Source organism: Adiantum capillus-veneris, chromosome 11, assembly GCF_014529385.1.
Source record: "Adiantum capillus-veneris isolate H3 chromosome 11, ASM1452938v2, whole genome shotgun sequence".
Classification (NCBI taxonomy): Eukaryota; Viridiplantae; Streptophyta; class Polypodiopsida; order Polypodiales; family Pteridaceae; genus Adiantum; species Adiantum capillus-veneris.
In genome coordinates this window covers 19046126-19118214 of record NC_140941.1, presented here as the reverse complement: position 1 = coordinate 19118214, position 72089 = coordinate 19046126, and the positions used below count along the sequence as shown (strand labels likewise).

The following is a 72089-nucleotide window of genomic DNA, read 5'->3' as shown; positions in this document are numbered from 1 at the left end:
CACACGTTTTGTACCAGTTTTGTATTAGAGATGGGGTTTAGTCTCACGCTTAAGCTAGAGCTTCCAACCAGCTTGGTGTCGAGAACCAATATGCTACAACTTAAGTGATCCTTCAAGGTTTAGCTTTCTCTCAGTCTTTTTTTGGCACAAATAGAGAGAAGGATTTCATTACTTTTAACTCACAATTCAAGGTGCTTCCCATAATTACCTTATATCTTGACTTTGATGAAGACTCCAATCTCTTTGGAATGAGACTAAAATACACCCTATGATACGTCATGAAAGTCTTACAGTCTTCTATCTAATGAAAATACACCATATTACATACAATTAATACCACCATAGTCTTTTAAAAAAAATCACAAGATGGATGCAGATTGTGTTTTATTCTCTTGAAGTCTCTAATTTTTTTACAAATTCCCTTCATCTTTTACGACCAATTTCCAAATTCCCTTTATCTTTTACAATCAATTTTATTTTATTCTCTTGGAGTTCTTCAACTTCTTGAAATTCTTTGTATCTAAGTTAAAAGTCATGAGACTCAGATATACTCTATAATATGTCATCAAAGGCTTATAGTCTTTTATCTTAAAAAAATACACCATATTATATACAATAAATACCATCATAGTCTCATGATTTTTGTCAAAAGTTGATGCAAGTTTCATTCTTGAACTTCTTGTAGGACCGATTTTGTTTTATTCTCTTAAAACTCTTCAAATTTTTGAGATTCTCGTTATCTTGTAGTACCTACTTTACAGCTTTTTTGTGAACGCATAATGCTTATTGCTAACAAAAAGATAAGTAGGCCTATTACTAGTCAAATGCTTCTTATTAGAGTAGATCAAATTCAACTAAGATTTCAAGCCCCAATCTAAAAATGGGACTTGAATAAATCCCAAAATTCCTAAATTGGACTTATTGTGGTGATTGCCATAGCTGTCAGTGTCTCTTATTCTCTCTCTTGACACCTCTCTTAGCCAAAGGCACACGGCTCACGTTTTGAACACATATCCCCCAACAGGGTTGATGATGAGATGATGGCTATGATCATGTGGTTTCCACATTATGTGAGGATGTCAAAGAAGACAATGATGCTATGCTGGCTATTTTGACCATGGGTACATGTGCTTTACCAGAGCTAGGGGTTGGGAAACCCGTTAGTGCTTGGAGTGATGGTCACTTGGGAATAGGGAATGAAGAGCGGTCAATGCATCAGAACATTGGGTACATGTGCTTTACTAGAACTAGGGGTTGGGAAACCCTCTAGTGTGGCTCTCATTCAAAGGTACTGGGTCATGAAGGTGAGAGGAATGACTTTTATGTGTGAAAGAATTTAATGCTAGTCCCATCTCCAAGGGATGTGTGTGATGATACATTCCCTCTGGTTGTTAAGTGTATACTTCTTGAGGATGCGGTAGGCAAGGAGGTTAAAGTGATCTTTTTTTTGCACGATGATCTGGTGGAGGCTTTACACATGCTTTAATGTGTGTTTGGGCCATGTCCCTGTATCTGTGAAGATCCTGATTGGCAATTGGTGAGTCATAGGTTAGTTTGGCATGAAAAACCCTTGGTTATTATGTTTTGTGTGGATTTTTATGCATGTTTTCATCTATTCAAGGGAAAAATGTATTATGTGGAAGAAGAAGACACTGGTGATGGTGTTTTTGAAGAGTGTTTTCAATTTTGGAATGGAGTTGTTAATGCTTGGAGTGATGTTTGCTGGGGCATACGGAATGAAGAGCAGTCAATGCATCAGGAAGATAATGTGAGATTTATGGTTGTCAATTGAATGGGATCTAGTTATGAGATGCATTTTGAGGTATTTGTGGGTTTAGATGATCGGAACAAACTATGGTACAACAAGGCATCTGCCAACCTTAGAGAAGATTCCTATTGTGCTTGGGATCGAGGTGGGTGGTGGAATTCTAGCAAGAAAATAGATGCTTTTTGTGGGACGCATGTCTAACCACACAATCCTATCTTATTGTAGTATTAGTGAGAACCACGATTAAATTGTCAATCCATGGGATGAAGCTGATTCGACTAGTGCATAGAGGATACAAGAGGTTGTCAATATCTCGGAAAAAAACTTGCATCTAACTCAAGCTACACTCAAGTGACTGGAATCACCAAAGTCAATCGCTCATCGAAAAAAAAATCACATCCGTTACAGCATCAAATGACATCTAAATGTAACAAGACTTCTATGACATGTTTATAAGAACTAAGCGCACATGCTTATGGTCTCAAACCCCACTTTAAATCAAGTTCCGAAATTGCAATTATTAACAATAGTAGATTTTGGACCTAGTCGTTTTCAACCCATAATGCATCTAAATGCCTAATTAGCAATGATGCCCCAATACCCCACCTATGCTTAGTTTTTTATTTGGAAGTGTAAATTCCTAGTTATGATGAAATTAGGCCATGGGTCGGTGATGCCAAAAACTACAAAATACTGTGATGTGTTTACGTCAATGCGTAGAACCCTTACCTACGGTTGCAATGCAACAAATGTGACTTTAATGTGACAACTGGGGAGGGAGTAGGAAGCACGAGAAGGAAAAAGGTGAGTGACATTAGCTCACGCTCTGTATTTCATTATCCAAAAACTTAATAATAACTTACAAAAATTGGCTTTTATACCTTAGCCAAGGTTTTTGGTGGTCAAAACTAATAATTTGGGAGTTCTACCAAAGATAGGTAATGATAGGTTGATACAATCTGGAAGCTTGTAGCCCCGACTCATCAATTACAAAGTTTATCCAAGAAAATAGGAGTTACAATATTGCTGATTTATCAAAATAATAAGTGTTCTACAATGAGAACTTCAAAAAATGGTATACGTGGTGTCAGTGTTAGCTTGCTGCTAACATTCTCCCCCTTGTCACCTTGTCGTCCCTTGACACAACTTTATGGGATGAAATAGTCTTTGGGCTGGCGGTTGGTGAGGTGGTCTTTAAGTGCTGCTAGAGCCTTTTGATATCTGATTTTTTGTTTCTTATCTAGCACTTGAAAGAACTACATAGCTACTCTGTTCTTTATCTCCTTCTCTATTTGCTGCTCTTGAGTAGATTCAACTACTTGTTTTGCTGATTTAGTTGCTTCTTGCTGTTCAGGTTCTACTTCTTTTGTTGGCTCAGTTGCTGTGGTTCTAACTGCCGATGATGGTGGTGAGCTTGGCATTGGGTGATCTTGGTGTCCAAAGATAGGAGAAGAGATGTGGGGAGACACATCACCTTGAGCAGGTTGTGCTTCACTTTGTGCAGTGGCTTTTTGTGCTTGCTCTTGATGTTCTACTGCCTCTGTTTCTTTTCTTGCTGCTTCTTGGGCTTCTTTCAGCTTTAGATCTTTTGTTTCTTAGTACATCTTTTTCAAGGATTCCGTTGGATCTTCAAATTGCTTCCTGGTGTGATGCTTTGTTCTAGGCCCTTTAAGCTCAAAAGGTACCCACTTTTCCGAGTCCTTTCCTTGTGCTTGGCGGCTGCATTGGTATGAGTGTTTCTCTCTTTCAAACCAGGCTTTCTTTTGCACAAGCTCCTCCTAGTGTTCTACCACTAATTTTCTTTCATCTCTTCAATGCCCACTCTCCTTTCTTCATTATTTAAGCTCTCACTGCTATACCATTCCGACGAGCTTTCAACAGATTCTTCACCTGACCTGTATGATCTTTCAACAGATCTTGTAGCTCCAGGAGATGTTTGAGGTGACACTATCCAAGTGTTTTGAACTGGGGCAGGTGGTAGGTTGTCAGACATGTCGATGGCATGGTATGCAATTCTTGTCAACACCTCTGGTGCAGTCAGCTATGTATTCTTTCCTTATTTCTTTGTTCCTTTTAAAGTGGTCAAGACATATTGTGCATGGTACACCGGTTGCGTGGTTGTTGACTTGAGGACTTGCGTGAAGGTGGTGGCAACTGTATGGTTTGGCGTTGTATACCTTGGAGACCTCTTAGCGAGGAGATGAAAGTGTCGTTGGTATAACCTGGCTAGCTTATCAACCTGATTGTGAATAAGGTCTACAAAAGTGGCCGCAACAATTTTTTTTGTGAAAGTTCCAGCCGTCTTCCTATCCCTTGCCTTCATTGTCATTCCTTGTGTGGACAATCTAAGTGCTTCTGCCACTATTTCCTTGGTGATCACCAACTCAACTTTGTTACCTTGAGGGTCAGAAATCTGCAGGATTCCATCTTCTTTAATCGTGGACAAAAGCTTATAAGCTTTTTGGAATTCCATGCCAAATGGCTCCTATTCATAAAAGTCTCTGAGTCCTAGCCTGCGGTTGGCTTCCTTGGTCTCAGATTTTGTGGTGACATCATACACTTATTTTGGTAGGAGTTGCAACTCTACCTCATGTCCCTCCTCACTCTTGAATCTGCCGATGAACACTGTGGTGTGATGCTCTTCAAGCTGTTCTTTTCAGAGATAGGTTGCCTTGAGGATTTTGACTGAAGCGGGGTCCAGTTGGTATGCGGGTAGCTCCTGCAACTTTTCTTTTTGGTTGAGATTCTTCTTGGACCTCTCTGTTGCTTGCATGGCTCCTGTTCAGTGAATAGATTGTCAAAGTTAGCAGATTTGATAGATTTTTCTCTGAAATTTTCTTTAGTGTGAAATGCTGACAATTTTGGTCCAGTTTGCTTCAAATCAATTTTTGAACAAGCTTAGATGTATAAAATCATGCAAGAAACAAGATTGTAAAGTCCAAACAAAAATTTGCAACCTAAATAAATAATTACGATTATTTACAACTACGTAACTTTTTTCAACTTTTTGCAAATTTGGCATTGCAGGCTTGATGTAAAGACCAAATAGATATTTTGAGTGAAATATGGGTTCATTTGGATGCATAGGGTGAAATTGGTACCAAATTTTGGCTTTAGGTCTCTGAACAGTAGATATAAAAGAAAATTTGAGATTTTGAGATCCAAAATAGTTCAAACTTGGCTAGTGTGCTTAGCACATCATGTACTTTGGATGTATGATGGGAAAATACCCCTATTTTGGCATGAAAGTAACTAATCGTGATTATCAACTTTTCAACCAAAAAAACATTTTTTGGTACAACTTGGTTCTAGGAATTCTATAGACCCTGTGTATGTGATATGAGGTGATTTGGATCAAGAAATGTGGTCCATAACTCAAAAACTGGTTTGCAAAGAGTTCTTTGTGTATTTTGTCAATTTTCCTAGTTATAGGTACTCATTTTGGCTCATACTCGATTTTTGGCATGTATTAGGTGTGTACAAATGATAACTGAGGTGATGATACAATTTCCAAGCAGAAATGTGCAAAAATAAATAATCGCAATTATTTACAACTGTCACAATTTTCTTGCAAAACTTACATTTCTTGACCTAAGCACATTCTATACACCTAAAACAAGTCCTAAATTGAATTGGATCAAGTTTTGTCTTACCAGCATCACTTTGCGCTTTGTCGACTCTGAATTCTATGATTTGTGTGACTACATTACTTGTTGAGTTGGTTTGTCACTTATGAGGCTTTGCACTTGTCCGCAACATAGTTGTGAAGTAGCTCATCCAATTTTGGCTCGTTTGGAGCCAATTTGATCTCGTATGTAGAATCTAACGCTTTGTAGCCTTTGAGCTGTTTTTTGCTTTTTGAGTGCTTTTCTTGATTGATTTCACAAAACCAATCATATACATTGTCTATAAACCTCGTAGGCAAGTTGTCTATGGAATCCGAACCAAATTTTGGCATTTGCCAAAAACCTAGCTTTTCTACTCGGGACCCCCTCGACCCCAGTTGAATGGTCAACCGATGCTATAGGAAGGTTTTGTTATGTTACGGCATGCTACACTTCAAATCCCATTTGATTTGGTCGAGCAGACAGGCAGCTATGGTCAGTTTCTGGTCGTAGGACTTCGTGCACGGCGTGGATTCTAGGGGTTAAAACCAGCTTCCGGCCATACAAAATGGATCATTCATGAGTAAAGAACTTACCCGTCATGTCTCATGTGAGACAGTGCTGGAAAAGAGCAACTGTAGACTCGAAAAAGTACGCGCGAAAGAGGTCAAAAAGCTCTCTCTACAAAGGCCACAAGTGGAAATGAGGTGGCTTTAGCCTACTTGGGATATCTATACCTGGAATTTCAAAACTAATTTTTCCCAGATTCCCCTCTTAGTCCTACTAGGCCGTGAAATCTATGTTAGACTCAGAAATTTCCCGATCAGATTCCTGTAGCTTATTTTGCAAGAATTTTGCAAAAGGAGGTCTGGCCGCCTAATTTAGGCTTCCTGCTTTCATCTTCTGATTTCATTGAAAATTTTAATGCTTGTCCGTCTTGTCTTTCTGATCAGCGTAGTATCTTCAATTTTTCCATCTAAGCTCCCTTGCTATTTATTATTAACTTTTGACTTGTTTATTGAAAAACTCAAAAAAAAAAAAAAGCGCTAAAAAAGAAAAGTGAAAATCCAATAATTAGGAAAATCCATTGAAAAAAATAGGCTTATTGTTTTTGGTTGGATTCTCCATTTTTAAGTCTCAACATCAAGAAAATTGATGAAAAAATAATAAAAAGGGCTATTTTCGATGATTTTGTGATGGTATGTACACTATTTACACTCGTCAAAAAGATATTATGAGTGAGTTTTTCCTTGCTAATGAATTATAAGAGCATTATTTAGTAATTTTGCAAAAACTCACACGTTACCATCAAACGTTTTTTCTCACTCTTCAAACATCGCCCTTAAATTACCTAGTACCCTTCTACCCCTCCTAGATGGTGTACTCTGGGACGACTGTGTGCATGGGTTGGACAATCGTGTCTTATGCATAGCCATGGTTGGATCTACCATGCTTTAAAGATCAATGGAGTTCAAACCAATATGTTGTGTAAGAGCTGGGTCTTGAGTAATTAACTCAAGGGTTTCTGATGTTGAGGCTTGTTGTTGCTGTCTACCAAAGAGCAAGTCCTGTAGCTTGTTTGCTGTCTGCTTGATTGTAGCATCACGATGCTTCATCATGCTAATTTCTTGAGTTGTGAATAGCACTTTTCCTTGTTGTCGATCTTTTTCTCAGTATTGGTAGGTTGGTGTGCTTGGTGTGGTGGAGTATTTTGAAACTTAACTCTCCATTGCTTGATTGGTGTTCCCATTTGCAGAGAAGATAAGTGCTCTTTTTTATTCCAAACCCATTTCATGTTAGGTTCCTTGCTTAGAGAATCTCGTCTCTGTGTTTTGAAGTTTGGAACCATCTTTGGTTTTGTCGGTATTGTTTTGAGCACCTAGATTTAAACCCGCTTATTCTTAAGCTGTGCTTTTGGTACCTAAATGTACCTGACTCCTTGCATGCTACTTGTAGCATTTATTTGTTGAGAGGACAGAGAAGATTGATTGCTTTGTGGTTTGCTCTGGTGATTACTCCTTTCCATTCCTCCTTGCCTGGTGCAATTGGAACAATGAGTCGTCTACCTTTCGGTGATAGCTTGAGCTGATTTGTATCCCATTCCGGTATTTCCTTGTATGTCCGCATCCAGGGAATTCCAAGAATCATTGTTTCATTCATGTGTTCATCTGGTAACCATACAAACGGATGAGGACATGAATATCCATGTATTATCACGTTTAAGTTGACTACTCTCAATGTTGGGGTTGGGTTCTTGTTGCATCCTTTGATAGTCGCTATTCCCGCCGTCAATTCTTGACTTGTTGCTTTCTTGTACCTGGAATGACTGACTACATTTATTTTAGCTCCTGTATTGACCAAATCATTGGTGCGATGAATGTTGAGTTGTACTTGATGCGCAGGTCCATTCTGTCCAACCATTCATCACCTGTTTTTGATATGGCATCTTTAGCCAGTTTCCATTGTCGATCATCTATTTCGAGAGTGTGGATGGGAATCGGTATCTATTGGTTCTTGAGAGCAGCTTTCCATTTGAGTACTCGAAGCGGAGCTTCCTCTTGGGCTTCATCAATAATGTTAGGAAATAAGACGTAGCTAAATAGATAATGGAGTAGATTACTTAATGGAGAGAGGCAGATTTACATACACGAGATTATAGAGTGGAGAGACAGAGAGAGAGAGTACACACGATATACGTGGTTCACCCAATGTGGGCTACATCCACGTGAAAGCAGCCACTCAATGTCTTTAGTACTTCAAAACAAAAAGTAGTTTACAAAGGGATTATACCCTTAATGGAGCTCCCGCTTTGCTTCACTCTCACCACCTCACACTCACCTTGTTGCATCAACTTCACACTATGAAATGTGTGTAGAAATGGCCTCCTTTTATAGGCCAAAAGGGCTGCCCTCTCTTATGAGAGGCAGCCATGTGTAGCCGCCCTTGTGTGAATAAGTCCAAATCGGACCCTCCAATCCGCCCATGTGTGGCTGCCCTTGAGAAGACAAGTCCGCTTTTGAATTTGGCCACTGGCCATTGACTTCCGACCATCGGCCACCAGCCATTGACTACCGGCCACCGGCCAACCGACCGGTTGTTTTCTGACCACCTTCCGGCCGCCGTCCGGCCATAATATTCCGGCAAAAGGGAATATTCCGGCGAGGAAAAAAAAAGTCTCGGGGGCCCCTAAAGTTGCCCTTCATTCTTGTTCGTGAAAATTTTGGTTTCCGGTGAGTGATTTTCCTTCACGCACGATGGCTTCTCCTCATAATGGGGGCCTTACAAATGTGCGCTTTTACCACAGAAAATTACAAGGGTAAATTAGGCTCCATACTTAACAAATAACCTGTTGTCATTTAATCCTCCTTTGCTTGGCTGTATGCATTGTTTCTAGGAATTCATTGGTTAGCGAGGAATTGTATTTCTTTAAACTTATCCATTGGTTTACCATCTAGGGTGGACAACTTTACTGCTCCACTTGGAGATACATCTTTAATGAAAAATGGTCCGTTTCCCTTTTTCTTCAACTTGGGAATGTGTTGCTTAAGAAAATAGATTAAAACTAAGTCCCCTCTCTTGAAGATTTTAGTTATTAGATGGGAATCAAGAAGTTGTTTTTGTTTCTTCTTTTGTGCATAGATGTGAGCTATGGCAGTTAGCCTCTGCTCATCTAGCTTCTCTAAATCTTCTAGTCTTTTTGACAATTCATGTCTAGTCCACTCAAGATTTTTAGCTACCCTTAATTTCGACAATAGAAATTCCATTGGCGGTATGGCATCCAGGCCATAAATAAGGTTAAAGTATGTAGCATTTAAAGTTGTTTTGAATGAAACTCGATAAGCCAATAGAGTTGCATGGAGATTCATTTTCTAACGTGTCCTTCCTGAACTAACCACTTTAGTCAATATTGAGCTAAGAATCTTGTTCATATGCTTAGCTTGTCCCTTTTCTTGCGGGTGATAGGTAGTTCTTGTTATGGAAGACCATAAACTCATTAAGCAAATACTCGATTACCTCATTGAGGAAATGAGCTCCCCGATCACTGACAATTTCTATTGGCAGTCCATATCTTGTGAATACATACTCATATAAGAATGTGGTAGTGGTTGTGGCATCATTCTTTTGAGTTACTTTAGCCTCGGCCCACTTAGTCAAATCGTCCATGGCTACAGTGATATACTGAGCTTGAGTTCTATAAGTAGGTGATTAAATTGGCTCAACAAAATCTACCCCATTTTGCAAAAGCTCTTGCCCCCATCATTGGTCTTAAGGGCATGATACTTACGTGCTGGATTTTCTCTTCAAGATTAATGCATAAGAGCAATATTCCATCTCGATTTCTTTTGTATAGCCTACCAACTAGTAATTGATACATAGTCGATTGCTTGATTAATCCGATTGTAATAGGAAGTGGTATTTGTGAATCCACTTGAGCTATGGTCATCAATGATACCATATTTCTTAACCATCAAGATATTATTTCTGCGGAGAACAAAATAGGCATCTGGTAGATCATCGTCTATCCCTTTAGGTGATTCTTCTGAAACAGTCCTTGATAAATGATCAGCTCTTTGATGTGTAGTGCCCTTTTTTACAACCACAGTGAAATTAAATTCCAAAAGTATAATGAACCATCTCACTATTCTTCCTGTGCTGCATGGCTTGTCGACCAAATAAAACAAAGCTTCGTGGTCCACAAAGAACACAAACTTGCTGGCTAATAGGTAATGTTAATACTTTTTAACAGCATAGATCATTCCTAATCCTTTTCTTTCTGTGGTAGTGTAATTCTTTTCTGTCAGGTTCAACCATGGACTAGCATAAGAAATGGGAAAATCAATTTTCCCATCTCCTGTTTGAGCTAGTATACAGCGGATAGCACAATTGGAAGCATCTATATGTATGTGGAATATCTTATTCAAATCTAGTGCTTTCAATATTGGAGCTGATGTGAGAGCTTGTTTAAGCTTCATGAAGGATTCTTCACATGCCTCAGTCCACTGAAAGTGTGTAATCAAGCTATACATGGGTTTTGCAATTATAGCCTACATGTAAATGAACTGTCTGTAATATCCACAATGCCCCACAAAGGCTTGAACCCCCTTGACTGTTGTTGGTCTAGGCAAATCAGCAATGACATGAATTTTTTCAATATCAGTAGCTATGCCATTTTTAGACACTATATGTCCAAGAAATTTTCCTTGTCTATCCATGAAGGTGCACTTTTCATGATTTAACACTAGAATGGTAACAGGACACTTTTGTGTCCTGTTAAGTGACCATTTTGCTTGAACTATTTGAAGAGTATGAAAATGAATTTCTAGGTGCTATATATCCACAAAGTTGCCTTATGAGCTGAAAAAAACTTAGCATTTTTTTTTAAAAGTATCGATCTCACCATTAACCTTACTCTTGCACAACATTTTTGAACCTAAACTGTGTGAAAAAACGGGTCCTGTTTTTGGCTTTTTTTCAATTTTTGGCAACTATACCACTCTAAACTTCATGTTTGTGAGGTTTAGATGGCTAGAGGTTAGGCCTTCATAGTTCTCAACATGTTTTGATGCTTGTAGGGAGAGCTAAGTATTAAAATTGAAAGTTATGACAAATTTACAAGAATTGCATAATCCTGTTTTTTGGCCAAAATTAGCACTTTTATGATTGTTTGGGTGGCTTTCTTGATATCCAAATTCAATTTTGATTGTGTAAGTGTAATGTATAACATAAAGCTAATCTTCCTTGAGTTTTGGGGGACCTAATATGCTATATAGCATAGTATATGATGATGGTTGAGTTTTTGGATTGCTGAAGAATACGATACATTTTAGAGTAGCAAGTATAACTTTCGCAATATTGCTAGTTTCTTAGGCCAATTGTGTGTATTTTGTAGGTAGTAACCATATCTAATCATAGACTACAAACTTGGCTAGATATTGAGCAGTTTCTATGGGTTTCTAGAGGTCATAATGCTAAACCCAATTTTTTCATGTTTGCTGTATTTAGCACTTTATCATTGCCCCCAAGGTTCCAATTGTAAGAGATCCATTATCCTTTTCACATGCTCCATGGCTCCTTTTGAATCCAGAGGTCCAAAGGGAACTAAGAAAACATGTATATAGTATCTGTATTGAGCATGACTATAAAAACTTGGATGATAGGTCCACAGAATGGAAAAAATGCAACTTTTTTGTACCTATTTTTTTTACCCAAAAAAAAATTAGTGAGGTAAAAGCAACCATATGTTTTGGTCACCAACCCATTGAAGTTAAAGGGGCATCTTATCGCATGTCCTACATAAATCTCCACTCTTATTTATATGCAATCAACCGTAAGAAAATGCTGTTTTAGGCAAAATGCACTGGTCCATCCACTTTGGAGGCTTGTAGTGACCAAGGGATGAGAAAAATTACAAGTTTCTCATTTTTTCCATATGTAGTAGTTATTGAACTATAAGCTCATGAAAGGATTTTTCAAAATGAGTGGATCTACTATGGTTTTGGAAATTTTTCCCAAAACCCTGAAAGGACACTTTTATGTCCTGTTAGGTTACCATTCTAGTGTTAAGAAAATCCTATAAATTCGACATTTTTTGAATACCTTTTTCAAGTGTTCAAAATGATCAACCTGGATTGATGAATGTACGTATACATCATCCATGTATACTTCCAAGAATTTCCTCATATATTCTTTAAAAGCATGGCTCATCAATCTTTGAAAGGTGGTTGGGGAATTAGTCAACCCAAAAGGCTAACCCGATAGGCAAAAATACCCCATTCTATTACAAGGGCTGTTTTATGTTGATCATTTGGGTAAACCAAAAGTTGATTGTATCCCAAAAAGCCATCTAAGAAGCTGTAAGCTTTCTTTCCTGCAACTTGTTCTAACACATGCTCAGTGATTGGAAGAGGAAAGTTAAATTTAATGGTAGGTGCACTCACTTTTCTGAGGTTGAAGCATGCTCATAATTTTTCATTCTTTTTGGGTACTACTACCAATCTGCGTGTTCAATTTCATAAATGAATTTGATTTCCTTTAGTTTTTCAATCTCTTCTTTGATCTTCCTGGAAAATGTTTCATTGTATGTGTATGGCCTTTCTCTACTTGGTTTTGCATCATCTCTCATGGGTATGCTATGTTGACAAAATTTTGGATGATGTATGCGCTAATGACATAGAGTCACTAGATCCATTGAAGGACATGGTATTGTTGCACAAGGAGCAATGTATATTTTGGGAAGGACCTTTGGAGTAACAATGCATGGATGCTTGCGTTAATGATGATATGATGGCTATGGTCATGGGGTTTCCCCATTACGTGAGATGTCGAAGAAGAGAGTGATGCTATGCTGGCTATTTTGACCTTGGGTACATTTTCTTTACCAAAGCTAGGGGTTGGGAAACCCTCTAGTGGTTGTGATGGAAAGGTATTGGGTAATGGATGATAGTAATAAGTTTAATGTGCCCAAGGATTTGATGCTAGTGCCATCTCCAAGGGATGTCGGTGATGATACATTCCCTTTGGTCATTAAGTATAAACTTCTTGAGCATGCGGTAGGCAAGGAGGTTAAAGTGACCTTTCTCTTTCACAATGACTTTATGGATGCATTTCACATGCTTCAATGTATGTTTGGGACATATCCCTTTATCTGCGAAGATCCTAATTTGCAATAGGTGAGCGCTAGTGCATCTAGGCATGATAAAGACTTGGTTATCATGTTTTGTGTGGATTTGTATGCATGTTTTCATCTTTTCAAGGGAAGCATGTCTTATGTGGAGAAATAAGATGATGGTGATAGTGTTTTTGAAGAGTCTTTTCAATTTTGTAATGGAGCTATTAATGCTTGGAGTGATGGTTGCTTGGGCATAGGGAATGAAGATTGTTCAATGCATTAGGAAGATAATGTGAGATTTATTGTTGTCAATCGAATAGGCTCTAGTTATGAGATGCATTTTGAGGTATTTGTGGGTTTGGATTATCAGAACAAAGTATGGTACAACATGGCATCTGCCAACCTTTGAGAAGATTCATATTGTGTGCTTGAGATCTAGGTGTGTGGTGGTGTTCTGGCAATAAAATAGATGTGTTTGCATTTGATGTGTGGTGAGAGGGATCCAGAGCGCAAGAGGGAATGCAAGAGATTTCTATGAAGGCTTGTCACAGGAATACCCAGTGATTTGGGACAAGTTTATGAGATTCTTTTTGAAGCGGTTCAAGAAGGTGATTTCTCACCAAGATGCATGGAAATAGGTCACTAGTTTGTTTATGCAAGAGCATAAGTATGTTGCAAAATTTTGGTCAAGATGTGATGATGCTTGGAGACTTTGGAAAGATACTCTATTGCATGTGGAAGCCATGTCCAAAGAAGAATTTTATTGTGCATTTACCAAGAGCGAAAGAATACATATATTCACAAGCTTGTTGCAACCAACTCTTAAAATGAAAATGCAAGAGAAAGAGACAAAATAGATGTGTGAAGAATTGAAGATTCTTTTCTGAGAAGAGAGAAAGGTATGTGTATCAACAGGCATGAAGTTCCGTTTGCCAATACCTAGTCTGGATGACCTTTATGTGGATAGAGTCCTGATTGTAGATGCTCATGTTGGCAAGGATAACAGTTTGGAGATAGGTGCAAACTCCCATATGTTGAAAGTCAATGCAAATGAAGTATGTGAAGCAACTTTGAAGACCATACACAATCCTATAGTGTAAAATGACAAGGACATAGTAGATAAATGTGAAGATGATGAGAGTGAATTGACAAGTATGAGGCAACCTTTGATGATGATACATATGTTGGCAGTTGGTGAGTCCTAATGTTGCTAGGCATTATTGGTTATGATGTTTTGTGTGTCTTTATATGCATGTTTTCTTCTTCTTAAGGGGAAAATATCTTATGCGGAAGAAGAAGATGCTAGTGATAGTGTTCTTGAAGATCTTTTTCAATTTGGTTATGGAGTTTTTAATGCTTGGAGTGATGTTAGCTTGTGCATAGGGAATGAAGAGCAGTCAGTGCATTAGGAAGATAATGTGAGATTTATGGTTGTCAATCGAATGGGCTCTAGTTATGAAATACATTTTGAGGTATTTGAGGGTTTGGATGATCACAACAAAGTATGGTACAACATGGCATCTGCCAACCTTTGAGAAGATTCATATTGTGTGCTTGAGATCCAGCTGGGTGGTGATGTTCTGGCAACAAAATCGATGCTTTTGCATTTGATGTGAGTGGCATGCTTGGGCACTTAGGTGGTTCTATGAAACAAGATTAGTTTCCATATGATCCACAAGGAAGTTTTCGGTCAAGTTTATAGGTTTTTGTAATAGTTTGATGCAAGTTTTGAGCATAAATGCTCAACTTGGGATTGGGCAATGATGATAAACCTCTTTTTGTATGTACATAGTTTTGAGATTTTGAGCACTAGCATGGGAAGCGAATATGATGAGAGTGAAATTGACAAGGATGAGGCATCCATTGATGGTGGCACATCTGATGCTTGTGAGAGTTGGTGTGATTATGTATGCAATGATGCCATATAGCCACTAGATCCATTGAAGGATATGGTATCATTGCACAAAAGAGAAATGTATATTTTGGGAAGGGGCTTTGTAGCAGCAATGCATGGATGCTTGTGTTGTCATGTAGCTCCACTCCCATGCCAAGAAAGATACCAAAAAAATGCAAGATGAGCTTGTTTAAAGCTTATGATTAATGAACAGTGTTTAGGGCCTGGTAAGAGGCCAAGTTTAATACTGATTGTATGTCAAATGTAGTTTCAAAGGCCAATTGATTTCTTGGAGATGTTAAAAAAGTGTATTCTTAAAGTGAGCACAAATGGGATTTTATTATTTAGAATTCCAGTGCTTGAAGTGGTCTACCAGCCTGTCGTTACAGCTCATCTATTGGAGCTACGGTGCAAAAGTTATGGTAGTTTGAAGGTTGAGTCAATTGCAGATTGGTACCGGGTTTGGCAACTGCAGCTGAGGGGACAAAAATGAAGTGAATGAACGGGATTGAAGGGCTCACTTTGTCGGGCACGTTGGTCTTCTCAGATCAGGGATCGGAGTTACGGTTGCCAAGATATTGGTCACTAGTAATTCACCGGAGACCGGTTCCGTACTAGTCTGGTCGGCTCATACAGAGTGCCATCTGGAAATTTTGAGCTTCAGTCAGGTTTTGGAACTTAAATCTTGTTTGGAATTTCATCTCTTGCAGTGCAGTGTTAACTAGTGCTTCAATTGAATTGTATTTCATGACCAGCTAATGAAGGTACGACTGATGTGCTTAGCAATGCCTTGCTAGATTTTGCATGTTAAAAGTGGTGCCATTACGAAAGCACTAGTTGATAAGCTCATAGTCCAAAATGACATCTCATGGAGCGTATTGATTGTGGGATATGATAATGTTAGACAGGGGCTGCTTGAGAAAGATGTTGTGCTTGGCAATGCTTTGCCAATATGTACGCCAAATGTTGTGTATGTCTCATAAAGCACAAAAAGTGCTTGAAGAGCTTCGTGTTCGGAATGCCGTCTCTTGGAATGCAATCATTGCAGAAAAATTCCAACACATCTGTGGCCTACTGGAGAGAATGTGGAGCTTGGCGATGCTTTAGTCGATATGTATGCCAAATGCGGTGTCCCTTGAGGGGAAATGGCCGTCCGCGACCTGAAGAGGAGGGGCCACCCATGGAATGGTCACACAATTAAGGCTTTTTAGTGTGGACAAGGAAAAAAGAAAAGAGAGAGGCAACGATGGCACCATCGTTGCCCCTCTTAAAAAGCATGATAAGCTATTTTTTTTAATGGGAGATAAGTAAAAAAAAAGAAAGGTCATGCAAGGGGTGCACCGTGGATAGGAAGAAGAAGAAGAAGAAAAAGAAGGAGGAAAGAGAGGAAGAGAAGAAAAGAAAGGAAAAAGAAGAAGAAGAAGAAATAAGAGAAAGAGAAGGAAATGCATGAAGAAGAAGAAAAAGAAAAAGAAGAAAGAAAGAAGTAGGAAGAAGAAAAGGAAAGAAAAAGTGAAGTGGAGGGAGGGGGATCTCTTGCTTTCTCCAATTTGTCGTGCTCGAGTGGCAAAGTCGGAGGGGAAGAGGGTTAACAAAGGAAGAAAATCTTTGTCAAGATTCCGCTCGCTCTCTCCCATCCTCGGCAAGTGAAGCAATTCTCTCTCTCTCTCTCTTTCTCCTCCTCGGAGACAAGGCCAAGTATTTCTCTCTCTCCGCCATGGCGACATAGGGGATCCAGACGGGTTAAGTCTCTCTCATGTTGGACAAGCAAGGGAAACTCTCTCTCTCCTGAGCTTGTTCTCGACAAGGCAAAGAAGCGAGCTAGGAAGAAGGGCTCAGTAAGAGGAAGAAGACGGTAGAAGGGGAAGGGACCAAGGCAAAGCTCTCAAGCTCTCTCTCGTCCTCTTGTCCTTGGCTAGCAAAGCGCGGAGGGAGGAAGTGGGGGAAAGCAAAAATAAAAAGCTTTCTCTCTCGAGCTTGTTCTCAGCAAGGCCAAGAAGCCACACCAAGGAGAGGAAAATCATCAGAGGAGAAAAGGTTACGAGATGATGTAGGAGAGAACGTAAGGGAAGCAAGGGGAATTTGACAAGCGGGGAGCTCAAAGGCACACAACATCTCTCCCTTTCTCTCTCGTGTCCTTCTTGAAGAAAGGAAAGATCTCTCTCTCTCTCTTTCTCTCTCTCCGAAGCTCTCTCTCTCTCTCTTGGCATGAGGAAGCTCGATCTCGCTCCTGAGCATAAAGAGGAAAGAAAAGCTCTCTTTCTCTTTCTCTCGTCCTCAGTGAGCAAGGCTTAGCAAAGTAAGAAAGGAGAACGAAGGTGGTTCTCTCTCTCATACATAGGCAAGCAAGAGGATCTCTCTCATCCATGAGTAAGTAGGTTTCTTTCGCGGATCAAAAGAAAGGTCGAGCCTTGATGGAGGAAGTTGCTTTGCATGAGCGAAGGGTACTTGAGAAAAGGTAATCAAAGGCATACAGAGCTTGAAGGCAATAAAAATCAAGCCGATTAAAGAAGAAGAAGAAGCTTTTGAGCAGCAAATAAGGCAATGCAAAGCGCACAAAACAAGAAGTTACTGAACAGCTGGCAATAATTGAAGCATGATGATCGACACAGTGAATTTAAATGATGTTTGAAGAATCATGAATGTAGATGAAGCAGATAAAGTGACAGGAGGGAATTTCCATCAGTGTCATGAGCTAAAGATTGATTAATCATTGTGTTCAGCCCGGTGTCATTGACGAGGCGGTTAGTCCTATAAAACGGGAGCTTAAACTCCTAGTTATTAGATGATCCAAGTGACGATTCTCTTAACAACCCACCGTGGATAAGAATTAAGTTGTACTCAAAGTATTGAATGAAGACCTTGAAGGTAACCTTGATCTTATGGAATGTTCTGAGAGTGTATCTTGTCTAAAAGAAGATAGTGAAGAAGAAGATGAAATCAGAGGTGGGGAGATCCATCAACCTCTGAGGTGGTACAATGTGAGGAGTTACAACCTTGCCAAAGGGGGGGCTTAGAAGGGGATGAAGAACATGGGAGAGTAGTAAAAAATAAAATCATAAAAGGAAACTGTCGGAAGGGTATCATTCTCTCCAATGGTGTTTTAGTGGGTGGCTCTCCATTCATAGGACAATCTATTAGCAAGAAAATCCAAACTTTTGAAGCCCCAATCATCTTCACATTGGGTTTCACCTCTTCAAAGTCAACTTCTCCTCTCTTCACATATACCTTTCATCGAGGGCTCCATACCTTCTTAAGTGGAAGAGGATATGAATACTTGGTGATGAACAGATGTTTCCAAACCTTCTACATTTGGTTCTTTGGTGTATGGAGGTCACACATTGTGATTCTTCTGGTATTCATCATAGATGAAAAACTTGTTGATTGCTACATGTGGATATTTCATCAATCAGTACCAAAATCTATTCTCTTCCAATGTGTTGGAAGCAATAGAAACCTTCGTCTATTATCTACTTATGTGGTAAACTATTTGCAATATCTTCCAATAGCGATTGGAAGCATGGATCAAGATATCATAAATCATGAAGGTCATAGAATTTTTGACTTGATGAGCCTACCCAGGTTGAATGAATTTTATGAGCTACAGTTCAGGAATTTGCTCATACAAGCTCTTGAAGATCGTAGTAGATACATCAACTTTACACAGGAGGAAGAGCAACCAATCTTTTATATCACATTCATAGTGATAGATGCAATGAAGGACAACAATAAAATCTACAAGTTTCTTCAACCTAAATCAGTAAGTGATTCCATACCATACATCTCTCTTTGGGAAAGATATTTCAAGATCTTTGATCCTGGGGGGTGCTTATGGAAGCTTTCTCAATGAAGGAGGTCTACTTAGTCACTTCATTACATCCTGCTATTGGCTCTGGGAACCTTTCATATCACACAAGGTTTTTTAATCATACAACAAAGGTTCTTCAAAGATGAGAGCAGACAAAGACAGACGTTACACAATCTACATGTTGTATGGTCGAATAAATGGTACATGAATGTACCATTCTCTAAGGGGGGGGCTAATGATAGCCGTTTTTCGGCTTTCCATAATTTCCATTGTAAGCTAACTCACCCTATCAAATCACTCAAACATTTTGGTTATCCCTACTATTTCACTGTACATAGGCGTGCGTGAGTTAGGGGACTTTTCCCATATCTTCTTAAAAACCCTTAATTAGCTAGTCACTGGGCTAGTTGAGCCAAAAAAATAAAAAATACAAGTATATTATGGCCCATTTGTGTGTAAATATTTCATTGTATATAGGGCCTAAATAAAAGGGATTTTCATAATTATTTTGGTATTTATTTAAATATTTCTACCTATGGTGTGTTATTTATGCTATGTACATTGACTCACCATTAACATATTTTTCCTTACCATTTTGCATACTCTTTATTCCATATAAAAATAATTTCATGCAAGCTTCTCTTATTTTTGGTGTAACTGCATCCCAACAAAAATCCAAAAAAAACTAGTTTTATTTATGTGTATATTTTTTCACTATTGTGATTTTTCCTTCCTACATCTATTCTCTTTTACTCTCATAAATTAGAACACCAAAAATATTCCTCTTTTTATTGTAGACTTATAATGAGAGAGATTTATTTTGACCCCTTTATATTTTTTCCACCTATATTATTTATATTTGACATGTACATATTTTTTTAGACCCCTAAATATTTGATTTTCTTAGTTGTACTATTCACTTATATCATGATCTCAACAATATCTTCAATTATAGACCTACCAAATAAGGTCAAGGGTATGTGTAATGCATGCATGTACCATGGGGAGCTCACTCTTGGAGGTATTCAAAAGAATCATCCAAAGAAGGACCTCACAAGGACCTTGTGCAATGGAAAAATAAGTCGATTTTGCTCAATTTTTAAAGATCACATGCTCCCCGAATTTGGAAAGGTGATACAATCATAAGTTGTAGCTCGTGAGCTGAACTTTCACCTCAAATTGTTTCATATTTTTTTGAGCTACAAGCTGTGAGCTATGATTTTATTGGTGGACCCCAGTTTGCCCATGCTATGCAGCCACACTCCCTCTTCCACTTTATCATTTTCCTCTTTCACACACACTGCTCCCTCTCCTTCCCACTCCCAAACCTGTAACTCCCATGTCCTAGTTCACCCTCTTCACCATTGCCACATCTCTCACACCTCCATAGCCTTCATCCTCCATTTCTACACCCTATGTGTCCCCCTTTCTCTCTACATATATGTCCATATTACCATACTCTCTTCAACTTTGTAAAGAACTTCAAAAAATCAGCAAAAATCCAAAGATAACCTCTGCAAATGAAGGCTTTTATCATGAATTTTCCAAGGTTTGAAATAACATAGCTTCGTCGACACGCGCTGCTTCGCCATGCTGACTGCTTCTTCTTCCGGTGCTGTAAAGAGGTGAATGTCAACTTCTCCAAAGCTTCAACCTCTCTTTACAAGCTCATCCCTTCTCTAACTTTTCTCATCATATATCTCACCATTTGGTGAATGATTTTGTAAATATTTTTTAGTGATAATTACTAACTACTAACCACTAACCTTATTGTAAAATGCACCATCTACTAGAGTAGGCACTCCCAAATTATTCACTCAATCCTCTCTCCTATCATCCTCAATAATTCTATTCCCTTGAGCCCACATCCATGTGACTCAAAGGACAAGAGAGACCCACCCTTATTAAAAAAATAAAATAAAAAATGCATAATCTTTTATTCCTTCAAATAAACTTGATTAGGCCTAATCCTAATCGAGGCTTCTAAAACCTATAAATGGAGCCCTTCTCTCCCTTGTAAATCATCACATGATCACACTACACCACACCATTCTCAACACATAACACACCACTCTTCAAGCCTAGTTGTGTAGAGTGTGTGCATTGTGAGTGCTCTATTCCATCACTACACATAGGTGCATGGAGAATCTTGAAGTTAGTTATGCCATCTAGAGGAGTGGAGTGATACTATACTCTGCAATCACACTTGTAGCCTACTCTTGTCCATAAATAAGATTCATAGTTTTGGGTGCAATTGTATGCTGCAACTACGACTCTTCTCTCCAAATTGACTTGATAAGTTGGCTCATCAGGTGGTTGAAGGTATATTGTCCTTGAAGTTTGTTGTGCCATTTCATGCTTGGTGGTTTGAGGGCTTGTTGATTTGTTTGCCTAAAAGGTCAATTGTAAGAGGGTGCTCGGTGAGAGGGTTCCCGGGACCCTAAGACAATTTGTGTATTGGTTACAAGGTCAAGTTTTGTGTTGTCTCTCTATTTCTCATCAAGCTTTGTGTGCATCTAGTCTTTAAGGATAAGAATGAGTTGCTCAAGTTGATTTGTGCGCTTTACCTCTCTCTGGCGTTGTGAATGTTTGTGTTTGGTGTGTGTGGCTATCTTGCATTCCCCTCTCTTTGTGCGTTTGAGTACAAGGAGATATCACATGTGTCCTAGTTCGCATCTACAACTAGGTGGTGCCCCTTTTCTTGTTTGGTTTCTAGCTGTGGGTTGTTGCTATCTCTGATTGTGCTTGCCCCGGCCCCAATTGAGCAGCACGGGAGCCTCGAAGGGTGTTTAGAGGCCGCTCTTCTTGTTGGCCGCCCCGGACTGCCTCAGTATGTATGTGGTAGCAATGTGGTTTCTAATTGCTCACTCATGCAAGGTATGGTTCAAACAAAGAATGTTGTGAATGTGGATGTGGAGGAGTTGAAGGAATGGGAGCGACCTTCCAAGAACACTGTTATTATTGGAATTCCCGAAGAGAAGCTAGAGACACCTCCTTCTCTTGCCATTGTTATTGAATATTTCTTCAAAACCCGTTTTGGTGTGTCTGTAGTTATGGTCTATTGAGCACATAGATTGGGAAGCAAGGAGCTCCTCGCTCGAGAGCATGGCCAATTGTATGCACCATGCCGGATGAGACCAAGCGAAAGATTATCCTTGATAATAGTCGGATCTATTTGAGGGATACAAAATGTTTTGTATGTGAAGATCACACTATTAAGCAACAAAAGATGTGTCACAAGGTATATGAGGGAAAAAAAAAGAAAAACAAGGAGATTTCTCATGAAGAAAATGTGCCCAAAGAGGAGGCAAGTCCCTCGAGCAAATAGGGATGCATGACCTATGAGACCGAGTCACAATTGAAAATATGCTTTTGGAATTTTAATGGATACCCATGGAATGGGGGGTTGGCATTGATGAACTAACAAGCAAAGCAATGTTCTACTTCTTGTTGAAACTTGGGAGCATGATACACAAAGGATTGACGGCTTGGAGAATTACAATGTACATTCATTGATGTGGTTAAAGAATCTTAAACAAGGAAGAGGACAAGGTGGGGTAGCATGTATCGTTAAGAATATTTAAAAGAAGAGAAGAAGATGGGAAGTAAAACATCAACTTTTTCAAGTCCAAGAAAAGGCACATGCATGTGGAAGATTTTGTAGAAACTTAAGGAGCAAGTGGGTTGAGAATTTTGGTAACTTGGGTCTTGTGGATATATACACACATTGTAGGCAATTATATGAGCAAGAAAATACTGAAATTTTTTCATTCTATGGTTCACTCCCATGTATGCCCTCTTTTTTTACTATTGAGGATGCATGCGGTGATCTTGAAAAGTTGACCACTTGCAAAACGGGAGATCTTCAAGGTACCAAGCCGGAGATGATCAAATGGATGGGATATTTTACCCATGAGTGGATGTGTGATATATTCAACCTTGCACTTCAACATGGTATGCCTTATGATTGGAGTATTAATTGTGTTAAGCCTTTGCATAAAAGAGGGGATGTAAAGACTGTAAAGAACTACCACACTATAATGATTGAGGTCTCTTATGGAAAAGTTGCTTGGGTGCATAATAGAGATGAAATTGAGTGATTGGGCTGAAGATAATGACAAGCATGCAAAGGGACAAGTATAATGATTGGGTCTCTTATGGAAAAGTTGCTTGGGTGCATAATAGAGATAAAATTGAGTGATTGGGCTGAAGATAATGACAAGCATGCAAAGGGACAAGCGGTTTTCTCATGGAGGAAGGTCGGTTAAAAGACAAGCGATTGTTTTTTTTTTGTGGACTTTAAGAAATCCTTTGATATGATTCCATGTAACAATTTGTGGAGAAGGATGGAACTCGGGGGGTTCACTATGTGTAAAACTACCATATCACGTTCAAGAGATGTTTATAAAACTCCTTATCTGTGAATTTTGTTCTGAATACAATGTATCCTTTTCTTTTAAAATCTGTAAATTGTTTTCAATTTTGAAAAAATAATGCCCTTCTGTAAGTTTCAAGAACTTTGAATACCCTTCTGTTGAACTCACGTGATAGGTTACATTTTTATTAGGTGACCTCCCCGGGGGATGGAAGAACTCCAAGTGCCAAGTGAGTTTATGATTGGGGTTTCTCGAATCTATGAGAAGGTGATTTGTCAATTGCGCATGGGAAGAAAAAATTCATAAATTTTTGTAAGCTTTATTGGGGTTAAACAAGGATGTCCGTTGTCACGAACTCTCTTTGGTCTATGCATCAATCAATTGGAACAAATGGTACATTGAAGACCAATTTAGAAATTTTGGGACTCATTCAAGTCCCATATTTTAAAAATAGACACTCAAAAGTTAAGGACTATTGAGAAAATAGAACTCTATAAGGGATAACATACCAAGGTATTCTTAGAACCAAAGCTAAGCTAACTAAGTTAAATCCACTATGAAAATTTTGTTGAGACATTGAGATTTGAGTATACCATTGCTTAGTTTAATCCTACAAGTCTTACTTTTCATCTATCCCACCACTTTAACCTAACGGTAGGCTTCAAATCAAAAGAAGATGCTAAGTTGAAACTTAACCTAGAGTAGAGGAGCCACTATAGAGATACAGCGCTAAAAATTTAGTAATCTTAGGGAAAATTTTGTATAGCTAGTCATTTTTTAAATCTATGGAGTGCATCAAATTCCTTATGAGAAAACATATTAGGTAATAACAAGATTGGAATTTAAAAAGAAAAAAACTCAATACTTTTATGAGATTTAGTTTTTTTAAGGCTTCTTAGAGATTAGTTGACACACTCAAGCTCTACTAATGGAACACCTTTGACATAACCACAAGAGGATACACGATCATATATATATATATATATATATATTTGGTGACTGCCTGCTTAACTTGCAAGTGGATTTTTTGATTTTCTAGTGACCATCTGACTATTGGATGCGCTATACTACCATAAGTGAAATAGAGGCTCAGAATTCAGTTTCAATGCCATCATGTCTCATAATGTTTCTCATACTTGAGGCTCAATCTTACATTTGAGCCTCCACCCTACTAGGTGCCTTAAACTTTGGGATATCTCTCATTAAGGATTCAACATACTACAAAAAAGCTCTCAAGACTTTTGGAATCAAGCTAATGAACACCCCATTGACACTCAAAGTTATGTTTTACCCTCTGTCTCACCTAGGTGAGAAATAGCTCGTTGAGATTCAAACTCAAGTTTGAGATCCTCATTCCTACCTAGGTGGGATGGAATCTCAAACTTAAGTTCTAGCCTCTATTTTGGCTAAAGCATATGATTTTCAATTAGGTCTTGAGCCCTAGGTGATGTGAAGGATCGAACTTAAGTTGGAGCCTCCACCTCACCTAGGTGATAAAACAAGAGGCTCAAAAATATTATAAATGGAGTGAAGGTTGGATATTAAGCTCAAGCTTGCACCTCACACAAGTGGGAAAGAGGAGGCTTAACTTAAGAATTGAACTACAGTTACTGCATCCACCTCACCCACGTGGGAGACATGAAACTTAACATTCTCTAGGTGGGATGGACGTTTGAACATAAGTTTGAGCCTCTACCCAACCTAAGTGAAGAAAATAAGGCTTGGATTTAACATGTTCTAGGTAATATGGAGACTCAAACTTGAGTTCAAGGCTCCACCCACCAACACATGTGTGAAATAGGATGCATAACCTTAAGCCTTAGGTTTGAGCCTTTTGCTTCCTAAGGTTTAACACTAGGTTGGCAACCTAACAGGACATAAAAGTGTCCTTTCAGGGTTTTGAAGAAAATCTCCAAAACCATAGTAGATCCACTCATCTTGTAAAATCCTTTCATGAGGTTATATTTCAAGGCCTACTACACATGTAAAAAATAAGAAACTTGTAAAATTTCTCATCTTTTGGTCACACCAAGCCTCCAAAGTTGATGGACCAGTACATTTTCATCAAAACAGTCATTTCTTATGTTTTGTTGCATAAAAATAAGATTAGGGATTTTTGTAGGACTTGAGATAAATTCCCTAGTTAACTTCAATGGGTTGGTGATCAGAACATATGATTGCTTCTCACTCACTATTTTTTGTTTTGCCAAAAGAAATAGGTAGAAAAAAGCTGAATTTTTACCATTCTGCAAACTATCATCAAAGTTTCTATAGCCACACTCAATACAAATAATATATGCATGTTTTCTTAGTTCCCTATTGTCCTTTAGGTTCATAAGGATCCATGGAGCATGTCAAAAGAATAATACATGTCTTACCAAGGGGAATCTTGGGGACAAAGATGCAGTGCTAAATACAGCAAACATGAAAAAACTGGGTTCAACATTATGAGTTGTAGAATCCCATAGAAACTATTCAATATCTAGCCAAATTTGATCCTTATGACTAGATATGGTTACTACCTACAAAATGCATGTAGTTGTCATAAGAAACTAACAATATTGAAAAAGCTATACTTGATATACTAGAATGTTTCGTTTTCTTCCATAATTGAAAAAATCAACCATCGTTGTCTACTATGCAAAATAGGGTATTAGGTGCCCCAAAAATCAAGGAATATTATCTTTATTTTACAATGTGGGACATAGAAAATCAAAACTGCATTTGGATATCATGAAAGTCACCAAAAAAATCATAGAAGAGCTAAAATTGTCTAAAAAATAGGATTTGACAATTTTTGTAATTTGGTCATAACTTACAACTTTAACATTTATTTCTCCCTAGAAGCATCAGAACATGTTGAGGACTACTAAATATAGTTCTCTAGCATTATAGACCTCACAAACATGAATTCTAGAGTGGTATAGTTGCAAAAAGTTGAAAAAAGCAAAAAAAAGGACCCGTTTTTTCACACAGTTTAGGTTGTGAAATGTTGTGCAAGGACAAGGTTAAAGATGGAATTGATATTCCAAAAAACTTTCGAGTTTTTTTCAGCTCATGAGACAAATTTCTAGATAGATAGCACCTCAAAATCCATTTTGAAACTCTTGACATAATTCAAGGAAAATGGTCACTTAACAGGACATAAAAGTGTCCCAGGACACAAAAGTGTCCCATTACCAACCTAGTGTTAAGGTAGTGGCACTAGATAATAAACTAGACACTAAAGATAAGTAGGTATGCAGCATGGAAGAAAACATAAACTACACATAACCAGAGTCAATGATGAAGTGCAAATTACAAGATGACATGGAACTTATTTCGAAAGATTACAACAATTAATCAAAATCCAGAGGATGCTTGAGACATGGACCTTAGTTTATAAGCTCAAGATAATCAATGAAAAATCAGTCTAGATGCTCATAAGTCAACAACCTTCTTGACTACCATTATCCACACTACATCAACAACCTTAATTAAACTAGCTGATGGCTCTTGCTTGTAGCAACACCCATCAGCCAATGTTTTGGGCCTTCTGTTTCCTACTTAGGTGGGGTGGAGGCTCAAATTCAAGTTCAAGCCTCCACATTTCTCATGCACTAGATAATAAACTAGACACTAAAGATAAGTAATTATACAACATGGAATAAAAATTAAACTACACTTAACTAGAGTTAATGATGAAGTACAAATTACAAGATGACATGACCTTCTTTCAAAAGATCATGACAATGAATCAAAAGTTGGAGGATGCATCAGAGATGGAACTTAGTTTAGAAGCTCAAGATAATCAATCAAAAATCTAGATGCTCATGAGTCAACAACCATCTTCACTTCTGTTATCCACAGTACATCAACAACCTTAATTAAACTAATTGATGGCTCTTGCTTGTAGCAACACCCATTAGCCATTGTTTTGAGTCTTCTGTTTCGTACCTAGGTGGGGTGGAGGCTCGAACTTAAGCTTGAGCCTCCACATTTCTCATGCACTAGATTGTAAGCCACCATCTTGACTACCGTTATCCACACTACGTTGACAACCTTTATTAAACTAACAAGTGGCTCTTGCTTGTAGAAACACCCCTCAGCTAGTGGTTTGACCCTTCTATTTCCTACTTAGGTGGGTGGAGGCTCAAACTTAAGTTCGAGCCTCAACATTGCTCATGCACTAGATAATAAACTAGACACTAAATATAAGTAATTATGCAACATGGAATAAAAAATAAGTTGCACATAACTAGAATCAATGATGATGTGTAAATTACAAGATGACATGGACCTTAGTTATTCAAAAGATTGCGACAATTAATGAAAAACTAGAGGATGCATTAGACATGGACCTTAGTTTAAAAGCTCAACATAATCAATGAAAAAGCTAGATGCTCATGATTCAATATCCATCTAGACTATCGTTATCCACATTGCATCAACAACCTTAACTTAAGTATTTTATGGATCTTGCTTGTAGCAACCCCCCCATGGTTAGTGGTTTGAGCCTTCTGTTTCCTACCTAGGTGGGATGGAGGCTCCAACTTAAGTTCAAGCCTCCACATTGCTCATGCACTAGATAATAAACGAGAAACTAAAGATAAGTAACTATGTAGCATGGAATAAAAATTAAACTACACTTAACTGGAATCAATGATGAAGTGCAAATTACAAGATGACACATTGCTCATGCACTAGATAATAAACGAGAAACTAAAGATAAGTAACCATGTAGCATGGAATAAAAATTAAACTACACTTAACTGGAATCAATGATGAAGTGCAAATTACAAGATGACATGGGCCTTATTTCAAAATATCACAACAATTTATCAAATTTGAAGGATGCATCAGAGATGGACCTTAGTTTAAAATTAGGTCAAGATAATCAATGAAAAAGATAGATGATCATGAGTCAACAACCATCTTGACTACCATTATCCACACTGCATCAACAACCTTAATTAGAATAATCGATGTCTCTTGCTCGTAGCAACACCCACTAGCTAGTGGTTTGAGTCTTCAATTTCCTACCTACGTGGGATGGAGGCTCGAACTTAAGTTCGAGCCTCCACATTTCTCATGCACATATATAAACTACCATCTTGACTATCATTATACACACTGCATCAGCAACCTAACAAATGGCTCTTGCTTGTAGCAACACCCCTCAGCTAGTGGTTTGACCCTTCTATTTTCTACCTAGGTGGGGTAAAGGCTCAAACTTAAGTTCGAGCCTCCACATTGTTCATGCACTAGATAATAAACTAGACATGAAAGTTAAGTAATTATGTAGCATGGAATAAAAAATAAGTTACACATAACTAGAATCAATGATGAAGTGCAAGTTACAAGATGACATGGACCTTATTTCAAAAGATCACGACATTTAATCAAAAGCTGGAGGATGCATCAAACAGGGACCTTAGTTTACAAGCTCAAGATAACCAATAGAAAAGCTAGATGCTCATGAGTCAACAACCAACTTGACTACCATTATCCACACTACATCAACAACTTTAATAAACTAATTGATGGCTACTTCTTGTAGCAACTATTGAGATGTCGAGCTCTACATCTTGAGCTGGCATCCACTACGGGTCTTGGCCGCTTACGGCATTTACTCACTGGCGCGTTAGGTGACCGACACGGAGGATCTCTGCCAGTGATTCTACAACTGGACTACACTTATAGTGCTAGCCTAGTACGCTTCCAGCGAGTTCACACTTAGTGACCGCATGTACATATGTGCTACTTTTCAGCTTTAGCACTTAGTCATTTTGTACTCTCTTTTCTGTGAAGAAGAAGAAGAAGATTTCCATCTCTGTGTGCTTTGTGCTTGTCTTGTGTATCTCTCTTGCATCCTCATTCTTTACATGGTATCAGAGCCTGGTGCAGTATACAGAGATTTATTGTACAAGTAGAGTGGTTGTATGTACGCTTGATTGTGGACACTCGTTGAGTGTAGAAAGCGTTACAGGTACCACGATAGCAGGCTCAGCAGATTTGCAGGTTTTTGTAGATTGTAGCTATTTTGTCTTAGTGCTTCAAGATGTCTGACGGTTTCAGTGAGATTGTTACTGAGAAGCTTGAGAAAAATAACTACCCTGCATGGAAGTTCAGAATAACAAATTTCCTAAAAGGAAAAGGTTATTAGGACTATGTAGAAGGAGACAATGAAAAGGAACCAGAGATTCCCGAGGCAAATGCTACAGCAGAACAAAGGAAAGCTTTGAGGGACTGGCAACAAGGCCAGAGCAAAGTGATGTATTGGCTTTCTATGAGCATCACAGATGGCATGATGAGCTATCTACAGGATGCTGAAACCCCCGCCTTTGCATGGAGAAACTTAGGCAGAGTGTTCGAGGTGAACATCAAGGCCAGGAAGCTTCAACTAAAGTCGGAGCTAAATCAGGTTAAGAGGAACAACCTCTCAATCAATGATTATGCCTTGAAGATCAAGAGTATCATTGAGGCTCTTGGATCTATTAAATTCTCAGTGGAAGACGATGACATTGTCCGTGCATGCTTGGATGGTCTAGGAGATGAGTATGTACATTTTAGGTCTTCCATGAATACAAGAGAACATCCCCGTGTTCCAAGATTTGATTTCTATGCTTATTCTTGAGGAGAAGAACCTTGACACATCTTCTTCTCATGGCAGAAATAATTCTGAACAGGACTTCTATTCTAACTCCAACAGAGGTAGAGGTAGAGGTCGTGGTCGAGGCCCAAGGGGTTGAAGGGGCCAATTTTTGGAAGGTCAATCAAATCAAAACAATACAGGTGGCAGGGGAAACCAGTCTCAAGGGAGGGGGAGTCAAAGAGGTCGTGGTGCAGGATCAAGCAGGCAGCAACATACTCCAGATAGCAGAGAATGTTGGACTTGTGGTGAAAGAGGTCACATGTCACGTGACTGTCCAAAGGGAAAAGCAAGTGGAAAGAGAGAACAGGGCAACTATGCATCTACTAGCAGAGATGCAGATGACAACAAAAACGAGCGCATGTTTGTTATGCAGCATGTAATGAATACAATGACTGCAGAGAATTCCACCCAAGATGATGTTTGGTATGTGGATTCAGGTGCCTCTAATCACATGACGTCTCGTGGAGAGTGGTTTATAGATATGCGCAAACCAGATGTGTCAGGCTATGTGCAGACAGGAGATGACACAGCTCACCCCATTGCTCATGTAGGGGACATACCTCTAAATACGAAGAGTGGGAAATCAAAGTATTGGTTTTAGGAGAGCTCATGCTGATCATTCACTCTATGTAGGTGAGAGTGATGTGGGGATTGTGGTCATTACCATATATGTAGATGACCTTATTATTGTTGGTGACAATGCTATGGAGATTGACCATGTGAAGGGTCTTCTCAAACAGGAGTTTGAAATGAAAGATTTAGGCGAGTTGCGCTACTTTCTTGGCATTGAGGTGATCAGGACTCCAGAGGGTGTATGGCTATCACAGAGACAGTATGCTTTGGACATGTTGTCAAAGTATGGTATGGCTGATTGTAAGCCAATTTCTATTCCCTTGGATGTGAATGCAAAGCTGAGGGCAGAGAAGGGTGATGTTGTTGAGGATGTCAACATGTACATGAAGATTGTGGGTAGTCTAATCTACTTGACTATCACGAGGCCAGACTTGAGCTACACAGTAGGCTTGGAGAGTTAGTTCATGCAGATTCCGAGGAAGCCACATTTGGATGGAGTACGACGCACACTTAGGTATGTGCAAGGTACTCTTGACTACGCATTGTTCTATGCAGCAGATGCACCATTAGCATTGTATGGGTATATAGATGCAGATTGGGCAGGTAGCATTGTTGATAGGAGATCTATGAGTGGCTTCATGTTCTCTTTTGGGAGTGCTGCTGTTACTTGGAGTAGCAAAAAGCATCCTACGGTTGCTTTATCGAGCACAGAGGCCGAGTACAAAGGTACAACAGTTGCGGTGTGCGAGGTAGCTTGGCTACGCACATTACTTGAGGACTTGGGAGTGCAGGTGGACCAGCATATTTTCATCCATTATGACAACCTCAGCAGCATGCAGTTGGCTAGGATCCCAGTGTTCCATGCCAAGACTAAACACATAGAGGTCCATTACCACTACGTTCGAGAGCGAGTGTTGGCGGGCGACATCGACTTGGTCTATGTCAGCACAGAGGAGCAGATAGCGGATATCTTTACCAAGGCCCTCGGAGCTGAGAAGCTTCGACGTTTCCGGACTATGCAAGAAGAAGCTTTCCATCTCTGTGTGCTTTGTGCTTGTCTTGTGTATCTCTCTTGCATCCTCATTCTTTACAACAACACCCCTCAGCTAGTAGCGAGCCCCATCCTGACTTCATGCCTCTATTCAAAAATTTATGTCCTCCTATACATGATCGCCCAATGTAACAAAAATTTCCCTTGTCTATAGAGCATACTTTTAGAACACCCGTGCCAAATTGCATCTAGGAGTGTTTTTGTACTAGGGCCATCCACTTCCCCCCCATAACCTGTGCACATTCCCACAAAAATATGCTTTGTCCTTGCCTATGGATATCTGCATGCTCTTTATCATCTTGGGTGCTTATCTTAATCTGCCAACCTATTCCATGCTCGTTACCCTTGTATATTTATTATCCCACAAAAATATGCTTTGTCCTTGCCTATGGATATCTGCATGCTCTTTATCATCTTGGGTGCTTATCTTAATCTGCCAACCTATTCCATGCTCGTTCTTAGACCTTGAGCTTTGCACACACCTAGAAGTGGATGCTATGAGAGAGTGCTTGATGATACATTTTTGAAGGACTCGCCTGCACCATGTGTGCAGCCTTTGGGCCGATTTGCATGCATATTGTATGTGGTGCCTGCTTATTGTGCCTACGTTGTCTGTGCAGATATTAATGATGTTAAACATAATGCTTGTCCTCCTTGAGTATGAACCATGCCCTATTTGCTCAATTTCTGTACTTAGTTCTGAATATTCTTTGCTTGCAGTTTCAAGACTTGGAGGTTATGCCTTCCCGCACTGTTTTGTGGTCTTATACAGTTGCAGTTAAGCTCTTGTTTCCAATGAAACCACGTAACCCCTAGCCTCATGCAGTTTTCAAAATAACACAACACGAAGCGTCAGCCCTTTGGGCCCTATCCTTCATTTTCATGGAGTCCATTTGCATCTTTGATAAATGCCTTGGGGCTTACAAAAAGATCTTGGGTATTGCACATTGTATGTCAAGCGTGTTACAACACCTATCATGTATACAAACACACAACTATATTTTCAGGCTATGGTTACCAAAATCAGCGTGCTTTTTTAGATTAAGTTTGCCTAAACTTTCTCTACTATGTTTTCTTTTCTGTGCAGGATGCTGGCAGTTGGGATGCAACCCTTGACCTCCTTGGGTATGTGTCTCTCTCTCCTCCCACTCCACCTATGGTGCAAGGTTTTCTGCTTTGCATCAAGGATCGTAGCTTCCATCTAACGCTGATTGAGCTCTAGAATGCAGCTATTGCATCAGATGAATATACTAATTTGTTGCCGTTAACCTTCTTGATTTACCATCATGGTTTTGCCTTTAGTCTTTGGTTCATGATAGTCCTCATGGTGCCCTACAAAGGCTTTGAGAGTTAGCAGCCAATCTAAAGGCAATTGGCGAGGAGGATGAACGGGAGCACAAGGAATGGATTGAGAACTCTTTGAATTTCATGAGGAGATTCATGCGTAGCCATGGAAAGAACTATAGAATGAACCAATGGTTCAACAAAGGAAGCGGCACCTTCTTAGCGGCTATGAAGAGGTCTCTCTTGTCCCTCAAGTTGAATCAAGTAGCTGCCTCATCCCGAAAGACTTGGATGAAGAGGAGTTGGATCTTGTCAAGCAAAGTTTTGCAACCAGCAACTCGACACCCAACCTCTCAAAAAAGCCCTTTGAATCATATACCGACCCATTATTATATCCCTTGCAAATTTTTGGAGATCATGTTGGGGGATGCACACCACAAACCCTGGGCATTGGCTAACTTCACACTCATGGCACCGCTTTCTGAGGGACTCCGTTTACTCTTATTAAATGGTAAAGATAATCTCTCCTTGAGACTTGGTTTACAACATGTTTTGGAGACAAACACCTCAAACATTATTGAGAGCTATTGATTAGCTACCCCTTTCATCATGTCAAAATTTGATACAAATAGGTGTAAAGCATGCTTTGGGTGTGTTGTTGGGGTGAAACGTGTGATCTCTACTACTAGTAGCTAGGGTAACAAACTACACCACACAAATTTGGAATGTCCATCACCCATTTATAAAGTGTGGTTGTGAGCATGTGAGTCAGGTGGACCATTGCCAGGATGGGAATATATTATAATTTGACCATACATTGTGGATGATGATGCATCATCTTCCTATTTTCTTCCCGGACTCAAGTTAAAACATGTATACTATTGCCTTTCTCTCTTGGATTGAGAAAGAGGCCCAAGAGGCCATAAAAGCATTGTTGGTTCACCTTTTTCACATGGAAAAGTTGAAGGATGCTATCAAGAATCATGTTTTGTTTAACCAACAAGTTCACACCTTAAGTGTCAATCTTGAGGTTGATAAATTTATTCAGCAGGCCATTATTCTAGGGAGAGATGCTGGAGATGCAAGAACAAATAAGCGCGCTTGAGGAGGTTCTGCAAAACAGTCCCGAGGTCAAGGACGACAGCCATACACCCCTCAAAGATCGGTTGGTTCCACTGCGACAAACTCTCGATGATCGCTAGCCTCACCTGCCGACTCGGCTAATAGCTCTTGACACCATTCAACACCCCAACTTATCCTGGCTACTTCTCCCAAAATTCTGTACAGCCCCCTACTTGCCCCTCCTTTAACCCACATTGTACAGCTAGCATAAACGCCCTATTGTATGATTGAAAGCTGAATTTGATTCTTTGGTGTTTGCTACAGGTTATCAGAGATGTGCATGGAAGGCTAGTCTTTGAGAAAAGAACTCGAAAGAAAGGCATTTTTATCTCCATCCATTTTGTTAAACCTTTGTTGGATTTATGTAATGTCAGGTCCTTTTTCGAACTTTCTTTCTTTGGAAGACTTGGCGCGATTATGTGGATTTGGAGTCTCACATATAGCATCTACTCCACCCAACTTGGGGCAAGCATATGAGGAACTTTGTAGCGTCTTGGACACCCTCATGCATACCAATTGCATCAAACTCCCATCAATTAGACTTACACTTGATGATGCATATGAAGCCCTACAAGGCTATTGTTTCAGTTTCCTCCCCCAGAAAAAGACAACATCGGTTGTATCCTAACCTTCACAAAGAAATTCTACAACTCAAGCATACCTTTTTCACCTCTTGCTTGGATAAGGTACCAAATAACATGGTACTTATGTAAAAATCTCATTGTTAACAAGGTTAACAAGAGATTGCAGGGTAAGGACTTTACATTGTACGCTCAACATCAAGAATACTTTAGCTCAAACTTGCTCATTCCTGGGTCCCATTGTATCTTTGAGCAATTATGATCTTCCCTTCTTAAGTGCCTCATTTAAAATCCATAAAAACTCATTTTGATGGATGACATGTAGCTCTACATACTATTATACGGAGATTTCCCTCCTAATGGCATGCTTCTTAAAAACGTGCATAGCACATCTCAAACAAGAGCCAAAAACTTAAACCAAAAAGACTTATTATGCCATAATCTCCACATTCAATCGTGGTGTATTGTGGACTCAATTTATGAATGTGCCTTGAATATATTGAAGCATGCTACCACCCTATATTCAAGGGGCATGAAGAAGTGCTACAAAAATATCCCCCACCTTGGAGAACATGGATTAGTCCACCGCATAACTAAACTCATACAAGCTGTTTTTTCGCTCAACAACCATACATCTCGTTTAGAAGATTCCCCACCCAGTGCACAAAAGGAACATGGTCTTCACACTCATATAAATCACGATTATAATTCACCTTACACCAAATATTGGAGATCAATTATTGGCTCATGAATAACATGCACATACAAAACCAAGGATTGGTTTATCACCAGAAAAACGGGATCCTATGGGGCTTGCTTGCTCCCCCTGTGGTGTAATCTCTACTTACACTTGTTGGAATTTGACTTCTTGGCGGGGATCCTTAAATCTCCCAACCCAACTCCCACCCTTAACAAGTTGGGGTCACCCTTTTGATACTTTGATGACATTCTCATCATTGACTCAATGGACCCCCTATACTTCATTAAAAACCAAACTATCTATCCTGATTGCCTCTCCATTGAAAGCAAGATTAGCAAACATCCAAAATTCCTCAACCTTCAATTATCAATTGATAAGGGAAATTCATTAAGCATCTCAATCAAAAGGTGCAAAAGCTCCCTACTAGCCCATCAGCTTTATTCAACGATCTAGTAATTGACCCTCAGATTGGGCTCATAAGGTCATACTTTCACAGCTATCCTCTTTTGCAACACCTACCCATTAAATGCTGCACTATACATTCGAGCACTTGTCCAAGATTTTTTCCATAATGGGTTTGGAAAAGCTAAGCTCTGGAGGTTGATTAGAAACATTTGCAGGGATACGTAGCTTCCTCCCATACCAGACTATTAAGTGAGGTCTTGGACACCTAGAAGTTGGAGGGAACTAGCTAGGACCCCTTAGGTTCCCTAGTGCCCCCTAAGGAGGGATTAAACACTCCTCCTAGTGTGGGTGGAGGAGGGCCTCCCCTTTCAACCTAAGGGAAGCACCTCTTGCATTGGATGGACTTCTTAGCAAAAAAACCACACCTTCTCGAAGGCCCCCCACATATACACATAAGCTATATATGACACCTTCCAAAAAATCAAAAAGAAGGGGAGAGGGAAACATGAGTGACTTTACTACTCCATATACACACTCACTTTAGTAATACCCATAACTGACTAGTAGCCTTCCACATGGTAAAAGCAATACCCCACTCCCCCCATCCGTCTCTTTCTCTTGGAGGGAAAACAAAGGAGAGAGCACATATATAAGGTGTCCTTTTCCCAAGACATTTGCACCTAGGGAGAAGAACATTAGCACTTGTTGCAAATACCTCACACCCCACACTCATCCCCCAAATGGCCTCTTCTAATCACGTTTTGTGAGTCTATTATTTTCTTGCTTTGTGCATTACTTGGACATCTATTACATGTAGGATCATCTCATGACACCTACCTTTCACCTAATGGACTAACAATCTCTTGTTTTTTTTGTGGGTGATGGTGGTAGGTAATAGGATACTCCTTTTTCTAATATACACATGCATGGCAACCATGGATCCTCCGTGTAGCAAGATTGCGTATTGAAAACCCTCCTTTTTTTCTCACTATCACAGCATCTATTGTACTCAAAATACTGGGATTAATCTCAAATGGGTGGTTGCAAATATTGGTTGTCTTTTTTCATGGTTCAATATGGATTTTTAAAGGATAAAATTGTCTAAATACTAACTCTCTCTCTCTCTCTCTCTCTCTCTCTCTCTCTCTCTCTCCCCAAATCAATTGTGTACATTATGCTTGTTGCAAGTTTGAGAGTTTGAGTACCATACACTCCTAGAGTGCTCCGCTTTTGGTCACATCCGAGCTTGCTTCTCTCACATTTTCAGCCATGACTTAGACCTACACACTTTTCTCTCCCAACCACAGTGTGGGCTCTCCATTGCGACTCTCATCACCACAATTTTAGAGCATCAAGAGTCACTCATCATCCATACACATACTATGTCACATGTAACTTTGGTCCCATAGGTTATATTTGACCTCCGAGGATGATAATAACATCTATCTATATCTACCTCTCTCTCTCTCTCTCTCTCTCTCTTTCCCTCTCTATCTATATCTCTAGAGGTAGTCTCTTTCCCTCTCTATCTATATCTCTACCTCTAGAGATATAGATAGAGAGGGAAAGAGACTACCTCTAGAGATATAGATAGAGAGGGAAAGAGAGAGAGAGAGAGAGAGAGAGAGAGAGAGAGAGAGAGAGAGAGAGAGAGAGAGAGAGAGATAGATAGTTCTATTATCGTCATCGGAGTTCAAATATGACCTATGGGACCAAATGAACATGTCACATGGTGCGAGTCGAGGTCATAAGTGACTCTTGATGCTCAAAAATGGCTGAAATGAGCGTGGCAATAGAGAGTCCACATTGTGGTTGGAGAGGAAGGTATATATGGAGAGCTCATGGCTGAATATATGGGGAAAAGAGTACCTAATGTGGTCAATATTTGAGCACTCAAGTAGTGTGTGGTACTCACTCTCTTGCACTTGACGAGGGCATAAGGTGCAAAGTCTATGAGACTCCTCGCCAGTGCCCCAACGTCCTGTCTCGTAGTGTAGAGAATGGGAGCTAAGACAAATGGAGGCAATGCTGCGGATCACACTCAACGAGATGGGCTGAAGGATGTAGGGATGGGTTTGGTTACCTCGTTCAGAGAAGAAGAGAGATTTGTAGTTTGGGGCAACGTGTGTGGTGTAATGGCTAAAGAGAGAACCTCCGGATTTCTCCCAAGCCCTGATACATTGGTGTTGTAAGAAGGCCTCATTAACTTGGGAGTCGATAGATGCATCCTTGACCAAGTGACATGCATCCCATCTTCCAAACCGTTTCTTGATGTCAAGCATCCACCTTAAACGTAGTATTTTGCATGATTGTTTATTGGACCCTTAGACTTGCTTCATATGAGATACTAGGAAGTCGATGCAAAGGGCTACGTTGTCGTGCGGCTCCGATCCCATGCTAAGAAATATGACAAGAAGATGCACATCAAGCTTATTGAAAGCCTACTTGATTAATGGTCAGTGATGAGGGCTTGTTAACAGGCGAAGTTCAATGATTAATGTATGCCAGATGCGGCTGAAAGGCCCAAAATATTCCTTAATGATGCTAAAAAGTGCTATGCTTGAAGTGGGCATGGATGGGATATTATGAACTAGAACTATAGTACTTGAAGTGCTCTACCGGCCTGTCTTTACGACTCGTCGATTGGAGCTACGGTGAATAAGTTATGGCAGTTTAAAGTTCAAGTCGATTACAGATCCGTACCGGATTGGGCAACTACAGCTGAGGTGACACAAATGGAATGAATGCAGGGGCCTGAAGTGCTCAATTTGTGGAGCACGTCAGTCTTTTCAGATCAGTGATCGGATTTACGGCTGCCTAGTTATTGGCTGTTAAAGATTTACTGGGGGCTAGTTCCGCACCAGCCGGGTCCACTCGGTTGTAGTGCCATCTCGGAGTTTTTGTCTTTCGTCCGGGTTTTGGAATGCAATCATTGTGGGGAAAGACCAACACTACTGTGGCTTGCTGGAGAAAAATGACTTGCTAGGTGATGCTTGGCCGATGTGTATGCTAAATGTGATGTTGTTTTAGGAAAGCACAAAAAGTGCTTGAAGAGCTTCGTTTCTCTTGGAATGCATTGACTGCGGGATATATCCAATAAGGCAGGGCTGATATGTATGCCAAATGTGGTGCCCTACAAGGGCATAAAGCCGCCGCCCAAAAGGCTTAAGGCCACCCAACTAAATAAAATCAAGGCCGCCCACTTAAGGCATGGCCGTCCAAGCCAAATTAAGATTGGCCGTCCAAAGTTCACCCAAAGGTTTTTAATGAGAGTGGGAAAGGAAAAATAAGGAGGTGGCATGGCGTTCAACAGCGAGGGGCGCAGGAGAGGAAGAAGGAGATGATCGCATTGGCAGGGGTGATGCTCGAACGAGCTCGCAAACTGAAACCAAAAATGCTCAACATGCTTGTGCGCTCCCTTTCGGTGCCACGCATGGCGCTTTTGGAGGAGGTCAAAATCTCGGGTGCCACATCAGCAGGGGCAGTATTTTATGCTCCCTAGCAATGACGGTGCCGTCATTGCTAAGGGAGGGAGCATGCTATTGATAGAAAAGAGGGGACGCCTTTTGCATGGGATTCGATGGCAAGCACATGAGGGAGAGGAGAGTGGAAGCGAAGAGGAGGAAGAACGAGGGGAATTGTAGGGGAGCGAGCAAGAAGAAGGGGAAGAGAAGAGCAGGCAAGAGGGTTACGAGGGGGGAAGGCTCGAGAAAAACAAAGCTTCCTCTCTCTCGCTCTCATGCTTGGCAAGAAAAAGCTCTCTCTCTATCTCTCCCCCTCTCATCCTCGACTAACAAAGGAGGAGGGGAGAAGAAGGGTTTTTGAGGGAGCGGGAGCTTGACAAGACAAAGGAAGCAGGAGGAGCTTGCACAAGGGCGTTCTCTTTCTCTCTCTCTCGAGCTTGAACAAAGGTCTCGTTCTTTCTCTCGGTCATAAGCACGAAGGAATTAGGAAGGGAGCTCACTCAAGAGCTGACTCGGACGACCAAGAAAAAGAGCAAGCAATGTTCTCAGCATAAATTGTTTTGTTCTCTAACCAAGGTATTATGGGAGGATATAGCAAGGGCACATGAAGCAAGCAAGGAAATTTGTGTGACGAAGGATACTCAAAAAGAGGTAATCAAAGGTATACAGAGCTTGAAGGCAATAAAAATCAAGTCAATTAGAGAAGAAACTTGAAGCTCTTAAGCGGTAATTAAGGCAGAGTAAAGCATATAAAGCAGGGAGGATGAAAACTGAAGCAGCGAATAGAATTGAAACTTGCAGATTCCAAGTGCAGTTGAAGCAGAAAAAATGAAAAGAGAGAATTATCATCAACTTCATCGGTCTGAAGCTTAATTAATCGTTTTATTGAGCCCGGTGTCGTTAACGGCCCAGTTAATCTGTGAAGGGAGCTTAAACTCCTATTTTCCAATTGATCCAAGTGAGGTGCTGTTAACAACCCGCCTTGGCTATCGATTACATTGTATTCAGAGATTGAATTGATGATTACGGTGATTTCTAGAGCTGTTAGTGTCTCTTGTTCTCTCTCTTTCACACCTCCCACAGCCAGAGGCCCGGCTCACGTTTCGAACACATATCCCCCGACATCTTTGGTGAACCGCGAAATGAGCCGGGGTGGGAGGTAAAGATGGAGGATTTAGAGTAGATGGTGAAGATGATTGCATAATTAAGTGCAAATGGTTTTGATGATAAATCTATAGTTCCAGAATTTTCGAAGATGCTTCAATTGGTTCAAGGATCTCTGCTTGAAATAGAGACAGTAAAGAAGAAAATTCAAATGGATGAAGCTTTGAATGCAACTTTAGATGCAGTATATGATGAGAAACGACTCTTTGATGGATACGATCCAGAGGGCTACCTAGAGAGCTATGAGCTGGAGACCAAGGTAAGAGGGATACCAGAAGAGTTGATGATCAAATCTTTTGAGCAGTTAGTGAGTTCAGATGTGAAGGAGCAGATTCACGAAGTTAGCAAAGCTTGCAACGATGATTGGGAGTATTTCAAAGAAGCTATTGTGCAAGTACGTTATGAGAAGTATAAAAGCTATCAAGAACAGAGTTCAAGTCTACCAGACTACGCAGATATTCGAGGACAAGTACGATCAAAGTTAGAAGCTATGATTGATGAGTTTATTGTACAGGATGCTACCTTCTTATAGGCTAATGATGAAGACATAGTCAAAGCTATGTATGAGAAGTTAGGGTTTGCAGATGCCTTGCATGAAGTAGAAGTCCTTGAGGGTGAGTCTCTACAGCCTCAAACTACGCAGGGTGAATCTTTCAAAGAACATGTACCTGTAGTACAGGAAGAAAAGAAATCATGGGGTCAAGACAATGAATTGGCTAAAGCTCAGGAAGATCTGCAGGAGGTGAATGAGTGCAGCCATATTCAGGTAGACATGCAGGAAGATTCACTTATAGCTGATACTTTTGCTATTGAACCAGAATTAGAGCGAAATTTTTCTGTACAGATTCTACCATAAGGTGATTGAAGATACTGGTGCAGGTTTTGCCAAAGAGTTGATTAATAATACAGATGTCACAGGTCAAAGCAGGGATGCTGTTGAGAGTAGCAGGACCATGGATTTTGGTATGCCAGATTTACCGAATTTGGATGTACCAGATTTTGAGGACTTGACTAAGCAAGAGTATGTGCTTGAAGATCTGCAAAATGTTGATTCAAAGGGGGTGCAGACTCCTTCATTGACAAGTTTTTGGGAAGCACATCTACAAAAGTGGAAAATTGTTCTTGAATGTGATGATAATGAATCAGAGGGGGTGCAGACTCCTTCTTTGAAAAGTTGCTATCGATTTGGCATACTAATCCTGAATTTGATGATGGTGATTTAGAGAGGGAGCAAACTTCTTCTCTATCGAGAATTTGTGACATAGGGCTCACACTATGGTAGAATGATCATGAACTTCATGATGTTGATTCAGAGGGGGTGCATAGTGAAGTGCAATCTCTTGATGTTGAATATGATTGGTTTCATTGTGCTGATGATACTGACATGGCAGTAGATGAAATTTTCAATGTGCATACCTAACTTTGTGCTACAGAAGTGCAAAGATATCTGGATGAGGGTGAAATACTTGAAGAGCAATTTATTGCAGATACATTTAGTATGCATGTTATATGTGGAATTTTAATTTACAACAGCCTGAGATGTGCAAGATGGAGGAACCTTATGAAGCACTGGACCTAGACCTTATGTGCTTATTGGACGAAGCTTTGGAAGGGTTCTTGAATATAGATGCTAAGGATATCAATGAATCCAAATTCATGCATGAGAAAGTTTGTTCAGATGCAGAAAGATTAATCTTTGAAATCATGTGTAAAGACATGAGGACTCATTTGGAAAATTCTCACTCTAACATGAAAAGGTCATTCATCACAGTACCATTTTACAACTTTAGTTTGAATTTTGGATTCTACCCATGCAATCAATTGTTTAGTTGAAACATCAACACTAGTGGGATAACCTAGATGCCTGAAAGTGGTGCCTCTTGCCAAACTTTACCCTTCCCAAATAAGAGAGTAGATCCTCAACAAAGATATCAATAAGATTGGATTTTCCCCAGTTAATTTCATGATTAGTAGCCAAAGAGTACACACTCAATTAAGTCATGCATTTATCCGTTTGAAAATTTCAATCTAGAGAAATGCTAAAGTTTCATCAACAAACCCTAGGGCCACCACCTAGTTATACCCACTTGCAACCGTGTCAATTTACTAGCTTGAACTTGAGCCGATAGAAAGAAAAACAAGGGATGAGTAGCTATTGCAAACAATAAGGGGCTTAAAAGAGAACCCTGTGTGAGTGATCTGCCTAGAGCTACTTTGCTAGACAGTGTTCCATTAACCAAGATGTTGGAGGTGGATCCCTCCATAAGTAGCATAATGCAATACGCATTTCCCCCCAGATCCCAGTTCTGCCATAACTTTAACTACAAAGTCCCATAGAATGGTGTCAAATGCTTTTGCAAAATCCAGTTGGAGCATAGGCACTTTCTGGTTTGTTTTCTGACATGCCTCAAGTCCCATCAACACAATTAAGATATTATCCAAAATAGATCTACCCCCAAAGAACCACGTTTGTGCCTCATGTAGATGCTTTCTTAGAAATGGATAGATCCTAATGGCTATGGCCTTAGCCAGCAATTTATACAAAATAAACATCATTGTTATGGGTCTCCAATGTGACAAACCAGCAGGGAAAGTTTTCTTAGGCAACAGTTTGATGGCCCTTGTTTTAGCAATGGATCCATGCATTGAGACTACCATATCTTGTTAGTTAGTGTCAATATCCATGAATTTTACATTTTTTTGTAGCATGTTTTTCATCCCTTGATTTCTCCCCGGCTACCCTCTTCCCAGTGAGTTGTATATAGTGCTTCATCTCTACACATAATTGCAGCCAATTTTGCAATGGTTCCTACATACCATACTGCAACACATAAGTTTCTTATGCATGGGACACTGCTTGTTCAAAACCATGGTTTTCAAACAGTGTAATATTAATCATGAGATGCCTACTAGACCCACACTATGAAAATATTGCATATCAACATCATTCAATTCTAGAACTAAAGGAGAATGGTCAGATAGAGACACTTGAATTTCAACATTCAATTGAGTAGATACTCGTAGCCAATTAGTTTCAATAAACACATTCTATCAAGTTTGAACCATGAATATATGTGATATAGAGTATGAAAGGTGTACCCATTATGAATATGCCAATGAGTTAGCCGTGCTTCATTCTAGTTACTAGTGGTTAAAGCATTCTAGCTTAAGACATAATAGTAACAGGAGAGGTGGTGTCCCTAATAGAACATGCCATGATGAAGTCTCCTCCAACAAGACTTGCATGTACATGAACAGAATCTATCCATTACCAAAGATCTTTCCTCAAGTTATGAAAATTAATAGCATAAGTGTTGACTAGAATTTATTTCCCCCATTCAATATTAATAAAAAAAGATTGAGCATCTACCACTAGGGTGATCCATAACCCATTGAGAGTTTGAGAAGCTATACATGTATATACACCATAGTACTCTGACTCACTACCCCCACAAAAATAGTGCATTCCTCTATAGTGTAAGATTTTGCCACCTGAATATTATGCACTACTTGAGTCTCCACATACTCATTATCACTATCATGCATGTGAACCTCAAATTGAACACCCTTTCCATCTTTCAATTGTAGTTTAGCTCTCTTATTGGAGCTATGGTTCTGTACTATGTTATAGCCAATGTCTCTAGTGAGGAAATATCTTCCATGAGCACCTCATAAAAGTTGTAATGCAAAGAAGGTTGAAGAAAACACTTTAGATTTGAAGGTTTTTGTAGAAGGAGTAAACCCTTTAGTGTCAACCACCCTTTTCTTCTCTAAATTTCTCGATCCATTGGAAAAGGAAGCCACATTACTACCTCCCCCCCCCCCCCCCCCCCCCCCCCCCTCCCCCTCCCCCCTATGTACTCTATTTGAATAGGGATCTTGGATTGGAGGGAGCTCTTTCCCCGGTGTTAGAGCATATGATCGAGTAGGGGGTTTAACATTGGGTGTTTTATGATGGCCTAATGGTTCTCCTTTCCCAAGATTTTAGCCATAAATTTATTCCTTGGGCACCAACGTTTTGCTTCTAGTGTATGAATGGAGAAGGTCCATTGCCTTATTTACCAAAGGACAATTTTTGTAAAAGTTCCCTAAACTCCCATAATTATGCTCCATACTCAAACACGTGGTTCACAATTCCAAAGAAGAATGGTTCTCTATTCTTCATCCAAGATATGCAACTAGTGAACTAGGTGACAATTAGAAATGTAGGTACATGTTCAATTGTGGATGAGTTTGCAGAGGCGCTTGCATGGAGGGCAACCTACTCAGGGTATGATGAATTTCACCTTGCAATCAAAAGAAGAGACTTAGCAACCATGAGGACATCTTTGGGTTTGGTAAGGATGTGTACCTTGCCACAAGGAGCAGCCAACTCAATTGCACATATGATGAATGGGATGAATAAGGTCATACATGACTTTATTCCTCAAATCACAATTCCTTTCATTGATGATTTGCCTATCAAAGGATGTGAAGAACGTGGCAAAGATGAAGCTTTGGATCTCAAGGGATGGTGCAGGTTTGTGGTAAATCACATAAATGATTATGATAAAATTCTATCTAGGTTGGAGGAAGTGATCTTACTTTGTCAGTGAAAAAGTCTATGTTTGGTGTCAATGAAGTGCTCATTGGGGCACATGTGCGGGCCATATGGTAGGAAACCTTGTCCAACAAAGGTAGATGACATCCAAAGAATGAAAGAAACATGCACTAGTATGACCAAGGTTAGAAGGTTTTTGGGAGCATGTGTCTTTTATGTTATTTGGATTCCACATTATGCACATGTAGCGGATCCTCTTTATCAATTACTTAGAAAGAATCGAAAGTGTTAATGGACAGAAGCACATGTAAAAGCCATCAAAAAGATAAAGGAGTTGCTCTAGTCAGCACCAACTTTGAGAAAGGTAGACAATGAGTGTCAAAGGCTAGTAAGTGTGACAGTAGGCACGAGTCCTATAGGAATTGGATGGGCAATAGGGCAAGATAACGAAGAAGGACACAGGTATGTGGTGAGATTTGGAGCAAAGGTACTAAGTGCTCGCCAAAGAAACTATCCATAAATAAAGAGAGAGTTATGGGTATGGTTATAGCCTTGAAAAATGGGAAAGAATACCTAATTGGTGCATGTGTGGTTGTAGAAACATATTATCTACCACTTCTTGGGATGATTACAAGCTGCTCAATGCCAGACATTGCTATGTTGCGGTGGATTTCCTACATTAAGTCCTTAACACTAGTTCTGTAATCGGACACTCAAATGTCCTGTTTTTTTAGCAACTTGTCATAATTATTTGGTGAATCTAGAAAAAAAAATCCATAGGTCACGTTCATATCTTAGGTCAGCTATGAGGTGAAGAACATAGCCAAATTTTACTTTTGCCAAAATTAATACCGAATAAAGATTATAATGATAAGTTTTAAGATGAAAAAGTCATAGAAATTTAGTGCAGTTTTAACAAAATTTTCATAAATTGAATATAAATTCTCATCAAAATAAGATTTTGCATATATTTCAAGGTGTATGGATAGGAAAAAAATTATTATAGCAAGAAGTTGAGCTTCATAACCTAGTTATGGGACTAGATTTTTGTTATAATCAAAAGACCAAAATCTTGAAAATGCTGACAAAGAGGGAAATTTTGATCTTTCAAGGCCTCTTTCATTAACATGATGAGGTTTTGGGACCAAATCTAAGGTGTATAATGTATCTATAGGTCAATACCCATCAACTAAGAATTTTTTAAGGGTTCAAACTCATAGGCATCTTGTAATTTAAGCTCATTAAAAAATTTTATAGTACGTAATTTCTTGCAAAAAAAACATTGCTATGAAAAACTAATGAAAGTGTGTATATAAATCTCCCAGTTGTGTCCATATGAGGTATTTGTATACAAATAAGTGAGATGAATGGAAATGTCCAAAAGTGGACTTTATTTTAAGGATTATCTTTGATAAATAAAAAATCATAATTACAACATGCACAGTTTTTTGGATATGCCATAAATCACCAAATGTGGCTTGCATAACCATTAAACATTATCACCTTATGTAATGGAGTCATAGATCTAGTATATATGCATCATAAGACATTGTAAATTTAGATGAACTAAATGTTTTTTGTGATCGTTAATTGAATTTGTGAACGTTGCATATTTGACCCACACGACTTTCTATATTTAATTCTAGTCACAAAGGATTTTTTTCTCGCATGACAATTGCAAAAATATCAAGCACATATATAAGTAGCTACCACGGATTATTGCATGCACCCTGCTCATTTTTTTCTTAGGCTAGAGTACGAGTTTTAATGAAACATTGAATGTTGTTTTGCGTAGGTTCTTTTCATGAGTGTAGTTACTATTGATGTTATGATCAAAAGTGAGGGATTGTAATTTCTGAGTACTTTGAATAACATTTTATAAGTTTGCAAAAGCACTTCTTGAGATATGTTCTAGATTTTGTGTACCATTTTATTTAAATTCGCAAAAAAAGGACACTAAAGTGTCCTTTTTGGTACCAAACTAGTGTTAAATCCCGAGTTTAAGCACATTGCAGGTAAAGACAATATAGTGGCAAATATGCTATCAAGGGCAAGGTATGAAGATGAGTCACAGATGATTGACAAGGGAGATGATGTAGGCATGCACAAAGTTCTATTCTATCTCTCATGTCAAAGATAACAATGTCTCCATGACTAATCCACTTGAATTGTTCTTGAAAGAGATTTATGAAGGTGATTAGATTCTTATTGAAAGCTATTTGAGTAATCTAGTTAAACAGGATGATTGGTCTGAACAAGAATTCAGGAGAATATGCAGGAAAGCACATGGGTACTTTTTGAGGGATGGTTACTTGTGGAAGCATCCTAAACAAAAGGGTGCTACACCACAATGGGTTATATGTAAAAAAGAGAATCAAGTAAATCTCATGCAACAGTTTCGTGAGAGTCTACGGGCTGGACATAGGGGTGTGGTAACCTTCTCCAAGTTGAAAGAAAAATATTGGTGGAAGGGTATGTATAAAGATGTATCTCAATTTGTAGAGTCATGTGTAACTTGTCAAATGTATTCAAATGTCCAGCATCGTGATGGATTGCACCCTACATATCCACTAGCCATGAACTATAAATGGGTTGTGGATCTAGTGACAATGCCTTTAGGACTCTGGTAGATGAGGTACTTGGTTCTTGCAGGAGAGGACCTAACTAGCCAGGGTGAAGAAAGAGCATTAAGAGCTAAAACCACAGAAGCTATGTGCCAATTCCTTCTTGATGACGTGATTTGCCGTTATGGTTGTGTGGGAAAGATCACTACAAAGAGAGGTGAATTGGATGTCGAGGAAGCAAGGGAGCTCTTTTGTTACCATATACATGTGGTAGTGATGTGTGTGAACACACTAGGACCGTTGGGGCATTTTTTACCTCTTTAGGAGGTTTTTTCCCTGTGCATTGTATATACGCCCATCACTCTAGGACTATCTATCTTTCCATTGCACACTAAGTAATACACTCTCTATTGTGTGCCTGGAGCTTCCTTTGTCTTCTCCAAGCTGTGTGTGTTTCTCTGCAATCGTAATTCCAACAATTCGTATCAGAGCGGGTCACGTCCTCCCGGGCTTAGTCGCCAGCTGCTCCAGCACACGCCTGTCACCTTTCTCCGATTTCAGTGAGCTTTGACAAGCGTTCGTAGGTCGACAAAACTTTTGGGGGAAGTCGAAGAGCTTGGTCTGCTCAGATTTTTGATTTGGGCTCATTTCGGCCTCCGTTTCCACTACAGGTAGTATTGCACAGGCTATTTCGTCATTTTGTGCAGAACTTCTGTCAGTGCCGTTTTTTGCATAATAGGTGTCTTATAGTCTTCTATGGTTCGTGCTATATAGCACGTGTTGTTACCGCTCCGTTTCTCCTATTTTTGGGCAGTTTTCACATCAGGTGCAGCATTTACCATGGCTGACAACAACAACACAGATGTGTTCAAGATGTTTGCTACTGAGGAAAGATTGGATGGGGAAAACTATCCTATGTGGGCTTATATGATGCAACATGTCCTTGTGTCAAAGGGCATCTAGAACATTGTGCAGGGCATTGATGTACGTCCTGGTTCTGAGGATGTAGGCGATGTTAAGGATGTTGCAGGTCTTGCTGCAAGGATTGTTGCTGTTAGAGTTGTTTTGCCTACGGCAGAACAAGCTCGTTGGGATGTAAAGGATGCGCAGGCTCATGCATTGATTGTGTTTTCTGTGAAGCACACCATTGTTCCTCACATTCGTTCAGCAAAATCTACAAAACAGGCTTGGGATATTTTGGTTGGTCTTTATGCAAGGCGCAATGAGGCTAAATTTGCTTTGCTGCGTAAGGAGCTGGAGTCGAAGATTATGCATGAGGAAGATGATATGGAAACTTTCCTTGCTAGAGTCAAGGATATCAATGAGCAGCTTAATTCTGCAGGTGAAGTCATTTCAGATAGTTCCCTTGTGCAAACTGTTCTTGATGCCTTACGAGATTCTTACCAGACTTTTGCTAGTACTTGGAGACTGATGACCCAAGGAAATCCTGAAGTTGTCAAGTTTGATGCATTATGCACATTGCTGTTGCAAGAGTCACTTTCTAGAAAAAACAGGACTAGGCAGCGTGCAATTGAACAGGCTTTTATTGCTTCTCAAAGAAAGGGTGGTAGTAGTAATGCAGCCACTTCTTATGGTTCTACTGCGAGTGGCAAAAATTATGTTCCTAATGATTCTGCTGGCAGCACTTCGTCTAGAAATTCTCGTGATAAGGGCAAAAAGAAGATGTGTTGCCATTATTGTAAAGCTAATGATCACTTGATCAAGTCGTGTCCTTAGTTGAAGGCCAAAGAGGCTAAGAAGAAAGAGGGTGGTTCCACTGCAAATGCTGGTTCCACTAAAAATGCAGCCATTGTTGAGTCTTCTTAGAAAGGAGACTGTGATGATGATGTTGATGCAGAATGGGCTTTTAGCGCAGAGTGCACTTACAATCCTGTTTTCCATGATGCATGCTTGTCAGTTGCTGCAGATTCACATGTGTGGTATTTTGACAGTGGTGCTACAAAGCACATTACCTCACATCGTGAATTGTTTACCCCTCTCGAGTCTGTCCCTCATGGGAATTCTGTCACTTGTGCCAACAATGCCTCTTATACAGTTCAAGGAGTTGGAAAGATTGTGCTTACTGCTGCAAATGGCAGTTCCTTCACACTTGTTGATGCACTTTATGTACCTGGGATCAAGAAGAATTTGTTGTCTGTATCCGCACTTGCTAGACGTGGACTTGTAGTCAAATTTTTGGATGACAGATGTATAGTTCATGATCTCATTTTTGGTGATGAAATTGGTGCATCCGGCCTTTTGTGCTATGGGCTATATAAGCTCACTTTGTATGACAAGTGTGGAAAATTTGTTGCAAATGTTGATGTAGATTCAAGGGCTATTTCAGATGCAAAACTTTGGCATGCACGTTTTGGTCATCTAAATTTTGCCGGTTTGCTGAAATCTAATATGGTTGCTTCTTTGCCGCCTCTTGAAGCACATGTCAAACATGTTTGTGAAGGTTGTATTTTGGGTAAGATGCAGCGTTCTAAGTTTCCAAAGGATCGTTCAGTTCAGGCCACATGCAGGTTGCAGCTTGTGCATAGTGATGTTTGTGGGCCCATGCAAACTCCATCCTTGGTCAATAACCTCTACTTTGTGACTTTTATTGATGATTACTCCAGGCATGCATGGGTGTTTCCATTTAAAGCAAAGTACGAAGTTTTTATGTGCTTCAAACAATTTTTGGCTATGGCTGAAAATGTCTCGAAATGTATTATGGGCACCCTCCATTCCGATCGAGGAGGGGAGTATATGTCTCATGAATTTAATGCATTTCTGGCCGGCTAGTCGTGGGATAAAACACCAATGTAGAGTGCCTTACAGACCTCAACAAAATGGTGTTGCTGAGAGGAAGAATAGGTCAGTGACAGAAATGGCACGATGTATGGTCAAAAGCCAAGCTTTTCCGCACTCTTTCTAGCTTTTCCACACATGTGTGTCACTTATGTACTTAACAAGTGTCCTATGAAAGCTTTGCAGTCTATTAATCCATATGAAGCATGGCATGATAGAAAGCCTTCTATTGAGAACATGCGTGTTTTTGGCTGTTTGGCATATGCTTTGGTGCCACAAACACAGCGCATAAAATTGGATGATAAGGCTGTCAAATGTATTTTTGTTGGTTATAGTGCTGAAAGCAAAGGTTATAGGTTGTATCATCTACAAACAAAACGTATTCTGGTTTCACGGGATGTAGTGTTTGTAGAAGATTCTGTTCAGCCCTTGCTGTCATGTACTAGAGACAGTAATGTAAGCTCACAGGACATTTATGACACTTTGTTGCCTCTTTTCAGTGGTGGAAATAAAAATGTAAGTTTCAATGAGGAAAATGTACAGCCTATGGGGGTTTCTAATTTTTTTTTAGATCAGCCTATTACTGATGCCGATGTACATGATGTACTTGATGAGGAAAAGGCTGAAAATGAGCAGGCTAGAGGTATGCCAAAATGGCTCGTGCACACTTTGCGTGATAGTAAATTGGACGCACCTTTGTCTAGTCGTACTCATTCAGGCTCTCGCCATGCATCTTATGCATCAGATTGTTATGCTTTGGCTGTGTCTAGCTTACATGATGTTGAGGAGCCACTGTCTTTTAATGAAGCATAGAATTCAGAAAACTGGATGGCTACCATGCAATCAAAATATGATGCACTTATAGAAAATGACACATGGACTTTATGTGATTTGCCTCCTGGAAAAAATGCCATTGGTACGAAGTGGGTTTACAAGTTGAAACGCAAGCCGGATGGTGAGATTGATCTCCATAAGGATCGACTTGTTGCAAAGGGTTATGCACAGCAAAAAGGCATAGACTATGAAGAGACTTTTGCTCCCACTTGTCGTATGACTACTGTGCGTTTTCTATGTGCATTGGAAGCTCATTTTGGTTGGGATTTACATCAATCAGACATTGTTACTGCTTTCTTGAATGGTGACATATTTGAGGAAGTTTATGTAACGCAGCCTCGCGGTTCTGTCATAAAAGGACAAGAGGACAAAGTGTGCAAATGTAACAAGGCTTTTTATGGGTTGAAGCAATCTCCTCGTGCTTGGTATGAGAAAGCTGACACTCATTTGGTCAAACAAGGCTTTCGTAATAGTCCAACAGAAAGCACATTGTATGTATAAGCGTGAGGGTGATGTACTTCTCATTGTGGTTCTTTATATTGATGATTTGTTGATCACTGGACCAAATGAGAGACATATTGTTGAATTTAAGGCTGTTTTGAATGCTACTTTCAAGATGAAATATTTTGACTCTTGCATCATTACTTGGGTATACAGTTTAAACAGTGTGACGGTGGTATTGCATTGTGTCAGAAAAGTTACATAGAGACATTGCTATGTAATTTTGGACTTGAGGATTGCAAACCTATTGCCACTCCATGGAAACATGTTTGAAATTGAGTCTACATGATGCTGGCGATCCTGCTAATGTCACTCTTTATCAAGATGCTGTTGGCTGCCTCATTTATGTATGCAACACGAGGCCGGATATTCAGTTTGTAGTCTCACAGGTCAGCAGATTTATGCATAGCCCAGGGTCTAAGCATTGGCAGGCTGTCAAGAGGATTTTCCACTACCTTAGTGGCACTTTACATCTTGGCCTGTTTTATCCCAAGGGGGGATCATTGCCGCCAGACTTACATGATTTTTTCGACTCAGATTGGGCTGGTTGTTCTGACACGCGAGTGTCCACAAGTGGTTTTTGTTTCATGCTTGGCAGTTCATGTATATCATGGTTGAGCAAGAAGCAAACTACTATGGCCACTTCGAGTTGTAAGCCTGAGTACAAGGCAGTCTTCATAGCTACCGTTGAGTGTGTATGGCTTAGACGCCTTATGGCTGATTTGGGTGTTGGACAGGACACTGCCAACACTATCTACACTGACAGTCAGATCGCATTAGCAGTTGCGAGGAAGCCAGTTTTTCATGCTCGCACAAAGCACATTGAGGTTGCAACACAGGACAACCTTGCAGATCTTTTCACAAAGGCATTGTCTCGTGAGAAGCTTGAAGCTTTCGGCAAAGCTTTGGGCTTACTCCCCTTTGTGGACTGATCCTCAGAGCATGGCACTTCCCTTTACTCATGTGCCAGCTCTCGTTCACCGCATCACTCCAGGGGGGATTTGTTACCATATACATGTGGTAGTGATGTGTGTGAACACACTAGGACCGCCAGGGCATTTTTTCCCTCTGTAGGAGGTTTTTCCCCCATGCATTGTATATACGTCCATCACTCTAGGGCTATCTATATTTTCATTGCACACTAAGTAATACATTCTCTATTGTGTGCCTTGAGCTTCCTTCCTCTTCTCCAAGTTGTGTGTGTTTCTCTGCAACCCTAATTCCAACATCTTTTCCACATTAGGAATCAAGCTTTCTCTTACTACAACTTACAACCCTGAAGGCAATGGAAAGAGTGAAAGATGGCATCCTCCTATCATCAAAGCTTTGGCCAAGGCTTGTGGAGGAAGAACGCTTGGTGAGTAGCCGAATCTGTTACCATATGCTTTATGGCCTGATCGTACAACACATACCTTAGTAACTGGCTACATGCTTGCGAAGCTAATGTATGGTCAAAAGCCAGTGATACCGATTGAAGATACAATTTCCACATGGAATGTACTACTTGGCAAGAGGGGCTTAGCAAGGAAGGTCTCCTTGCATTGCACATAAGGCAACTAGAGAGAAGACCTGGAGACATTGAGGCTGCAAAAGAATGACTCAAAAATGCAAGGTTGAAAAACAAGGACTACTTTGATAAGCAATATCGGCTTAGGAGCAAAGCAATTAACAAAGGTGACTGGGTTTTAGTGTATGATAGTAGCGTTGATAACCAGCACACAATCATGCATAATTTCTCAAAAAGATGGTTTGGACCGTTTGTTGTAAAACATGTGCATGAAAATGCTACTTATAGCTTGTCTGAACTAGATGGTACAGAAGTAAAGATTCCCACTGCAGGAAAAAGGATCAAAATGTTTAAGAGAAGAGGAGACAATGATCTAGAAGATGTTGATGAGGAGGAAGAACAAAACACAGGTGAAGATCAAAGTGAAGATTAAGCTTTGGAATCATCCAGTGAAGAAAAGATGTACAAGAAGGCTGATCTTACAAACAGAGAATGTGGCACATACCGGAGGATGTGTAGGTTTAAAGGGGGTGGATGTCATGCTGTGACATGTACATAGTGGGAATGCATGCTACAAGATCTATCTTGTAACTTTTTAGATACATAATTATATTTTTTATAATGTACATATGCATATCTAAGTATAATAATAAGCTTTCTATCTCACCGTATTGTTTATCTCAAGGATAAAATACTCTTACTTTATCGTCAAAAAGTACTACGGAAAAAGCGTCAACAGCTCTGCCTCTTTAACTTGGGACAAAAAGAATTGATTCTTTATTTCTACTATCTCATTATCATCTCACACCCTAGCTAGATCCTATATCTAGAGTAACTTCCAATATATATATACTCTATGTATTTCTCATATATTTCTTATATTTCTTTTTAATAGCTACTAGGAAGGAATCATATCCTAGTGGGACACTAGCTTGTATGATTTTCAAAGATACAACTATTTTAAATGCATTATTGCAAGCATGATTACAAAACATTGTCAAGGAGCAATGTCATGCTTTCATATGGCATGCGGTGTCCATTGGAATCAAATGAAAGTCTAAGCTAAGGGGATCACCAGAAGACATTTGCTGCCAAAACTATACCCTATTTTGAAGATTTTGTTACAAAGGTTCCAATCCGAATTGGAAAAAGTATATAAAATGGGAGTCGCAGCTAATGAGCTGAATTTTTTGCTCCTTTTGTTTTCTTTATTTGGATTCATGGTTGAGGAGATATGATCAAAATACTGGACCCCAGTCTGCCCATATCATGCAGGGACAGCTCATTTCAAACTTTTCTAGTTTCTTTTCACATTGGCTATTCTCTTACCGTGTAAAACCTTGGGGGTTTCACTCACCTCTAAAAGAGGACCTCTTCTTCCTTGAAAACCATTCAAGCCATTGATGAGAGGAATTCATGAGGGAGTGAGAGTAGTGATGCCTAATTGTACTTAGCCATAAACATAAGCCTAAGCCTACACCTACTCCTAAAGGAAGATAGCCATTCTTGTAAGCTATCCATGGAAGATCAACTCTAATCAAAGAAGCTCTTGATCTTGGTGCATCAATCAAAGATGAAGTCTCCCCTCTTCTCCTCTCTTCATCATAATGGTGAACAACTCCGAAAGAGTTTGTCAAGTAAGATGTGTTTTACTTTAATATTTTGTTGATTTCTTGTTGTTTTCTTTTTCACCTCTTATCCAACATATATTTCTAATCTCAACTCCTTATCTAACCAAACCTATCCGTCTCACTGTTAGAAATTAATTCTCTATATAAATTATAGGTTCTTCTTGCTACAAGTACATCTCTCCCCGCAGTATCCTTATTTCCTACGGGCAAGAATAGGGCTTGGGAGGGAAACTCTCTTCTCTTCTCTCATATCTACATTTTGCACATACTAGAGTTATCCTAGATAAATAATCCACATGATGAGAATTTCTATCACTTCCACTCGGTGCGATATATTAGAATTAACACTAGACTTGTAATGAGCCACAAAACTGGCCGAAGCCACAAAAATGGCTCACAACTGGATTGTAGTAAACTGAACATAACTTTTATATATGACATCAAAACTTCATGAAACTTCTTAACTATGGGTTCAAGATATTAAAAAAGGTTTTTAAATACACAATTTACATAAAAAGCTCAAAATTAAAAAAAATACTTTTCTAAAATTAGTAAATTTTACATAAAATTGCACTTTAACACTTAACTTGGAGAAGTAATAAATGTTGGCAGTCTTTGTATATGGGTTAAAAGAGCTTGGTACATTTATCACATACCTATTGAGGGATTTTTCAAAGACTTTTGGACGTGCTTAACAATGATTTGATTTACTATCAAAAGAAAATAGAAAATTTTGGTCCATCCGCACAAATTAGTTGTAGAAGATGGCAATGGAAAGACACCTTTAGACCTTCAATTAGCTCTATACTATTTTTTTTCAACTCATATTGAGTGTTGGTCATAATTCCTTGAAACCGTTTCTATTTAGATAACTAACATAGTGTTGAGAATTTTTTTAAAAAGTCTCAAAAAGCCACAAAAGTGGCTGATTTTTATAGGACTAGTGTTAACGTATGGATTAGCCATAAAATACACTTTCAACAACGTATAGTGTTTCTCTTTGGCCCAGAAAGGCTCAATGAAATACTTCTTTCACCGGATCCCATCATACTACCTCTTATAGACTATAACTTTTCTTTTGAAGTAAATGTAGTTATCTTGCTATAAACCAAGAGGATTTGTACACACATAGTAAGCACAAACTACAATTCCAAACAGCAATTCGTAGCCCGTTTGGTTGGCAAAGATTGAACGCCATTAACTCATCTCTTAACCCTTTTATATTACCCATGATACGATATGACCATAGCCTTGATGTTTTCATCTTTGTGTTGTTTTGATATTCTCTTTTGTGTTCTTTCTTTGAGTGCGTTAGTGCAAGGAAGAAAGAGTGGGGCTTCTTTGATTCCACTTCCTTCCAAACCCTAGACTTCATGGCATCTATGTTTTAACTCCTTCATATAGTTTTTAGATTTCTCGCACAAACTCTCACAGCCAAAAGCCCGACGCTTTCCTAGCAAGACCGCAAATTTCTCGACAATGTCATCACGCTTTGCAAATTTGGTCTTTACCATCACCATGGACTGCTACTCTAATTTCTTCAAGTGCCGATGAACTAGCATCAAACAAAGCTACACCTGCAATAGATAATCAAGACCCCCAGCTAGCCTCCATGTAGGGAGGTATACTTGCTTGGAAGTATAGGCATCAGTGCTGCTTCGGTCCAGCAACAAACCTAGTTAAGTGTGCATATCGACCTCAGGCAGACCATCAGCAGTAAGAAAACCTAATTAAAAGTTGTACGCTTAAGAAAGTAAGCAATTAAAGCTAGTAATCAAACGTAATCAGCATGGGAGGTGGAAGAGAGAGCATGCTTTCTTGGACCTTCCAAATCACGCATCACCTCTTGCTTGCTTTCCTTTTCCATGCTTCTGACGGGTCAGCTTTGACGATAGCTAAATCATAGAAAAAGGTGCTCGCTACTTTTGTCCACGATTCTTGACACTTCTTGTAGTGCTCCATGCTACGGGCTTAGACATCCTTTTACATGGTTCTTTACTGAACCGTCGTCTCTGGTGTCTTTTTTCAAGAAGCTCATGACTACTTTTTAGTTTTTAGAGCCATGTATGAAGTTGAAGCTTTGATACCATGTTGAACCGGAGGGAGAGAGCGTAGGTAGACGAGAAGAGAGAGACAACACCATCATATGCAAACCCAAAAGTGTATCTATTGATCACACGAGATGCAACTATATATAGAGGGCACCAAGGTGATATATATAGAGATACTATATATAGCTCAACAATACTTAATATGAAAAAAACCCTCTCTCGTCCTCCTTTCTCTTCTCTCTAGCTGATTATGGATCTTCTCTCTACAAAACACGATAAAAGGACGCGGTAAACAATTAAAGATTTTCATAGTGGGATATCACCACATGTATATCCTTTTGAAATATATCTCTAAGATTGCTTTTAGAACACGGTTCGGAAATGTTTACATTTTGGTTATGCCTTTTGGTTTAACCAATGCTCATGGATAGTGTCCTACGTCCCTAACTTGGAAAATTTGTTGTGGTTCTCCTTGATGACATTCTCATTTATAGTAAGATTGAGGACAAACACGAAGAACACTTACGATCAGTGCTCGAACAACTATAAACTCACTGCTTGTATGCTAAGCCAAGAAAGTGCGCTTTCTTTAAAATAGAGATACATTACCTTGGATCACGTGATCTCTTATTCTGGCATCAGTATGGACACCAACAAGGTCACTGCCATTCTTCGATAGCCACATCCCAACATGGTTGAGGAGATTTGAATCTTCTTAGGCATGGCTGTATTTTAATTTTATCAACAATCTATCCGTGAGTATGTCAAAATCATTGTTCCTATTGACAAATCAACTTAAAGAAAAATATAAGACCTGTTCTTGGGAAGAAGCACAACAACACAATTTCTAATAGTTCAAGGTATCATATGTTGCCACTCCTCCCATATCATATGATACCTTCAATAGTTCAAGGTATCATATGTTGCCACTGCTCCCATACTAGCAATCATTGAACCACTTAAGCCGTTTGTGGTAGAGACTGATGCTAGTGATAAATCAATTGGTGTGGTACTTCTTTAGGAGGAAAGACCTATAGCCTTTGAAAAAAAAAACTTGGATAGAGCTCAACATAATTATTCTTTCAATGACAGGGAGCTCTATGCCATAGTTCACGCTTTTATACGAAAGTGGCGACACTGTTATATGGTGTTGAGTTTGAAGTGGTTTTTGACCATGAGAGTATAAAATTGATTACTACTCAAATGCAATTGAAGGGTCATAAAGCTAGATGGACGGAGATCCTACAAGATTATGATTTTAAGCTATGATATTGCAAGGGGCGATATAATGTAGTAGCGGATGCACTAAGCCAAATGCCTCATATTAATTCACTTACTTTGACAAAAATAAAGAGTGAAATTTTGGAGGCATTACGTGACAAGTGTGCATAAGATCAATCAAGTACTAAAGTGTGGAGTGCAACTTTAAGAAGAGATATCTCACACTCACAATGGCCATATCAACATGTGTTTGCAGGTGCATATAAAAACTCCAACACACATAGCTCCACCCCTACTTAGGACGAGCTTAAGCAATGGAAGAATTTTTCCATTGACGATGGCTGCTTACTCCACAAGGGTAGAGTATATATGCCAAAGAACTCAAACACTAGGTGCCAAATAGTATTTGAGTGTCACGATAGTCTAAGTGTTGGTCATCCAGGTATTTGTAAGACGTATGCCTTAGTTCAATGGCAATTTTATTGGCTTGGCTTATAGCATGATGTTCAAGAGTACGTATTAAGCTGTGAACAGTGCCAAGTTAATAAGGCAGAGTGCCTCAAGGTAGGTGTCCTTCTACATCCTTTAGAGATTCCACAAGGTAAGTGAGAGAGTATCTCTATGGATTTTGTAGTAGGACTACCTAGTAGGAATTGTGGCCATGATGCTATATTGGTAATTGTAGACTATCTAACAAAGATGTGTCGATTTATTCCAACTAAGACTACGGTTAAGACACCGGAATTAGCATGGCTATTTATAAAGCATATATATAGACTCTATGGTCTACGAGCTAGTATAATTAGTGATAGAGATTGAAAATTCGATAATTACAAGTGGAGAGTTGTGTTCCAAAATTTGGAAACTACACTTAATATTAGTACGGCTGATCATCCACAAACATGGTCAAATCGAAAGGGTTAATCAAGTGCCAGAGGATATGCTACAAGCATACATTAGCAAGAAGCATAATTGCTTATATTGGAGTTTTCTCTTAATAGTTCAAAGTATGTGACTAATATAGGGTTTAGTCCATTTATGATTTTATATGGTTTTTAACCTATATCACCCGTTATGGTGGGGTTGTCTACGTAGAAGATACAAAACGTGAAGTATTTTCTCCAAGACCATTTTGATATGCTTGGAGTTTCTCGATAGAATGTTCAGCAAACTAAAGATTGATATAAGAAGTACAAAGACCAGCATCGCCGTCTTGCTACTTTCCAAGAAGGAGACAAAGTTTTTCTCAAAGTTTCGGAGCATTCAGAAAGTTTGAAGATGGAAAAAGTTGATAAACTTTTACCACAATATTGTGGACCATTTACCATTCTTAAACGTATATGTCAAGTGGCATATAAGTAAGATCTTCTCGATCACTCATGAGCTCATCTTGTTTTTCTGTTATAGAATTGGTATTGTATTATTTATTGCAGCTGGCAGGTGGAAAAGACTAGACCGAGCTAGGTCTATGCGAATGGAAATATATATATATATATTGTACATTTTATTATTCAAGTGCTCTTTATAATCTTTGGCCATGACCAGCCGGCCAGTTTGTACTCAATTTGACCATTCAAGAAATCTATAAATGAAATACGTACAAGAGGAAAATGGTCACTCTTGCACGGGCGGAGATTGCACCCAGTTTTTCTGTATTCTTCTCTCCTCTCTTCTCTTGTCTTCTCTTCTCTCTCACTGTGCCGGCGTAGCACTCCACTCTAGGAGGTGCGCCTGCACGTGCTCGCTTAGCCTCTCTCATGTGAGATTTGCTATGTGAAAAATACATAGAATAACATGCTACATACCATAAATCAATAGATCTCCATACCTGTGCCATCGTTTACACGTAAACGCCATAGCAAATCTCACATGAGAGAGGAAGAGCGGGACAACGTAAGCGAGCACGTGCAGGTGCACCTCCTAGAGCGGAGTGCTACGCCCACGGTGAGAGAGAAGAGAAGAGAAGAGAGAAGAGAAGAATACACAGACACTCGGTGCAATCTCCCTCCGTGCAAGAGTTATTATTTTCCTCTTGCACGTATTAAAGAGCACTTGAATAATAAAATGTACAATATATATATATTTCCATCTGCATAGGCCTAGCTCGGTCTAGTCCTTTCCACCTGTCAGCTGCAATAAATAATAAAACATCAATTCTATAACATACCTCTCCGTTGGAAAGCAACGGTCCTCAACTGCGAAGATAAAAATCTGCAAACAATACTTGTCAAAAATAATGATTAGAAATTTATATCAAATAGTAAAAGAAAAATCCATAAAATTAGACAATATGGATTATGCTTGCCGTCATTCACATACTACCTATTCTAGTGTCCCATACCCCTAGAATAAGTAGTATATGTCATACCTTGATGACTAAGGATATCATTGGTCACACTCATCATCAATCTCATAAATGTCAAGTCCCATCACATAAACATTGCCGTGACAAAATAATCATCAGATACGAAATCCTAATCCAATTCCAATTCTACAATATAATCCAAATCCAAAATATCTTTCATTTTCTATACCCGGGTAACAAAATCATACAAGTTGCAGTGGTGGCCAGCCACAGCAGCATGATTTTGTGATTGGTGTTACCTAAATCGACGAATCTACACCAATAAGACTTGCCTAAAGCGGCAAATCTGCACTAATGCTGCCTAAATTGATTGATCGGCATTTTGTATAAGTTTAAAAATCATGAATTTGCAATTTATCAATGTGCTGCCTAAATCATCAAATCTGCACTAGGATGAGCATTTACACATTGCCTAAACCGGCGAATCTGTGTGATTGTGACCAATGGACTAGACAAGACCTAAAGGAGAAAAAAAAGTATATTTACTACGTTGTCGACATCACAGTGTAGTATATCACCAAAGGATTTACAAATGGTTGTGCACTATCCCAGAGCACCTTAGCTCACATGAGTAGCTGCATAACTTACTGACAAATCATCTGAAACAAAATTTCTTTCAATAGAGTTAGAGGGCATGACCTTAGCAGTGTAAGAGAATATCATAGAATTGGATAAAATATGGTTAGGAGATTAGTACGAAAGCTGTAAAAATGAGTTTGCAAAATAAAGTAGAGAGATTACTTATCTGACGTCCTCGCATGATGGTCTACATGACTTTTCTAAAAAACAAAGCACTAAAAACAATTGCTTGTTAAATTTAAGAAGACGTTAACAATTGTAGATTAAATGCATTAACATTTGAAATGCCATGAAGGAAAAATTTGATGCAAAGTTTGTTTGCCAAGAAAAGAGAATGAAAGTAGACAACTTGAAGTACAAATAAGTGGATAATAGAGGTGTGATCTAAATTGAGAGGGTGGTTTGCAAGATTGGGATGACGAGTGGATATCGGTCTTCAGAGAAAGTGAGGCCACACTCAATGTATGAATGTTAGGATAGGTCAAAAGAATCTCCTAAAGTAGTTGGCTGCAAATTCGAGCCTAGAGGTAAGTATTTGTCAGTAAGCGTAGTCCTTTGAGAAGTAGTATTGGAAATGTTGGGAGTGATATGGTACATAAGCAAATAAATGAAAAAATATGGAGTTATATGCAACAACAATTTTACTGACATATGAGGGAACGTTTAAGACAATGTGAAGAGCAAGTAAAGCAAAAATTGAATTACATTACATCAATAATAATGGGGATAAACCTACATTATGGAAGTAATGGCTCCTGCAAATAAAGATGAGAGAGATGTTTGTGTTTATACTTGATAATTGGGGACAATGTAGGGCAGGATAGTTCAAATTAAATTAAGAGGAAACATGAGTCATGAGAAGAAAATTATTGTTTACATTGAGACGGGTAGAGTTTAAAAATCACAACCCACTGAAGTATGGACATCTATATTCATGAGAAACTCTAGAAATATGCAAGCGGTTAAGTACCACTTACTTCACGGTCTATTACCTTCTCTTAGGAAGGCAATTAGTTGGTAGCTTATCGTGCTTTTCTGGAAGGAGTTTTATGAACAACGACACCATCATATGTGCTAGAAGAGAGCATTCATTACAAGAAAAATAAAATAAATAAATAAATATTATTATATAGCTATATTTTCAAACCAAATTTTGTTTAAGAGTTATGGGCTACACAAGCCATTGGATTCAAGTGCAAAGGGAAATTTTAATTATTTATGACTTCTAATTCCGGTTTCGTATTTTGAGCTCTAAGGGTAAAATTGATTTAGTAGGGCAACCTTTATGCCAAGTAAGAGAATATGAAGAAAACCCACATTTAAAAACAACATATATCAAAGATATTGGTTGCGTTATAGAGATAATTTATTACCGAGATAATGCGAATGTTCATTCAGTAAAAAAACATGAAAGACACGATTCGTCATCATGCAGCTTGCTCCGAATTGTGCAAGTATGACATGTCCTTAAAGACCCATTAAGACATCATCAATATACTACTTAGTATCCAACCATAAGTCTACGTGTTCATAAAGACCCGTTAAGAGAAGACGGGAATACGATGGAGTGGAGGCCATGGCCATATATACAAACAAGGAGCATTGAGAGCTCTCTACCCTTGACACAAGTCATTGACCTTCACCATCTGTATATAAAACCGCTTCATCCTTCAAGGGACACGAACTCAACATGGCAACAATACCCTGATTCAGTTTCAGGATCCAGCTTGCTCGCCATTGGGTAGATTTGCAAGCCCACGGTCTCCATGAAATTTGTCTATCTCATAGCCTCACAGCAACGACTTCAGAATGGTGGCTCCGCTAGGTGGACTGCCATGGAACACTGTGCGTCCTTCTCCTCTGGTCACCGGGAACAGTGGGGATATAATTACGACGAATAAAGTGTGGGTGTATGATCCCATCCATCGAGTATGGAAAAAAAGAGCGCCAATGCTAATGGCACAAGCACAGTTCATCTGCTGTGTGCTTGAGTTGCAGTGGGCAAAAAAAAGTCATTGGCGGTTGAGAAGGAAGGTGAGAAAAGGAGAGGGAGCAGCCAGCACTGAACATGTGTATGAGGTCGTTAGCTGGAGTGTTGAAAAGCACTCGGGAGCAATTGGGTGGTGCACGAAAGGAGAGAGGTGGTGGACTGGAAAACATAGGAGAAGTAGGTACATGTGAGCGCCATGCAGAGATGGTGGGAAGAAGCAGGTCGACTCCGAGAATGAGTGGGAGCGCCTTAGCATGGGAAATGGGTAGGTCTTTGATAGGTGGCCAAGGGCTGCATGGAAAGAGTAGAGAGAGAGAATTGGGGTGCCCGTGCACTGCTGTAACGTTGAGGGGTAGATCAAGTGTTGGCCGTTGGTGTCTCTGTGTGTGTGTGGCATGGGATTAAAGAAACGGCGGCGCCCACACAGCTGTGTGCTTATGTGTATTTAACTACACCTTCAGCATGGCGGCCAGAGAGAGAGAGTCGGGTGGCTACCGACTGGAGAGAGAGAGAGAGAGAGAGAGAGAGAGAGAGAGAGAGAGAGAGAGAGAGAGAATGAAATGAAATGAAATGTTATATTAACTTCTGCAAAAGGTTAGAATGACCTATGAGACCAAACTGATACAAAAGTGGTGAATCTGTTACATTGTCTGGGTACCTTAGTACCAAAGTACTAAGTGTGAAAATAAATGTGAAAAACTAAATACAAAGTATTAAATAAACTTCTTAGGAGCATTCTGGGTGTCTGGCTAGAATGCTTATAATCCTTTGTTGTAGTGTCCTCCGGTGAAGTGTGCTTCTGCATCTCGGTCATGGTCGTCTCGATTTCCTAAGCTCAATCACCCTGTCAATGAGGGTGCCTTTGGTATGAATGTGGGTACTCCTTTGTGCTGGTTGCTGGCCTCTTGCTTCTCCTTCCACTTCTGCTACTCTCGATCCGAAGAAATCTGTGATCTGCCTCTGAGGCTGTAGTGCTCTTTGTCTTCTCATTAGATTATCCCTGTGCCGATGTAGTTCCAGTAGGTATAAGCCTAAGCATCTTTGATCTTGGTATTGCATGACTCTATCTAGAGGTCCAAAGCCTCCTTTAAATAGGCAATGGAAACGCCCACGTATCTCATAGTATAGGGTGCAATGGCATATGTAGTGTAATTCTGTCTCCGGCTCCATTCCACATAACTTGCAAATTCTACTCTCAGGTTGGATTCCCCTAAATCTACCAAATTCAATTTCCAGCTGGTGTGAGGATGTACGAATCTGACCAATAGCACATTTCAAACCATGAGATAGGTGGGTATCTGTTATAGAATTGATATTTATCCATTTACTGCAGCTGACAGGTGGCAAAAGCATTAGTAGATAATAGATTATGCATAAGGATATTATATTTTATGTATATTTGATTATTCAAGTGCTCTTTATGAGCTTTGGTCATTTATGAACGGCCGGCGAATCTGTACTCACTTTGACCATTCAAGCATCTATAAATTAAATACGTGCAAGACGGAAATGGCCACTCTTGCACGGGGGGGAGATTGCACCCAGTGCTCATGTCTGTTCTTCTCCTCTTCTCTTATCTCTCGTCGTGCCGGCATAGCACTCCACTTTAGGAGGTGCGCCTGCAGGCTTCTTTTCTCTCTCTATCGCTCTATGTCTCTCTATCTGTTCGAGTACGGCGTTGCATACGCACTATGGGTTTGTGCCAAGTATGCCGATTCGTGCTTTCATGGATTGCAACATGTTATTTACGTATTGTGCAGGGCAACCACGCCTTCCGTTCGTAGCAGTATCCATATAGCTCGGGCGAATCACAAATCCATCTTCAGATAGCTGTAGGAAGTTTTCTTTGTAGTCGGCCATCTTCGTGCCCAATTCTTGTGTAGGGTCTACCCATGTCCTCTTAGCATCCAAGTGTATAAGATCCTGACGCGCGGATGATTTTATTAATCTCCGTTCATGTAATTGCCAGTGATGGAGCCACAAGAGAGTATTGGAAGGGGGTAAATCTTTCCATACTGAACCCGTGTCTCTGGAACCACGAGGACAGTTGCGCATACCAGCATGATGTACCCCCTTGCCTTGCTAATTGTCGAGAGGATTTGAGGGCCAGTCTAGTATATGGGCAATTATTTGTATCCCACAAACCATGTATAAAGGAGACTGATCTGGTAAGAGCTTCAATTTCTATCGGAGGGGCAGCTAGTTCCGCTCGGGTAATCGCGTGTGGTACGGAGGCCTTGGGTCTAATCATTCGGGAAATCATAGATACCAAAGGTCTCTCCATTGACCTCCAATTATCCTGATCCACAGATGGTCCCCAAATTTGGACCCCATAAAGCATAGCCGAAGCCACCACAGTCTCAAAGAGCCAAAGTTTTGTTCGTGGTTCCTGAAACTGCACTTGTGAACACATCCTCTCCAACCCTCCCAAGGCCGTAGAGGCTCTGGATAATCTAGCATCCGCTGCTTTCTTAAGAGTAAACTTCGGTCCTACAAATACCACACCAAGGTATGTGTATGCATCTGTGTACTCTACTGTAACCTGGCCATATGCAAATGTAGGTGCCGATCGCCTAACCCACTGCGGTGTGGTGTTAAACACCATAACTTTGGTTTTACCCAAGTTTATCGATAGTCCACTGTCCTCCGCGAATTTATGTAATGCATCTAGCTGCCTCTGCATTCCATCTGGTGATTCTCCTATCAATACAATATCATCTGCATACAACAACAAAGGGATCCATGACCCTGCAAGTTGAGCACCTCTGTCACCCTCTCTATCAATGTAATCTGATACCTCATCTATGTACATACCAAATAAAGTAGGGGACAGTGGGCATCCCTGCTTTACTCCAACGGTGGAATGAACAGTGTCGAAATCCCCTTCTGGAGTACGTACATAACCAGTTACTGACCCGTATAAGGCCATGATCCCCCAAATAATCTCTTTGGGGACCCCTAACTTTTGCATCCTGCGCATCAATCTGGCCCTTGGTACTGTATCAAAAGCTTTTCGAAAATCCACAAAGCAACAATACATCCTTCTCCCGCTTGCTCTTTCTTCCTCAATAATGGCTCTGAGTGTAAGAATATGATCTAAAGTGGAATAACCCCTCCTGAATCCAGCTTGTCCTGTTGCCCTTATTCCCTCATTCTCTGCCCATCTACTCAATTTTTGTTCAAGAATGCATGCGTACAGTCGGGCCAATGTGTGACCTACCATAATGGTACGGTAGTTCTCGGGTATCATAGGATCCCCTGACTTGAAAATAGGTACGATAGTAGATAATTTCCAAGATTCAGGTAATCCTTCACACATGACCGGATTAAACAGACGAGCAAGGACTTCTGAAAGTAGATCCATTGCATGGATCAGATGTTCTGCTACTAAACCCTCATGATCATATGCTCTTCTTGTCTTCATCTTATCAATGGATTTTTCCACCATTTCCATAGTAAAGAAAGTACTAGTAGCAGGGCATGGCTCTAGCAGATCTCGTAATGGAGGTTGTCCAGATACCGTATATAATGATGTTACATATTGACCCCAAATCTTAGGAGAAGTAATTGTCGGAGGTGATGAGAGAGAGAGAGAGAGAGAGAGAGAGAGAGAGAGAGAGAGAAGTTCCGTGAGATGGTGGTGGTTAAACACAGGCCGCATGGTGCCGCGGTGAGAGAGAAGGAAAAGGCTCATTGTTGCATGGAGTGTTAGTTGTTTGACTGGGACTTCGACACTCGCTTTTGCATAAAATTCAAAGGTAATGGCACTGGATTGGTCTGTAGCTAATATTATCACTGACGGCACTGGCGTGGCCGCGAGAGGGGGGAACGAGGGGTTGGGTTGGATGGTGCATGCAATTGTCTCGAGTAGGAGGGGCGGCTGTTGTTCAAAGTTGGCATGCAAATAATATCTACATGGCAAATGGGACAGCGTTTCCCAATTTGCATAGCTGAAGATGGGTCCGATTGTGTTCACAAAATTTGGTTTATAGGGTTGGTTTCGCCACTGGCGGTTGTTGAAGACGTTGGATTGTAGTTCTAAGTGTGGGTGCCAACCCACGACCACGTGCCCGCCTCAGGTTGGGCATGTGATGTAAGTTGTGTCATGTGACGAGGTGACTGTTTCCGTATAGCGTCCATCCAACAACGGTCGAAAGAAAATACCGTAGCAGGATATGCTTAGTTTTGTTGCTAGCGTAGCAGCACTCCATAGGCTTGCCCTGAGCAATTTCCGCCTTGCAAGGAGAAGAGTTACCTTGGGCGCTCAAAGATCCTTTAGGATCGTTTCCTACTACTTTAGATCGATAGCTCTGTAAGAGATATTCATGAGTAACAATCATGAAGATTGTAAATATTCTCCGACGTCTTCATCATCTTCTTCGTCAAGGTCAGGTAAAATTTAAAGGTTCTCTTTGTATTATTCCTATGATACTAAGAAAAAAATTCAAAGTTATATTCTTCTGCTTGTTCTTCTATGTTTTCTAAATCTCGCTATTAAGTGCAATTATGACAACTTAAATTGTTCCCTCTTTATATAAGATCTCACATGAGTCCCTGGTATTGATTATTACACTCAAATTAATCATAATTAAGATGTTAATTTTACTAGTCGTATGATAAATTACACTAATTAAGAAAAAAAAAATCGACCATGAGAATTTGTAATTCCTAAACAATCCAGACACATTTACAATCTTAGGAGATTAAAAATAAACATGGACATACAACTTTAAACTATAAAAAGCGAACTTATCTTTGATCATGGTAATTTTCCATTGCCATTGTTGTAGCAAGCCCAAGAACGTAGCCACCGCTTTGATACCACTGCTACAGTCGGAAGTCGTGGCTTCTTGCAAAATACATAGAATAATATGCTACAGACCATAAATCAATAGATCTCCATACCTTCGCCATTGTGTACGCGTAAACGCCATAGAAAATCTCACATGAGAGAGGCAAAGCGAGATAGAGTAAGCGAGCATGTGCAGGCGCACCTCCTAGAGCGGAGTGCTACGCCGGCACGGTGAGAGAGAAGAGAAGAGAAGAGAGGAGAGAAGAATACACAGACACCGGGTGCAATCTCCCCCCGTGCAAGAGTGACCATTTCCCTCTTGCACATATTTCATTCATAGATTTCTTGAATGGTCAAATTGAATACAAACTGGCCGGCCGGTCATAAATGGCCAAAGCTCATAAAGAGCACTTGCATAATAAAATGTACAATATATATATATATATCCATTCGCGTAGGCCTAGCTCGGTCTAGTCTTTTCCATCAGTCAGCTGCAATAAATAATAAAATATCAATTCTATAACATTGTCATGTTAGTAGTTTAATAAAATAGCTGGGATAGAATGATAATTTAATTGACACAGGCGTGTTAGTTGACAATATAGAACCTCCAAGCATCCCTCATGAACCCAAAAAGATTTTGGATTCTCATGAGCTTCGCACCAGACATCATGTCAAACGACATGTGTTGGTAAAATGGCTAGATAGACCGGAAGAAGGTTCTACATGAGAGACTCTCTATGCACTTAAGAAATGTTCTCCTACGTTTGTTTTCAAGGACATAATGATTCTCCAGGGGGGATAATGTAAGGAAACGGGTCCTACGGGTAAGTCCACCAGCAGGGTCGGATAGTGTGTACGGTAGGGGGAGGCTATAAGATAGCACGATTGGGTGGAGATGAGCACACTGCATTACTCTCCTCCTTTAAGAGGAGAGATAAGGACATGTATCACTCGCTTAAGCTATGTAAATAGTTTTTTAAGCAAGGAAATCCATCATTGTTGCATCTGGTGTTAATTATCTTGCCCCTTCTTTTTTTGGCAGCTCTTGTATTGCAACCCGTGATGTTGTGTGTGTATATGGGTATATGCCAAAATGCTAGTGTGATGTAAATAGGGTGAGAGAGAAGTGTTGTGTGTGTAAAGGGTTATGGAATGAGAATTTCTTAATGAGCGGGCTTGAGTGTAGTGCTATATCGGATCTCGAAGTTTGTGTAGTATGCAAGTAATACCTAGCTGGTCAAAGTTGTCTTTTTGGAAGGTGGATTCGAGAGCAAAGGGGTGTTGTGAAAGCCATGAGCTATACAGGGGCAATTTTGTGTGTGCTGGACGTGGTCCCATTCCCCCTTTCCAGCATGTTGCGGTAGTTGTTTTTGCTTGATGTTAACGTGGAGGCCCAACTCTGCTGAAGAATGTGTACAACAAGGTTCAATGAAAGTAATCAATTAATAAGTATAAGTTTGATATTGTAATGCAGTGGTGCACAATAATTTATTCATTGATGTAACCAGGTGCTCACACTGGTATGCTTTGAGGTGCTCTCATATGCTATTATGTTTAGAATGCTTATGCTTAGCAACATGACCATGTTCTCAAGAGACCATGTTGAGGATATGGTTGAGGTTGAGAGAGAGAGAGAGAGAGAGAGAGACTTTGAACAACCACACAAAGAACCAAGAATGTGAGTTGGTGTTCCACATTTTCTTGAGAGGTGGATGATGATACTTGTATGGAAATAGAAATGGTGCGCTCCCTTATATATGTGATGTGGTTTCTAGCAATCCATATAAGTGAATACCAACAAAGCAAAACCAAAAATAGAAAATTACTACACTCAATTCACTCTTACAGATAAGAATATTGAGGTTTGAATTTCCTTTGATTTAGCAAGTGCTCACATCCTATTACCTTGTTTGGAATGCCTCATAATAGCTTTGTGAGGTCTTTGGCATTTGCAGAATTGTCACCAAATGCTTCTACATTGGTTATACCCTTGAGTGCCTCATAATGGGCTAGAAATGAGAACATGTAGCATGGTAATTTAATTCTGAAAAGAAAATTCACTTAGTGCTCCTACAATGGGGGGGCGGGTTGTCACAAGAAGAACCTAGGGGGCAATGGAGACAGTTGAATTAGTAGCTGCTCTACAATCTGAATAAGGAGCAATTACTTCCATTTTATTGTAATAGGCTAAAGAGAAAGAATATACCCACTCACCAGCTAATGCTCTTCTGCGTTCCTCCCTTGACCCCCCCACTCCAATTTAATATAGAGATATTGCTCGTGTTCCACTTATATATAAGTTGAGGGCTTTGTTGACTATGGCTCCTTCAAATCATTCACAACCAATGTCATTGGTTTTTCCAAGTATTAATTGGGAAATTATTTGCTGGGTTTGTAAGTGTAGCACTTCCAAGTTTGAACTGACTGCTATTGCTTTCAAAAATTGAAACAGCCTCTGTTTTGTTTATTTAGGCCAACAATTTCAGGAGCATCCAGATATGAATAAGCTTTGTTTCTGTCCATATACATTTGTATTGCAACCCTAAAATCAAAACTTCTTGCACAATCCATAGACTTGACCGACTGAAAAAAATGGATAGTTATGCCCCTTGAACATCCCCATTATATAAAAAAGCATGCCATTGAACTCCAATCAAAAGGAGTGTTGCTAATCTTTTCGTCTGGAAGACGGGTTTATATGCTAGTTAAGGGGAATAAAAAAACTGGAGTTTTTCAAAAGCTTACCAGTAGGCTGTCATCGTAAAGAAACGCAGCGGCCTGTGATCAGGAGAGGAAGATGAGAAAGAGAAGCACGTTGTCTTCAAGCGTTTTATTGAATCCTGCAAGCCGCGTGCAACGCCAGGCCGGCAGCTTCCTTCTATTGCTATGTCATTATTGCGTAGGTATTCAGGCGGCTGCGGCGGCTACGTCAAAATCGGCCAATATTAGTGGGACGACCTCGCCGTCGAAGATTTTGGAGAAGCTGCGGGCCGGGAACCCAGGGATCGTGATGGTGGGCGAGGTGCGGCACATAGAGCACCCCTCGTCTCCGTTCAGATCACCGGATCAAGGACTGCGAACTACTAATGTAAGTACTAGTGCAGCAGCTGCGACGTTTGATCATGAGCTGGTTCGAGAGCAGAGCGAGGTCAGCGTCCATGACAGCAATTACTACGTGGAGATGCATATCGGAACGCCCCTTCGCCGGCACACCATGATGATTGACACACAGAGCAGCCTCATTTGGCTTGAATGCGAGGAAGGCTTGAATGACGGAAGCCAGGATCCAATTTACATTCGACAGAATTCAGCGTCTTTTGGGCCACTCCCATGTCCCTCCCGCGAATGTGAAGCCAACCCTCTATTTCAGGCCAGTTCATCTGCATATAATTGCAGTCCGTAACTATAACCTATCTCATTTAACGACATATAACTATATTGTGATATTGCTGCAGGGCTGCGATGGTCCCCATAAATGTAAGTATGCCCAACACCAGAATACAGGCTCTACATGGGGATATCTCGCAACAGAAGTTTTCCAATTTCCAGGTGGTGCTGTCTCTCTCCACAACATTCAGTTTGGATGTGTATACAGGACCGTCGGAGTTAATCGCCCTGCCCGGGGAGTGCTCGGCCTGGGTACCTACCCTATTTCTTTACCTGCTCAGACGCGTCTCAATTTCTTCTTTTGCCTTCCACCAAGGGCTCCTGCAACAGGGGTGGTCGGCCTCGGGGAGCTACAGCTCCCTGAAAGAACCATACGCACCAGGCTAATCAAACAGTCGGAATTTAGCTCCCCGCTTTACAACGTGGAATTGACTGCAGTTCGCATCGGTCGTATAGAGCTCTATGGCTATGATTACCCTATTGGTTTTCATACAGGATTCGCTTTATCACATTTTCACTCCGATATATTCGACGACGTACAAACTGACTTTCTTTTGGAAGCAGCGCGTCACGGGCTAACGCTAGATCCAGAAAGAGAAGGTTTGAGGCCCTGCTTCAGTGGGCTGGGCTTGCATGGGCCGAACGCGACAAATACTCCCTCTGTAAAGCTCTATTTCCGCGGTGGTGCTAACATCGAGCTTCACCCCAGCAAAGTTTTGTTGCCCTCCAGCAGGTCACCCGACATTTACTGCCTTGCCTTTGACGGTCCTCATCCTACAGCCCCCGATCGCAGCAGTCTTGGCTCTATCGCTCTCTCTTCCTTCCTTGTCTACATTAATAGGGCAAGAATGACCGTGCACTTCACCCCGGATTACTGCTAGCGGCGGACGTTGTTGCTTATTTTGAATGCAAGCAATTTTGATCTAGTGTGATTTTGATAATGACTTGACTCTCTCTCCCCCCGAGAATCTCTTCGTCTATATCACAATTTTATGTTACATCCTTTACACCCTGAGAGAGCGCCTATACATCTCCTCATCTTAATTTTACTTTTCAAGATTCTCCAAGGCAATCGAGTGCCTTGATCTCACTTATCAAAAACACTTGCATTTTTTATTTACCAAATAAACGAGAGCATCCATACCCTGACAAGCATGAGACAGACATCCAATCCAGTATCCCTTGATTGCACAAGACCAAAAACACATTGAAACTTAGTGAGCGTAATCTGCAAACAAAACATGCAATAATCTTGCAAGGTTTTCCACCATTGTTTTACCACTCTACAAT

The 72089-nt window shown here is 39.9% G+C and overlaps 1 protein-coding gene and 1 pseudogene across 1 annotated transcript; both read left to right on the top strand.

The window, feature by feature from the left end:
• The first annotated feature begins 14796 nt into the window (after window positions 1-14796).
• On the top strand, window positions 14797-33110 carry LOC147446957 (uncharacterized; annotated as a pseudogene).
• A 37099-nt stretch (window positions 33111-70209) lies between these two features.
• LOC147446956 (aspartic proteinase nepenthesin-2-like) lies at window positions 70210-71680 on the top strand. The gene is made up of 2 exons (XM_086523549.1): window positions 70210-70782; window positions 70868-71680. The coding sequence occupies exons 1-2, from the start codon at window positions 70210-70212 to the stop codon at window positions 71678-71680; spliced, it is 1386 nt and encodes a 461-aa protein (XP_086379675.1).
• Window positions 71681-72089: the final 409 nt, after the last annotated feature.

Coding starts and splice junctions, on each gene's coding strand:
- LOC147446956 (XM_086523549.1), top strand. CDS start 70,210: ATGAGAAAGAGAAGCACGTTGTCTTCAAGCGTTTTATTGAATCCTGCA. Junction 70,783..70,867: donor AAGCCAACCCTCTATTTCAG/GCCAGTTCATCT, acceptor ATATTGCTGCAG/GGCTGCGATGGTCCCCATAA.